The sequence below is a fragment of the Lepus europaeus genome, chromosome 1 (genome assembly GCF_033115175.1).
Source record: "Lepus europaeus isolate LE1 chromosome 1, mLepTim1.pri, whole genome shotgun sequence".
Classification (NCBI taxonomy): Eukaryota; Metazoa; Chordata; class Mammalia; order Lagomorpha; family Leporidae; genus Lepus; species Lepus europaeus.
The window spans coordinates 20,076,359-20,146,015 of record NC_084827.1 but is presented as its reverse complement, the minus strand read 5'-3'; the positions used below and the strand labels follow the sequence as shown (position 1 = coordinate 20,146,015).

General features: G+C 51.5%; 2 protein-coding genes across 6 annotated transcripts; both read right to left on the bottom strand.

The window, feature by feature from the left end:
• Positions 1-16,118: 16,118 nt before the first annotated feature.
• RBM28 (RNA binding motif protein 28) lies at positions 16,119-49,087 on the bottom strand. Its single transcript, XM_062203566.1, has 19 exons — positions 48,872-49,087; positions 45,759-45,914; positions 45,340-45,434; positions 44,735-44,810; positions 43,882-43,974; positions 42,822-42,893; positions 41,913-42,117; positions 41,593-41,735; positions 38,871-38,943; positions 34,093-34,202; positions 30,711-30,784; positions 29,844-29,979; positions 28,458-28,522; positions 26,141-26,299; positions 22,712-22,861; positions 22,337-22,411; positions 19,555-19,814; positions 18,896-18,995; positions 16,119-16,714 (listed from the first exon to the last, which is right to left on the bottom strand). The coding sequence occupies exons 1-19, from the start codon at positions 48,987-48,989 to the stop codon at positions 16,580-16,582; spliced, it is 2,295 nt and encodes a 764-aa protein (XP_062059550.1). The 5' UTR covers positions 48,990-49,087; the 3' UTR covers positions 16,119-16,579.
• A 5,288-nt stretch (positions 49,088-54,375) lies between these two features.
• On the bottom strand, positions 54,376-63,764 carry PRRT4 (proline rich transmembrane protein 4). 5 transcript variants are annotated; one of them, XM_062198364.1, is made up of 5 exons: positions 63,692-63,764; positions 61,930-62,740; positions 61,750-61,845; positions 61,286-61,405; positions 54,376-56,745 (listed from the first exon to the last, which is right to left on the bottom strand). In XM_062198364.1, exons 2-5 carry the CDS (start codon positions 62,579-62,581, stop codon positions 54,932-54,934), a joined length of 2,682 nt encoding a protein of 893 aa, XP_062054348.1. In that variant the 5' UTR covers positions 62,582-62,740; positions 63,692-63,764; the 3' UTR covers positions 54,376-54,931. The 5 variants fall into 5 exon arrangements, with proteins under 5 accessions (XP_062054348.1, XP_062054355.1, XP_062054364.1 ...); XM_062198371.1 differs by having other exon boundaries at positions 61,930-62,654; positions 63,692-63,756; XM_062198380.1 differs by lacking the exon at positions 63,692-63,764 and adding an exon at positions 61,602-61,610 and having other exon boundaries at positions 61,930-62,926.
• Between the last annotated feature and the right edge of the window lie 5,893 nt (positions 63,765-69,657).

Here is a 69,657-nt window from a genome sequence, read left to right as displayed (position 1 = left end):
TGCTCCCCCGCCTCACTGTCCAATTCCAGAGCCGCCTAAGAAGCATCCACACTTGTTTCCAAACACACACACACACTCACACTCATACACACTCACACACACTCACACACACACACTCACACACACACACTCTCACACACTCACACTCACACACACACACAGAAAGCCAGTACTGTCTGGTCTGTTGATGACTCAGAGGGCAGAAGCCTTAGCCTCTATGGGGTTCTTGGGGCTGACTCCCTGCCCTGACTGCCCAGAGGTGGCAACTGGCGACCTCTCTGGCCGAGCTCGCAGGGAGTCCTCAGTGTAGCCTCTCGGGTCCCATCTTCTCTCCGGGCCACAGCCTACGTCTCTTGGGACACAGTTGCCTCCTGGGACGCAACCATGAGGCTGCAGCAGTGCCACCACGGAGAGGAAGGACAGAACCTCTGCAGCGTGGCAGGCCCGGGAACCTCATCCTGGCTCTGCAGGGCGCCTGAGGAATCAGGGTGCTCTGAGCTGAAAACCCCAGAGCGAAGGCCCGCCTGTTCCCGCTCAGATCTCCCCCAGACACATGGAGGACACCTGAGTTCCTGCCGTCACAGGGCTGGGGCGACAGGGACAAGTGCAGCCCTCTGCAGCTCGGAGCCTGGGCCCTGCAGCTTTGCCTCTCCCGCACCCCTCGCCACAAACACCCTGCCCGACTCTGGGCTGGCAGCCTGCCCTCGCCTGCATCCCAGACTCTCCGGGCTACAGGCTCTCGTCCAAAGCCCTTTGGCTTAGTCCATTTGCTGCTGCTCCAACAGAATTCCTAAGACTGGGTTATCAATAAATAAAATACACTGGGGGCCGGCACTGTGGCGTAGTGGGTAAAGCTGCCACCTTTGATGCAGGCATCCCGTAAGGGTGCCGGTTCAAGTCCCAGCTGCTCCATTTCTGATCCAGCTCTCTGCTTGTGTCCTGGGAAAGCAGTAGAAGATGCACCCACTTGGGAGACCCAGAAGAAGCTCCTGGCTCCTGGCTTCAGATCAGTGCAGCTCTGCCCATTGAGGCCATTTGGGGAGTGAACCAGCAGATGGAAGCGTGCTCTCTCTCTCTCTCTTTCTTTCTCCCTCCCTCCTTTGCTCCCTTCCTCCCTCTAACTCTGCCTCCCAAATAAATAAATCTTTAATAATAATAATTATAATAAAAGCAATGGAGAGACCTATAGAGTTATCGAAAAGTTTTGGAAATGAGATTAAAAGATGCTTATTTTGGGGGCTGGCACTGTGGCATAGCAGGTAAAGCCGCCGCCTGCAGTGCCGGCATCCCATATGGGCGCCTGTTCAAGTCCCAGCTGCTCCACTTCCAATCCAGCTCTCTGCTATGGCCTGGCAAAGCGGTAGAAGATGGCCCAGGTCCTTGGGCCCCTGCTCCCATGTGGGAGACCTGGAGGAAGTTCCTGGCTCCTGGTTTTGGATCAGCATAGCTCCAGCCTTTGCAACCATCTGGGGAGTGAACCAACGGATGGAAGACCCCTCTCTCTCTTTGTCTGCCTCTGCCTCTCTGTAACTCTGCCTTTCAAACAAATAAATAAATCTTTTAAAAATAGAGAGAGAGAGAGATGCTTATTTAAATTTAAAAAAGGGGGGAGGGATGGAGAAAGAGACTATCCTATTCTTAGAATTGTATCCATGAACTATACTGAAGCTGTTAAAAACTAATTAAAATAAAATTTAAAAAAAAAAAAAAAGAAAAGACCCTTATTTGTCAGGGTCCTGGGGACTGGACAGCCCACGGCCGTGAGCCTCCCATGGTGACAACCCCTTGCTGGTGGGGACTCTGCAGAGTGCCAAGTTGGCCAACCCGGCCTTTGTACCAGGCCCGCTCCCTTGGGGACCCCATTCATCCAGAGCCTTAGGACCCAAGGGCTCGCCTCAAACACCATTTACTTAGGACTTCAGGGAGGGTGTTTCCAACCCAAGAACACGGGGACAAACATTCAAGCCACAGCTTAAGGAGGAGGAAAGAAACAACAAGCGGTCGCCCCACCAGGCTTCCAGGTGCCCGTACGGAGCGGCCTGGCCCTGCCCTGGAGCCAGTACATCTGGACTCCCCTTTCTCATGTGGCATGGGCTTTCTTTTTAAGGTTTATTTAATTTATTTGGAAGGCAGAGAGAAGAGAGGGGGGCTTCCACCTGCTGGTTTACTCCTCAAATGGCCACAAAAGCCAGGGCTGGGCCAGGCCGCAGCTAGGAGCCTGGAACTCCATCCAGGTCTCCTGTGTGGACGCAGGGGCCCGGGGACTTGAGCCATCCCCCACTGCTTTCCCAGGCACATTAGCAAGGAGCTGAATCAGAAGTGGAGCAGCTGGGATTCCAACCGGCACCCATATTGGATGCTGGCATTGTGGGCAGCAGCTTAACCCACTGCAGCACAACGCCGGCCTCCACAAGGGGCTTTATACTGACTGCTTCTACCTACATAGCATACCCGAAATGGCGAAATTAGAGAGGCGAGCAGATTACTGGTTGGCAGGGGGTGGAGGGTTAGAGGAGCAGTTAGGCACAGAAGCGTTGCCAGAGGGGGATGTCGGGATGGAGTCATTCTACTCCACACTGTGGTGAGACAGTAGAGAATTAAATCCTCAGACACGCAGCTCAGATCCCGTAAAGCCGGGGGCATCCGAGCGAGGCAGGGAGAGTGCTCTCACGCCAGTGTCCTGGCTGTGAGCCGGGACTAAGACGTCATTGCTGGAGGCAGGGTGGGGAATGACTTCCCTGTGCTATTTGTTGCACGTGAACGTGAAGATACGAGTCTCGCAGATATTAAATACTATAAAACAACCGATAGAGAAATTCCACTTTAGAAGACAAACGCTCCAGACGTATCGCTTCCTGTTTCTCCACTCTCTGTGCCCCAGCAGTTGTGTACATTTGCTGCCTCTCTGCGCTGATGGCACGTTGGTGGTCTGAAACACGCCACAGCGGGCAGAGTGTCATGGCGAGAACGGGCCTGGGAGGTGGACAGAGCAAGAAGCAGAGGGTTGCTGGGCTCAGCAGGGGCGCATCAGAGTGTCCCAGCCCACGCGGCACGGTGGGGAGCCATGGCTGCGTTCGTGCCAGGTTGGGACTTTGCCAGGGGCCTACAAAGGAAGGAGGACACACAGAGAGGGCTTAAGAGGCAGGCTGGCCTTGAAGCTGGCACGTGGCGTCAGAGCTGCCATCTGCTGTGTTCCCAGGCGCATTAGCAGGGAACTGGATCCGAAGCAGAGCAGCCAGGACCTGAGCCAGGGCTCTGATACGGGATGCCAGCCTTGCGGCTTCACCGGCCGCACCACAACACCAGCCCCAGCGGAATCCAGGTCTTTCTTAATCACAGGTGGATTTTCCTTATGTGGCCCAGTGTCTCACATATAGCAGATGGTCAGCAAATGTCTGCAGAATTACATGGAGAGAAAGAGAGAGAGAGAGAGAGAGAGAGAGAGAGAGAGAGAGAGAGAGAGAATGAATGAGGGCCTGGGCCTAGCACCTCCACCCGCCCACTGCACAGCCTGCTCTGAAGTCAGAGCGAGTCACCCCCACCCAGCTGGTCCCGAGGCGGGCATGGGAAAATGCACAGATGGCACTTTGAGCAGTTCACGTTGAGGGCAAGAGAGGGGCAGGGGAGGAGGGAAATACAAGAAGTGCTTCAAAAACAGCTGAACTTGGAAAAGCAGCAGAGAAATCTGCCAGGCGCCGCCGAGGAGTGCATTTTTAAATGAGCCCGCACCAAGGGACAGAAGAACTGATTCTGAGCAGAAGGCATCGGCTCCGGGAGCAGGGGACAGACAGGGCAGACAGAACTGCTGAGACGGGGCGGGGCGGGGCGGGGCGGGGTGGAAACGCCAGGCGTGCTCTTCATCACTGAATTCCAGGCGGTCACCAGGTGCCCCAGCCTCTAAACCACAGAACCTCTAAATACAACCGATTCCAAATGCGCCAGCCCCTAAGTCACAAGGCCCACCCAAACCAAGGACCAGATTCCACAGCTCTGAAACGCCAGGGACCACAGCCACTAATCCCGTGGCAACTGCACTCCACAGCTCAGACACATGAGTGCTGCTACTCTGCCGGAAGACCAGGCCCAAGGGAAATCCATAACGTGTGCCCCAAGAAGAGCCTTGGGCTCCTGGATTCACCTGTGGGGTCCATTGTCTGCTAGCCAGGTGGGGCTGGAGGGTGCACAAGGAGCAAGGTATTAATTTGCTTCCGGGTGAGGCCGCGCGCCTCGCTCTCCCTGGGCTTGGGATGGGCCCAGTAATGCTTGCTCCAGGCTGAGTCCTCTGTCTGAGTCTGGCAGCCAGCCACACCCTAGGCTGGCCTGGGGGAGATGAGCACTTTCCTTCCATTGGCTGTACGTTTGGCATGCCATAGCCTGCCAGCAGTGAATCCCCAGGGAGAGCACCCAGGCTGGCATGGGTGGGGGATGTGCAGACTGGAAGGGAGAATCCAGGTTTCCCGTGTGGATGGCAGGAACCCAGCCATCTGAGCCATCACCACTGTCTCCCAGGAGCCACATCAGCAGGAAGCTGGAGTCAGAAGCGGGCGCCAGGAATTGAACCCGGGCACTCCAACATGGGACATATTTGTCCCAACCAGCATCTTGGCTGTCAGGCCAAATGCCCGCCCCATGACAACCTTTCAGTGTCTGGCTTGGACAATTTGCTGGACTGTGGTGACTCAGACTGGGACAGACAATGTAGGAAAAGGAGTGAGCTGGGGAGGATTTCATTTATCGCTATCCCTGGACTCACAGCCTCCCGGGGGGATAGGCATTTGGCCGGGAGGTTAAGAGCCCACTGGAGACTTCCACATAAGAGTGCTGGCTTCAAGTCCTAGCTCCGCTCCCAATTCCAGCTTCCTGCTAACGCACACCCTGGGAGGCAGCAGGTGATGGCTCAAGTACGTGGGTCCCTGCCGCCCACGCCCTGGACTGCAGCCCCGATTCCCGGCACCTGGCTGTTCCAGTTCTGAGGGAGCAAACCAGCAGATGGAAGATCCCTCTGTCTCTTAAATAAATACATAAATAACTGATTTTTGAAAAGACGCGTTACTGAGGCTAAGAGAAGTTTCCAAGGCTCCTTGCTACCTCTGTGTTTGCACAGCCTTCTCCTCCCGCCAGATTCCCTCAATTTAGAAGAGGCCCCTGTTAGGTAAGGTCATCGATTCAGCCGGAGAGTTAATTATTCATCTGAATTGGTTTGTGCAAAAGGTTCCAGAGAGCCCACAAGAATAAATTGAAAAGCTATTAGAACTAACAGACGAATTGAATAAAGTGGCCGGATGCAATACTAGCAACAATCAGAAATGGAATCGGGTAGGGGAGGGGTCAGGGACAGCAACACAGTAACAAAAACACCCAGCAATCAGAGCACCGCGGGTAGGGAGTGGGAACCTGTCTCTCGGAGATTTCTTAACTCTGAAAAGTCGGGAGCTGAATAGATGCAAAAGTATTCCCTGCTCCCAATGGGAAGAGGGGCTGCCCGGTAGGTTACCCTACGGATTCAACATGGTCCGGTTTAAAGTCCAGGGAGATTCGTTGCGTTGCCGTGGTTTGCTGTGCCATGGTTATCTCAAGTGTTCTCGGAAGGAATGGGCAAGAGCAGGTGAGAGAGACGCTTGAGGAGGAACGAGGGGACGCCGCCTTCTCAGAGGCTAAGCGCGTGATGAAGCTGAGATGCAAACAACGCAGCTGCACGCACGGGCAGACCCAGGAGTGGGCGCAGCCGCAGGCAGAAGGTGGTGATGCCCGCATCGCAGGTGGCAGCTTTACCCGCTTTGCCACAGCACCGGACCCCAATGTACACACTTTCAATAGCAGTAAGGACTTGATTAAAAAAAAAAAAAAATGGAGCAGTCTAAAGGGAAAGCCAATGCTTTTTCTACGTAATATAGTCAAAACAGCTTCTTCAAAAGTAAAATGTAAACAGCAAAGTGGGAAATACAGTTGCCACAAATAAAAGACAGCAACTCCACTTAATACATCAGGAGACCTTGAGACCCCAGCTGACAACTGGGTGACGAACACAGACATATGAGGATATCGAAAAAGTTTGTGGAAAAGGGAATTATGATTCAATATGGGTGCAAAAAGTTTTGGAAATCCACGCATAGAGGATTCTTCAAGTTGATTGGCAATTGCATTATACAAAAGCTATTGCAGGGGCCGGCACTGTGGCACAGTGGGTTAACGCCCTGGCCTGAAGCGCTGGCATCCCATATGGGCGCCAGTTCTAGTCCCAGCTGCTCCTCTTCTGATCCAGCTCTCCGCTATGGCCTGGGAAAGTAGTTGAAGATGGCCCAAGTCCTGGCTGGGCCCCTGCACGGCATGGGAGACCTGGAAGAAGCTCCTGGCTCCTGGCTTCGGATCGGCACAGCTCCGGCCATTGCAGCCAATTGAGGAGTGAACCAGCAGATGAAAGACCTCTCTCTCTGTCTGCTTCTCCTCTCTCTGTGTAACTCTGACTTTCAAATAAATAAATAAATCTTTTTTTTTTAAAAAAAGCTATTGCACCAAAATTAGGGTTTTTTTCCCTAATCTTTTCTTTCCTTCTTTCCTGCCTTCCTCCTCCTCCTCCTCTTCTTCCTCCTCCTCCCCCTTTCCCTCTCTCTCTCTCTCCCCCTCTTCATTTATTTGAAAGGTAGAGAGACAAAAAGAGAAAGAGGGAGAGAGAGAGAGAGAGACAGAGATCTTCTATCCCCCGGCTCTCTTCACCAATGCTCACAACAGCTGGGGCTGGACCAGGCTGAAGTCAGGAGTCCAAATCTCTGTCTAAGTCTCCCCATTGGATGGCAAGAATCCAGGTACCTGAGCCATCACCTGCTGCCTCTTAGGGTGCAAACCAGCAGGAAGCTGAACTGGAGGCGGACATGGGGCTCCAACCAGGCACTGCAGTAAACAGTACCTGTATCCCAAACAGTGCCAAACACCCACGCCTGAACTTTTCTTCTAACTCCATTTTGTCCACAAACTTAACTGTAAACACAAACAATGTCCCACCTCCTAGTGCTAACAATCCACATAAATGAAAGATGATAATGTCAGAGGCTGGCACTGTGGCACAGCAGATAAAGCTGCAGCCTGCAGTGCCGGCATCCCATATGGGCCCCTGAAACCTGGGAAAGCAGTAGAAGATGGCTCAAGTCCTTGGGCCCCTGCACCCATGGGGGAGACCCAAACGAAGCTCCTGGCTCCTGGCTTTGAATTGGCCCAGCTCCAGCCATTGTGGCCATTTGGGGAGTGAACCAATGGATGGAAGAACTCTCTCTCTCTCTCTCTCTCTCTCTCTCTTCGTAAATCTACCTTTCAAATAAATAAATCCATCTTTAAAAATACAATAAATAAAAACTCCCGGTCCATCCCTTCTCCAGCCCCTGGTCAATTCTGTTCTATTTCCTGTGTCTCGGTGAATTTGTATATTCTAGGAACCTCCTGCTAGTGGAATCACACACTATGTTTCTTTTGTGCCTGGCTGATTTCAGGTAGCAGAAAGTTTTCAAGGCTCATCTATGCTGTTTGTAGACCAGATGAGGTTTCTCCGTGTGGCAGAACAGTGTTCCGTTGTCTGTGACCTACACTGCACATCGGATTCACCCGCTCTGAATGCTGCCGCTGCCCACACTGGGGTACCAGCTGCACCACACGGTCACAGTTATTTCTAAACGCCTCTACCGCTTGTCTCGGCTTCTGTGTACAGCGCTCTGCTCCCTGGGAACCAAGCCAAGCCTCAATCCGATTCTCCCCTGGACCAAGAGCAAGAGGCGCGCATGCGCACAACGGCTGGATTAAGACGTAGCCAGCCCCGGCTTTGATTGGGTATGGCCAAGTGTGGACAGAGAGAGCCGCCTTGGGAGGAAGAGCGTCCAACTTCCAGAAGAGGAGGTGGCCCATGGCGGGCAGCACTGGGGTTGGTCAGGAGGTGGATGAAGTGAGGGGGAAGTGAGAGCTGGAACCTATCTTCCGGCTTGTACTGGCTGGGCATGCGTGTCCTGCTGTCTTCATCCGAGCTCTGGGGTACACATTTCACTTAGGGACATCGTCGCTAGCACCTGTGTGATGCATGGGGCGCACCCTGTTGTTGGCGGCGGTTACCATCCACTGTCATTGGAGTTTAGAGCATCTATCCTCCCACAGAGAGCAAGACAGATGAGGCCTGGGACCCTCCCCGGTGGCTGGTGGCCAGCCGCAGCCACACACAGCAGGGAGAGCCGGGCCGGCTGGTCGGGGCTGGCTGCTGTCCCTGCAGACGACGATGGGGCCCCCGTCTAGTCTGTGCAGCCACTTCAATCCGAATGTGCCTTTAATCGCGCTCGTCAAGTTGCCATGGCTCTCCCAGGAGACTCTCAGGGCTATGGAAACAAATAGCCTTTATCTGACCTCTAGGGGAGCGAAGATGTTTGCAGAATTCCAGGAAAGGCAGTTATAAAACCGAGCGTCGGCAAGCCGGCTGCAGAACCAAGGCTGGGCGCTCTGGCTGCTGCCAAGGGCGCCACAAAATGGCTGTATCCACGGCTCACTCTCTTCCACCTGTTTGTGCGTGAGCACACTGGCTGCTAGAAGCCCGGAGAGAAAGAAAAACCTACAAGGACACCTCCTGACTGGTGTCTTTTGTCCCCGGGGCCATGAGGAGGAGGAGTTGGTCATGCAGAAGGCTGCATTTTCACACGAATTATTCATCATAAAAACTGCCATTATTGATGACACAAAGTTATGTTTTGAAAGGATGTATTTATTTATGCAAAAGGCAGAACCAGGAGTCTAGAACTCGCTCCGGGTCTCCCACGTGGGTGGCAGGGACCCAAGTACTTAAGCCATCACCTGCTGCCTGCTAGGGTGCCCATGAGTCGGCAGCAGGCTCAGAAGTGGAGGAGCCAGGACTCAATCGGGGATGCGGGCATTCCAAGCGGGGACTTAACCTGCTGTACCACAACACCCATCCTCAGTTACACGGCGTTCGAGAAGATTCATCACCCAAGAAGGAAAACGCTCTTTGCTTTCATAGCAGTTACTTTGAAAAAGGAAAGCAGTTTTGTTTTTTTTTTTTAATTTTGTCAAATATAAAAGAGCTCCTTAAACAGACCCTGGAGACAGACCTCCGGTGGCCAAGGGGTCTCAGGAGAGGGCGGACTCCCTGCTTCCATCGGCATTAAGAGGGGGTGGCCTTTGCGGGGCTTGTGAGCTGAGCTGCATGGGCACTGAGGCAGGTGGCCTGAGAACCAGTGTCTAGGAGACATCCCTGCGGCCTCACGGTACCAACTCAGCACAAGTAGCCCTAGCCCACTTCACGCCAGGGCATGACAGTGCAACTGCCCCCCCCCCAGGAAGCCCCCAGGTGCAGCTTCAAAGGGGACTCCAAACCCCTTCCCACTGAAAGTCTCCACGTCCAGGCCCATGGAGCCAAGATTTCCCATTAACACTCGTCTTTCAGAGCAGCCCAGTCGAGAAAGTGCCAGGTCCTCCTGGGTCACTGCACTCACCAGGCAGGACCTCCTGCGAACACCCACGCTCACGGCAGGAGCTGGCCGTGAAGGGCCAAGGGCCTACGCTGAGCTCCCAGACCTGGAGAATACTGACGCATAAGCCCTGTGGGGAGGAGGAGTCTGGAAGGCTGGTCATTGCGAGACTTGCACAACTTAAGAAGCGAAGACGCCACAAGCAGTGGGCTGGCCACTCCTGCACTGGTTTACAGCAGAGTTTACGGCAATGGTAAGGGTTTCCCGGCTCTCAGGCATAAACGTGGATCTGCCTAAGCGTCCTACGTGTTTCATGGCTGAGGATGCCAGCATACAATGTACAATAATCAAATATGCAATGCCCTTTACTATAACTCTGCATCACCAGTTGATTTTTAAAGGATGCAATTGTCAGGGCCGGTATTGTGGCACACCGGGTTAAGCTGCCACCTGTGATGTGGGCTTCCCATAGGGCACTGGTTCGAGTCCTGGCTGCTCCGCTTCTGATCCAGCTCCCTGCTAATGTACCTGGGAAAGCAGCAGAGGACAGCCCAATGGGAAAGCAGTGGAAGATGGCCCAAGTGTCTGGGCCCCTCCCACCCATGTGGGAGACCCAGATGGAGTTCTAGGCTCCTGGCTTCAGCCCTGGCTGTTGGGTCCATTTGAGAAGTGAACCAGAAGACGGAAGAACTCTCTCTGTCTCTCCCTCTCTCTGCCTTTCAAATAAATCTTCCAAAAAAAAAAAAAAAAAGAGAGAGAGAAAGAATGTTATTTGTTGATGTTTTGCCAGCCCTTGTGTCTGCAGGACTTTAATTATTTTTATTATTTATTTGACAGATAGAGTTAGATAGTGAGAGAGACAGAGAGAAAGGTCTTCCTTCGTTGCTTCACTCCCAAAACGGCCGCTATGGCTGGAGCTGCGCCAATCCAAAGCCAGGAGCCAGGTGTTTCCTCCTGGTCTCCCATGCAGGTGCAGAGCCCAAGAACTTGGGCCATCCTCCACTGCGCTCCCAGGCCACAGCAGAGAGCTGGACTGGAAGAGGGGCAACTGGGACTAGAACCCAGCACCCACATGGGATGCCGGCGCTGCAGGCGGAGGATTAACCAAGTGAGCCACTGCGCCAGCCCCCAGGGCTGTAATTTAGCCCTGGTCTGACACAGACTACAAACACTGGTTATGACAATCAGATTCAGCGAGGGGACGGGGCTCCTGGTCAGTGGGAGGACAGGTGGGATGGCTCACTGTCTGACACTGAGCCCACCAAGTAGGCTCTGTCAGTGGGGCCAGACAGGGGAGTGCAGCTGCACCGGGCAGCCCTAGCTTCCCAGGAGCACCTGCTCCAAGAGTAAGGGGGACAGGTTTTCTTCTTGCCAAGCTGGTGACGGGGGCCGCTTTTGGACTTAAGTGGACACCGCTGGCTTGGGAGGGGCCAAGGCACTCTGCCTCCAAGAGTTGTTCCTCATCTTCTTTGTGGTGCCGCCCACCAAGGCAGCAGCACAGGCCTACTTTGCTCCCCAGAACCCTGCTGCAGAGCTGGTGGGGCGCTGAGGGCTTGGACAACTTTACACCCTGTGGCAGCTGATGGCCCCTGTGCTACTGAAGGGGGAGGGGTTGGCAGGGTGCTTTCAAATGTGTGTTATCTTACTAGAGACATGCGCCTCAGGGCTGGTGCTATGGCACAGTAGGTAAAGCTGCTGCCTCTGACGCCAGTATCCCATGTGGGTGCTGGTTCACATCCCAGCTGCTCCACTTCTGATCCAGCTCCCTGCTAACAGCCTGGGAAAGCAGTTTAAGATGGCCCAAGTGCCTGGGCCCCTGCACCCATGTGGGAGACTCAGATGAAGCTCTTGGCTCCATCCTGGCCCAGCCCTGGCTGTTGTGGCCATTTGGGGAGTAAATCAGCAGGTGGAAGATCTGTTCTCTCTCTCTCTCCTTAACTCTTTCAGAATAAATAAAATCTTTAAAACAAAATTCAAGAGAAACATGAGCCTCTTGTACGTGGCACAGGGACAACGTTCTGGGCCTGGTCCTCGGTGGGAGGAGGTGCCAAGTGCTAGGATGGGGTCTTCCCTGTTGTGGGCCAGAATATGAAGATAGCATCTGCTCTGTGGCAGCACCCAAAGGGAAAACATCAAAGGCCCAGCCTGGAGGATCTTTCGGCAGTAAAGTACATGCAGACAATGAAGCGTCTGACCCAGGGGGAGAGGGAGAGGAAGAGAGGGAGAGGGAAGTTTCCCAGTCTGGCTTCTTGCGCTCCACCGTTACCACCCAGCCCTGTGCATAAAGCTGGGAGTCCCTCGGCAGCCAGGGCACAGGAGTGCCAGGGCCCTGGGCACGAGGCAGGTTAAGCAACATCTCAAGGGAGTTGCTCTTGGATGGAGGCCCAGACAACAGCACAGGGAAAGGAGGAAGGGAAATGAAGGGGAGTGGGGGGAAGAGACGCTGCTGAGCACTGACAATGAGAGGAGGCAGAGCAAGAAAGGAGAGCGAAAGGGGAAACAGAGCTGCAGCGGACATCCAAGTGGCTGGTGCCCCTGTCGCCATCATCATCAAGGACTAATCACTCAGGACAGTCACGTGCCAGGATCTGGGGTACAGGGCGCCAGTTCTCGCACCCTACTTGGGAAGACAGCAGCCTGTGCCTTGTGGAGGGAGAGGACGCCAGCAAGCGATCTGGGGATGGAGAGGGATCGCAATGGCCTGGGATGCTGGAGGTGCCCAGAGAGGAGTTGGACTGTGATACTGGGTGGCATCTGAGTGGTGAGGAGGGACCCAGAGAACTGTCCAGATCGGCAGGGACAAAGCGAGGCCAAAAGAACACAGGCCCTGCGTTCAGGGCACCGGGAGGAGCACTTTATTGGTCTTTTCCCGTCACACTTATTCTAGAGCCCTTCCACGCACATCACCTTGGGAAGGGGCTTGGTTGTCCTTTGGGAGCCCAGCAAAGCCTGGAACAGATGCCCGGGACTGGGCCCCAGGATGCTGAACGAACCCGTGTTGAGCAGGTCAGTGCTGGGCCTGTAGGCTCTGGGAAGAGCACCACGCAGCCCCTGCCTTCAGGGGCAGAGGGCTTTTCCTTCCACCAAATGTGCAGTGAGGAGACGAAGGGGTGACTCGTGGCAGGGAAATCTCCCCCCACACGAGAGGCGGCAGGCTCTGGGCAGCAAGGCCAAGTCCAAGGACAACGGGATCTGCCCTTTACCAGGTGCTCCATCGGCAGTGACCCTGCAGCTTCCCTCTCAGAACTGGCTCCCTGTCGGGGTCCTCCAGCCTGCTCAGCACACCCCTTCACCGGCACAGAAGCTCGTCTGCAGCTGAGCTCCAGTTCCGAATCAGAAGCCAAAGAAACTGGGGCCAGCACTGTGCATGCAGTGGGTAAAGTCGCTGCCTGTGATGCCGGCACCCCCATAAGGGCGCCGGTTCGTGTCCCAGCTGCTCCACTTCTGATCCAGCTCCCTGCTAATGGCCTGGGAAAAGCACTGGAAGACGGTCCAAGTGCTTGGGCCCCTGCACCCTCCTGGGAGACCCATAAAATACTCCTGGCTCCTGGCTTAGGATAGGCCCAGCTCTGGCCATTACAGCCATTTAGAGAGTGAACAAGCAGATGGAAGGTCTCTAACTGCCTTTCAAATTAATAAATCTTAAAAAAAAAAAAAAAGAAAAAACATATTTCTATAAAGCTGGGAGGCAGACGGACTGATTAAGTACCTTACTTCCTCCACACCATGCAGACCACCCTTGGACAGAGGAGTTGCCAGGCAACTGCACAGCATCTAAAATTCTCCAAGTCACACTGTCTCAAAGTGACCTTGGATCTATAGCACCTGTTCTTTTGAGCTCTCCAGAAAGTTTAATCTCTATGGCCTCTCCTTCATCCATCTTTTGTCAAAATTTTTTTTATTTACTTATTTTCATTTTACTTGAAAGGCACAAAGAGAAACAGGGAGTCAGGGGATTGGGGGGTGAAAGCTTCCATTTGCTGGCTCACTCCCCAAATGCTTGCAAACAGCCAGGGCTGGGCGAGGTGCCAAGAACCCAACCTGGGTCTCCCACGTGGGCATCAGGGACCCAAGTACTTGAGCTGTTCCCTGCTGCCTCCCAGGGTGCACATTAGCAAGCTGCTAGGTTGGGAGAGAGCTGGGACTTGAACCAAGCACCCCAACATGGGACGTGCTCATTCCAAGCAGCGTCGTAATGGCCAAGCCAGATGCTTGGCCCTCCTTCGTCTGCACCATCAAGGGCATCTGGTGCAGTCAGCTGTTCACCAGTACACTGCTCTGACAGCCACGTCCCTGGCTCAGCAACGCTTCTGTGAAAGCGTCCATCCCTTACAGCACTGGACTGGCCTAGGGAATCAAAAACTCCGGACGGCACACCTAACATTTTCGATGTCCACTGAGTCCTGTTTCTTCTTTTCTTCCCTTATGTTTTTCTCAACCATTATTTGATACCTACTACATGCCAGAGTCAGCTGCTGGGTCTACAAGAGCAAACAAGAAGACAAAGTCGCCGGCGCCGTAGCTCACTAGGCTAATCCTCTGCCTGTGGCGCCGGCACACCACGTTCTAGTCCCAGTCAGGGCGCCGGATTCTATCCCGGTTGCCCCCCTTCCAGGCCAGCTCTCTGCTGTGGCCAGGGAGTGCAGTGGAGGATGGCCCAAGTGCTTGGGCCCTGCACCCCATGGGAGACCAGGAGAAGCACCTGGCTCCTGGCTTCGGATCTGCGCGGTGCGCCGGCCGCAGCGCGCCGGCAGAGGCAGCCATTGAAGGGTGAACCAACGGCAAAGGAAGACCTTTCTCTCTGTCTGTCTCTCTCACTGTCCACTCTGCCTGTCAAAAATAAAAATTAAAATTAAATTAAAAAAAAGAAGACAAAGTCCCCCTTAGAAAGTACACACTCTGAGGAAAAGAGGTCAGACACAGAGTAGAGCTGGAAAGTAAGTAAACTCCGCGGGGTGGGGAGTGGGGAGGCCCCAGAAGAGCTCCAAGAGGAGGTGACAGCCCAGTGGAGAGCCGGAAGGAAAAGCCCTCCAGCGGAGGGAACAGACGCAAAGGCGCCCAGGTGGTGAGATCTGAGATCTGAGGGGAGGCTGGCGTGGTCCAACATGAATGGAGCGAAGAGGGTGCACGCAACAGCTGGAGCACCTAGGGCACTGTGTGCTGTGGGAAGGAGCTGAAATGTCAATCAAGTGGGATGAGAAACCGCTGGAGGGCAGGAGCTGAGCCATCGCAAGGTGCAGAACTAGTGAGGACATGCGTAGGAAGGTCACTACAGACAGGATGGCCAGAGAGTATCCAGGAAGGGCCCTCAGGGACCAGGGAGCTCAGGAGGCCAGTCTTCCGGTCACCCTGGGGGCCAAACACGAATGAGCCGTCTGATCCTTACCATCTCCTCCATCTCAGCTGCCTGGCGGTGGAGCCCCCTGGACAGCACCCTGGCCGTGCCACAGTCAGAGACAGACTCACACCCCTGAGACATCTACGCTAACAAGTTCTTTCCTACACTAAGCGAAAACAGGAAGGAAAACAGGCTGCCTCCACATCCCCTGGGCTGCACCCCCAGCTATGCCACCCCAAGATTTCTCATTGCAGGCAGGTGCATACCACTTCCATCAGCCACTCACTTGACTGTTCTGTGTTATTACAGAAAATTTAAAATGTTCACAGAAGCCAGGAGAATACAAAGGGTCTTCTGAACAACATGGAAAGAGCATGTTATGAAAAAAATCTATGCACCCATTTCAAAATGCTTTGCACCAAATAAACTTATCTACTGACCCCACGTTCCCAGGAACTCCCTGAAGTCCCCTTGCAGCACCACACCTCTGCTCACCCGCGAGCAGTTTCAACAACGATCAACTCAGGACCAGCTCCGCTGCCACCCGGCCTTTTGATTTCCTTCACCAACCCGGGCACCTGTGCGTCTTACAGGTGAGGTGAGCAGCTCATTTGAGACATCACAATGTGTAGTAACACAGCCTAACAGCCAACACACACGTGGTGGCCAGCCTGTCGCTCCACCCGACGAAATCCACAGACTCAAACTTTCCACCAGAAGCTCTCCGGTTGGGTTTTTGGATCTGGGCATGGGATTCGTCTGCCCCCAACAAGTCCCCCTCAGAGCCCATTCCTCATGCCATCACCCCCTGGTGGACCCTCACTCTCACGTATTCACCACTCCCTAGATCCTCTAACACCTTTACAATGTTGACAAAGGAGTAACAGGATTATGAATAGGAGTGAATGAGGGAAAGAGGTTAGGGTTGGGAAGGATCAGAGAAATCACTGTCTAATTCTGTATTTTACAGATGAGAAAACCAAGATCCATAGAGACAGAGACGACATCTGACTCAAAAGCCCCGATGGCAATGAGCTGAGAGCCTGGGCCTCCTGCTCCCCACTTTCTCTGCCACACCCACGAGCCCTCCAAGTCCCTGAGAGGAGGTGCCCTCTGAGGGAAACGCAGGCCATTGCCGGCCAGGCCAGGGTCTATGAGCCACTGCAAACCAGCTAAAAGTAACCACCAGCAATAACCCTCTTAACCCCCTCACACACACACACACACACACACACACACCCGCCAGGCCTCTCTGCCCTCAATTACTTTCCAATGTCTCCCACCTGCTGCGTTAGGTTTGAAATCACTTTGCTCTGCTCTTACTTGGTCAATGGTCTGGTACCTAGGTGTTATTAGCTGAATTAGTTAGGCACATCAAAAACATTCACAAGTAATACAGGATTCACCTATATTAGAAATGATAATCTGTTATTTAAAAAGCTAAACATTTCATTTAGAGAAGATGCTTAACCAAACAGACTTCTTAAAAAATTCATCACTCCAGAATGCTTTTCACAATTGTCCCCATTTGAGAAACACAGAATAAAATGGATAATTGAAGACAAAACTTCACAAAACACTCTGGACAATACACAAGGACCATGACGTTTTCGGGTCTGTCACTGTGGCTAACCAACCACGCACTGGAGGCAGGGCCCAAGTTCAGATGTGCACAGCCCGGGGAGCCTCATGGCAGGTGGCCGCGCCCTCAGCATCTTCTTGCCCTCAGGAAGAGCCACGAAGAGGGGAGGCCCGGAGCTTCAGCAAGGCGTATAGCCTGCTGATGTCGTCAACTGTCAAACCACTTGCTCCTCTTGGCCAGGGGTGCCCCACTGGAAGGCCCCAGGAGTTTCTGTTTATACTGTTCGACCAGCCGGTTGAAGTGGATTTCTGCCTTGTTTCCCTTAGCTTTCTTCTTAGGAACCTACAAATAAAAAGGAAACACGAGATAATCCACTTCAAACACTGAATACCCCCTTCTCGCAGACCACCTTGGGGAGAACACAAGCAGGCACAGATACCAAGGTCCACAAGAAAGAGGCAGATTTCCAGTGAGCAGTTGGAGACGCAAGTCCAAGAGGCACCGTCCACTGGCAGGAAACTGGGCCACAGCTGCGTGAGTACAGGGCCAACCAGAGTGTTATCTGGCGCTCGGGGGCCTCTCTCACTCCAGCTACCAAAAGTTCACTTTAATGTCGCTCCGGATGAGTCAGCCTCGGGTTTAAGCATTCTTGCATGCTTTACCAAGAATACTACCCATGGGATTTCAGAGATAGGTTTCCTATAATAGTGCAGGGTTACAGATTTGCCAGAGACAGATTTCTCGAGTAGGATGGGAACCAAATGCTTCTTTGTACCTTAAGGGAAACTAGGAAAGAGGAGAAAGTCTGACCTTACTTGCTCAAGAAGCTGGACGCAATTTTCTACTGAAAGGAATTGGGGTTCCTTGGGAAAATGCCTAATGCCAGGACTAGAAAAGAAATCCATAGATGAGTGTGGGACATCCTGTCGTGTGAGGCGTCTTTCCAGGTTCAGGGAAGATGTTATTACGAAAAACCAGGTGTGCATTTCAGAAACAAGCAAGGACACTGCCAAAGACAAGAGCGCATCAGAAGACTCGGGAACCGCCCTGCCGGGGCTTCAGCTGCCAACACACGGCAAGGGAACAATGGCCTTCGACTGGAACGTGTCACAGCACTAAAAAACTCTGGTCACCAAGGAAGTAGACAACCATAGCTATTTACTCTGGAAACTGATACAGAGAGGGGAAAAGCATTTGTTTTGCCTTTCCTATACTATCTTATGGCAACCAAATAGTTGATAAGGGACGATTCTCCTTTCTAGAATTCTACTTAAAAATGTAAAAAGATAGAGGGGCTGGCGTTGTGGTGTAGTAGGCTAAGTCTCCACCTGCAGCTCCAACATCCCACCTGGGCACTAGTTCACGTCCCAGCTGCTCCTCTTCTGATCCAGCTCTCTGCTTATGCCCTGGGAAAGCAGTAAAAGATGGCCCAAGGCTTGGGCCCTTGCTCCCACATGGGAGACCTGGAAGAAGCTCCTGGCTCCTGGCTTCTGATCAGTTCAGCTCCGGCTATTGTGGCCATTTGGGGAGTAGACCAGAGGATGGAAGACCTCTGTCTCTCCTTCTCTCTGTCTGTAACTCTGTCTCTCAAATAAATAAATTAAAAAAAAAAAAAATCAGAGAAAATCACCCTTCTATAGTAATGAAATAGTGGATTTGTATAACACTCATCAATGGATGCTAAAGCCACTAGGTGGAAGATTGATGGGGGAAACCTTTATAAGTGAAGGGCTAAGACAGATGGTCCCTAAGCCCTAGGATCAGGCCAAGTGGGCAACCAGGTATGACAGGTATGACGTGCCATACATGATGGAAGGAAACACAAGGGATTACCTATGAAACACTCTTGGCAAGAAAACTGAACTTGATCAACTCTTTCGACTCCATACCGATTGATAGGCACATGAGATGTCACAGAAGAAACAAGGCAAATGGCAGCACAAGGAAGCTGGCAGCTCCATCGGAATGGAATGCATTCTGAAGGCAAATTAACAGCATGGAAAAAAGGGTGGTGGTGGCGGGAACAAGTGGCTAGACTCTAGACTGAAAAAGCAGTGCAGAATCCTAAAAAACAAACATAATCTGTGGACTCTGTTGGGGACCTGACTGGCAGTATCCAAGCATAAAAGATGCTTTTGAGGCAACTGAGGCAATTTCACAATGGCTGTGTACTAGATGATATTAATGGCTTCTTACTCATTTCAGCAGACATGAGAATGGCATACTGAGTGTGCTACAGCCTGGTCAATCAGAGAGGCACTCTGAGGCTTCCCTGAGCGACCGATCTGCCACACACAGGAGGCGTACTTACACGTGCAGGGGGGCTTGCTTTCATATGCTCCAGTGGGGGAAGCACGCACGGGGACTAGGGGACTGTCACAGCAGAGCGACAGATGGCAGTTTGATTTGCTTCTCTCTTCACTTTCCTGAGGCCTTTCATTTTGCTCAACTAGCCAAGGTAGGACAGTGGCTGCCAGCCCAGGGACCTCGCCATCGCAAAGATGGATGCCCGGCACAACTCACCTGCTTAGAAGAATACTGCTGCTTCTCTTGCTTCAGCTGGTTTACCTGGGGCCTGGGCTTTTTGGGAGGGAGGGACTTCACCTTGCCTTTGTCCCGTAACCTGAAATAAGATGGCGAGTGTCAGCCTGCGTCCCTTCTCAACATGGCACCCATAAGTTGTCTCAGGCCAAGAGAAAATGCCTTTCTACACACTGGCTCTCTCTAAGCCCGTGACAGGTTAAGTCATTCTAAAGAGCGATACTGCCACAGACTGTGCTATGGCTCAACATTTGTAGGCTTATTGTTTTTGCTTTTTATGTTTGTTTAAGACCTCATGAGAATCTAAAAGATCTTCATTTGTTTAACAAATATTCTGTAAAAATTGACTATTTTACATAGCACTGACCTGTTGCCCCAAACAGAAACTACATGAACATCAAGTATGTGGCCTCAGCCGACAGGGGAAGACAGGGGACAAACAGCACAAAAGCCTGCCTGGAAGGCTGCTCCAAGATCCCCTCTGCCAGTGACCTTTGGTCCAAGGGCGCCACCTCCCCTGTTGCAGGGACTGTGTATGTATTCCCCTTCCTTACGGGTCTGGCACAGCACTCAGCATCCCTTTCATCCAGCAAATGCCACAAGGAGGAAGAGAGCTAAGCAAAGACAGACCTGCAGCTCACCTGATCTTGGGGCCTCGGTGCGAGGGAAGCGCCAGGACCTTTCTTCTCTTCTTCCCATCGGGCAGCTCCACCTGCTCCACTTCCTCCTTGGTCTGGAATCCCATCCAGTTAGTAGAGCCTGCCTTCCCCTTCTGCTTGGGGGGTGGCTTGCTGTGTTCCACGGCGCGATCCTGAGCTCCCTTCTGCTGCTGCTTGCCTTTTGCAGGCTCTGGCGGCTCTTTCTGGGGCTCATTGGTTGAAGGCTTGGATTTCATTTTTTGCTGCAGAAAGCAAGAAACAAGCCACCTGGTTTCAGGACGAGGTGTGTTTGTGGAAAATACTCAACAGAGGAGGAGCTTGATGGGAGCCTGGTGAAAGAAGGGGGTTTTGTCCTCCACACAGTTGGAGACTACAGTGGAGTGAAGCCAAGTGACTCACAGAGCACAGCACAGTAACAGACAGCTACTGAGTGGGGGCACAACACAGCCACTTCTCTCCCTTAACACACAACGAGGGGGGGGGGGGTGCTCACCCCAGACTCAAAAGCCAGCAGCAGGGGACAATTACACAAGGTAGAACATACATGGAAGAGAATACCAGAAGAAGAAAGAAAGAAGCTAAAGAGACATTTGAACTAAAATCCTTAATAAAAGGAATTTTTCAAAATCAGACGTTAAACAACAGATCTAGGAGCTCAGGGAATTTATCGCAGTGATAAACTCCCCTCCCCCACCCCCAACGCTACACCTATCAGAGTCACATTGGAGAAAATCAAAGGCAAAATCATGGAAGAAGCCAAGGTGGGAAAAGTCTTATTTATAGATGAGTAAGGACAAGATTCTGTGCAATTTCTCTTCAGAAACTATGAAATCAAGCAGAGTGGGCAGAGGGATATTTAAGTTTTGAATGAAAACCAAAATCATCAACCTAGAATTCTATTTCCAATGACCTAACCCTTCAAAGGCGCAGGAGAAACACAGGCTTTGTCAGACAGGCCGGAACGGAGGCAGTCTCCCGCACACCCGCCTTGCAGGAACCACCACACACTTCCTCAGAGAAGAAAACGCCACGCCAGAAGCTCGGACGGACATAACAGAAGAGCACGAGAGACCGAATAAATGAAGTGAGGACGACAGGGAAGTGCTGCTGCGGGAAGACACAAAGAATCTTCCAGATTTACTTGCACTGAGGTGGAAGGAAAAGATTCAAGTGAAATGAATGTAACAAGTGCATCATTTTGCCCTTTCATCATCAAAATCCAGACAGGTTCACCGACAGAAGCAACGCCCACTACATGCCTGTCTGTTGATGAGTGGCGACAACACAAAAGCAGAGAACAGAGTGTTTCCCTCTCGGGACTTATTGCCTCGTGGAGACGTGAGACACACCTGCAACACACAGCAGAAACCAAGATGGTGTCAGGGAATTCATAAGAGTCCAAGTGACAAGGGCTTATCCCTTTCCAGACAAGAGGGAGAAGGACTTGAGGAAGGGCCATCTGAGTATGGAGAGTGAGTCAGAGAGAAGGACAATTCACAAGAACAGCATCTGCATGTAAGAGCAGCGGAGGCAACAAGTGACGCAATCTGGATGGTTAAGAAGGCTGCGAGCTTCAGAACCCCCTTGAAGCCACGGCTATCGGCAGCAACAATTCCATTATCTGGAACAAAGCTGCCTCGAACAACAGCCAGATCCCAGGGCTTCCCAGCCAGAACCATTGTCTTAGCCACTGGAATACTCACCTCTTGGCCATGCTCTAGGCACACACCAAGACTACAAACGGCTGCTATTTGTGCAAGGTGATGAGAGCTGAGAGAGTTATGGAATCTAGAGTAATCTGGCCTGTGTGTCCTGGAGGACGATGGATAAGAAAATGAGTACTGAGCCGGCGCCGCGGCTCACTAGGCTAATCCTCCGCCTTGCGGCGCCGGCACACCGGGTTCTAGTCCCGGTCGGGGCACCGATCCTGTCCCGGTTGCCCCTCTTCCAGGCCAGCTCTCTGCTGTGGCCCGGGAGTGCAGTGGAGGATGGCCCAAGTGCTTGGGCCCTGCACCCCATGGGAGACCAGGAGAAGCACCTGGCTCCCGCCATCGGATCAGCGCGGTGGGCCGGCCGCAGCGCGCTACCGCGGCGGCCATTGGAGGGTGAACCAACGGCATAAAGGAAGACCTTCCTCTCTGTCTCTCTCTCACTGTCCACTCTGCCTGTCAAAAAAAAAAATAAATTAAAAATTAAAAAAAAAAAAAAAAAAAAAGAAAATGAGTACTGGACCATGGTGTAGCCACGCGCTATGCTAGGCAGTGACATGCGGTATCTCATTTAAGCCTCAGCAACATGGGACGCTTAGATCTTTCAGCCATTTACACTGAAGTTCAGAGAGGTAACAATGTGCCAAAGGACAAGCAGAGCCAGAGTCTGAACACGAGCGTGCCTTTGCTCTGCCCTCTACACCGCAGTAGATTCAAAACAGGACCAAAACTCCCAGGCACCACAGGAGATGAAACGAGAATTAAAGAGAGGGCAGCCGGCAATGACAGGTACTGTGAAACCTCAGGCTGCCCACTGATCGTGACACCCATCATCACCAAACACTGCACAAGAACCGCCGGGGCAGTAACGGGGGTCTGCTTCTCCTCCCCGTCCTCTCCCTTCTGTCACAAATGGGCCACCAAAGGAGACACAGCCTGGAGAGTATTAGGAAGAGGGTAACAAAAAAACAGCTTTCCTGGCGCAGAATCACAAACTGAACCAATCAGAAGTTGCAGCACATCCTTCGGAAAAAGGGGCGCCGAAAGCTCCGTACCAGGCTGCGCTGCGTCCTCAGTTCCTTCATTTTAAGCTTTCTCCGGTCCTCCAAGGAGAACTCCACTATCGGCCTCTGCAGCGGGGGGAAACAGGACATCATTCATTAGACTCCTGAAGCTCTGAGGCCAGCACGCCGAGCGGTCCCCCACCGCCACTCCTTTTCTCTTCTTCTGCAGTGCTCACCTCTTGAAGGGAAGGGCCACTTTCGCAAGCAGCCTCTCTAAAACAGTTCCCTCTCATCCCCTTATCACCTGGACCCACCGCTCACCCCCCTTCCCATCCACACTTGCCACTCTTCCCGCCATTCAAACGTGGGAGGACACGGCGTGAAGGCGAGTGGCCACAGGGACGGACCTCCCGGGGCGAGGCTCACCTTCTGAGGCCCGAAGATGTCGGGGTTGTTGTTGATGTGGCGGAGCGCTCCCAGCGCATGCTCATGTTCTTGGAACTCCGCAAAGGCGTAGCCCAGGGATTGGCCCTTCGCTGCCCCGTGGGCGCCTCTCAGGTCTCGCATCACCCTGCACTAGGAGTAGAGTAAGAAAACAGTCATTCAGAGCAAGAAGTCTTGCCTGGCGTGAGCTGCTGTAACAGATTCTGTAAGAAATCAGGTGACGGAAACACAGTCGTCAATTATATTGTACCAGAGTAACACTTAGGAGTGCCCATCTTATTAGAGTACACCTACCCCGAACAGTTTACAGGCATCGACGCACATCTACAAATAAGCATACAATAAAATAAAACCGCCCAAGGAAAACTTCGAAGAGCCACCTGTTCACAAGACATACAAGTTGGGAGGTATGTTATTCTAAGCTTTGTAACAAGTGACTGTGAGGATGGAGACAGTGGATCTTAGCGCAGAAGAAAGCTCCTAGGAAGGAAACTACTGAAAAAGGAAGAATGCCTGCTGGCTTCAAATAAGAAATGCATTGCAGGGTAGGAAAGAGCCTTCCTACCATGCAGGACAAGGTTTCAGCTCTGCTTGGAAGTCCAATCTACTCTGGCATGAATTTTCCCAAAATTGTTCAGCTGGATATAGTAGGAATCCTAGCAAATTGAGATACGGAAAGATACTTTCAGGAAACTGATCATGTTTATACGCTACCACTCATGGAAGCTGTCATGCCCTTGTAATGGAGGAGTTAAGCACTGGGGACAACTGGATGCTACCTTTGGTTTACGTCCAGTATCTACGCCAAGCCTTGCACTGTCAGGAAGGCACTCAGTGAGGTTTCTGTCCTCTACACGCCTACTCTCTGGGTGCCTACTACCCAGCGTGGGGCACAGATTAAGCCGCCACTTGAGGTACCGGCATCCCATACTGGAGCGCGGCTTTAGTCCTGGCCACTCCAGTTCCAATCCAGCTTCCTGCTAATGTACCTGGAGAGACAGCAGAAGGTGACCCAAGTACTTGGGCCACTGTCACCCAAGTGAGAGACCAGGACAGAGCTCCTGACTCCTGGCTTCAGCATGGCCCCAGATCTGGCTGTTATGGCCATTTGAGGATGTGAATCAGTGGATGGAAGATATCTCTGTGTGTGTGTGTGTGTGTGTGTCCCTCTTTGTTTGTTGCCCTCCCTCTCTGTTCTTTCAAAAACATATTTAAAAAAAAAAAAAAAATTCATTTATTTACTTGAGAGGCAGAGTCACAGAGAGTAAGTGCAAGTTTGAGCTGCTCTACTTCCAATCCAGCTCCCTGCCAATGAGCCTGGGAAAGTAGCAGAAGACGGCCCAAGTGCTTGGGCCCCTGCCACCCACCCTGGAGATCTGGATGGAGCTCCAGGTTCCTGGCTTTGGCCTGGCCCAGCCCTGGCTGTTGCAGACACTTGAGGAGTGAACCAGGGGATTGAAGATCTGCCTCCCCCTGCTGCCCTCAACTCTGTCTTTCAAATAAATAATCTTTAAAAAAAGAATTAAGGCTGGCACCGCGGTTCAATAGGCTAATCCTCCGCTTTGCGGCGCCGGCACACCGGGTTCTAGTCCCAGTCGGGGTGCCGGATTCTGTCCCAGTTGCCCCCTTCCAGGCCAGCTCTCTGCTGTGGCCAGGGAGTGCAGTGGAGGATGGCCCAAGTCCTTGGGCCCTGCACCCACATGGGAGACCAGAAGCACCTGGCTCCTGCCTTTGGGTCAGCGCAGTGCGCCAGCTGCAGCGCATCGACCGCGGCGGCCATTGGAGGGTGAACCAACATCAAAGGAAGACCTTTCTCTCTGTCTCTCTCTCTCACTGTCCACTCTGCCTGTCAAAAAAAAAAAAAAAAGAAAAAAAAAAAAGAATTAAGAGGAGCTGGCGCTGTGCCACAGTGGGTTAAAGCCCTGGCCTGAGGTGCCGGCATCCCATATGGGCACCGGTTCTAGTAAGGGCTGCTCCTCTTCTGATCCAGCTCTCCGCTATGCCCTGGGAAAGCAGTGGAAGATGGCCCAAGTCCTTGGACCCCTGCACCCATGTGGGAGACCCGGAGGAAGCTCCTGGCTCCTGGCTTCAGATCAGCACAGCTCTGGCCGTTGCAGCCAGCTGGGTAGTGAACCAGCGGATAGAAGACCTCTCTGTCTCTAGCTCTCACTGTAACTCTGTCTTTCAAATAAATAAAATAAATCTTTAAAAAAAAAAAAAGAATTAAGAGAAAAATTCAATCTAATGCAAATACTGTAAACACACATAAATTTTTCTGAATTGATAGGTTTAAATGCACAGATATTAAATGTACATGGAAGTGGATACAGATAGACAACTGATTCCTATGTCAGTAACAAATTGAGCCATTTTACTAAGAGTGGCATGAGATACGTGCTGATCTATTCATATTCTCTCACAAAATTTCCCAAATACCAACACAGACATTTTGAAGGGGCTTCCAGGGATCAAAACAGTTTATGGTGACGAAACAGAGCAAAGTAGGCTTCAAACACTGGCAATGGTACTTTTCAAACAAATCCTGGGGCAGACACTTAGCCTAGCAGTAAAACCACCTACGTCTCATGCTGGAGTACCTGGTTTGACTCCTGGCTCCAGCTTCCTGCTTCCACAGATGCTGGGAAGCAGTGGTGATAACTCAAATAGTTGTGTTCCTGTGACTCATGGGATTGAGTTTCCAGCTCCCGGCTTCAGCCCAGGCTCCGGCCCTGGCCAGTGCGATTATCTGGGGAGTAAACCAGTGGATGGGAGCTCTCTTTCTCTTTGTGTCTGTCTCTCTGTCCCTCATTTAAATGAACAAAATTCCAATTAGGGATTGCTGTGTATCAGGTACTACGCCAAGAAAGGAGGAGAATGTCAGCCCTCGAAGAGCTCCGTCTGATGGGGAGAAAGGACTGACAATTTCAGGTCAGTGCAATAACAAGTGCAACCACACACACGGGGCACAGCAGGGGCCTAGGAGAGGTTTCGGTACTCACACAGAGCCTAATGCAACTGATAAAGACCCGCGTGGCTTTATGTGCTCAGCCCAGGGCACTGAGCATTCTTACCACAGGCAAAACTACCTGGCAGTAAACGGCTCTTCTGAAGAGTAAAGCACCCAGATTATTTTCTCTGCAAGAAAACTCACATGTCAATGCCTAGTTAGAACACTGAGACACTTAACAGACGGACTCTTGCGGACAGAGACTTCCTCAGAGTCTGCTGCAATCTGGTTAGAGGCGAAAGACAGTTCTTAGAAGAAAAACAAGAAAACTGCTGAACTCCACCTTGCCTGCTGACAATGAGTCCAGAAGAAAATCTACGGCTCTGCTGGCACCAGTGTCTGAAACAGATGCTCACTCTGACCCAGGAGGAGCCCAGTTCTGACCGAGCAGGGCCAGTTCTCACCTCCTTGATGCGCACCCCCTTCTCGCCTCTAGTGGCACTGAGCAGCAGCTTCCTGAGCTGTGTGTCGTCCACAGCCTTTGGCAGGTTGTGCAGGCAGAGCCTGGTCCGAGAGACGAAGATATTCTGGTCCTTGAGTTTCTGGTGTTTCAGTAGCTCAAACTAAGAGAATAACACACTGTTAACACCCTGAGAAAAGGCAAGTTAGCAATTCTCCTAAGCAAAAGCACCACGACCCCACCTACTCTAACCACACCTAGAGAAAGGGAAACAACTGTCCCCCCTGCAGCTGTATAATGCCCAGCATAGGTTCATGCAGGCAACATGTGGGCCAGCAAGACCATGGCTCTGGAGTCAGAGCTGAGTCACAAAATCATCTCTAAATGGAGAAGTTACAAGACATTTTAAGCCTCAGTTTTCCACCTATAAAATGGAACTGCAGATCCACATATAATATGAGTCTTTTAGCACTAATGTGAGGTCAAAATGAAATAACAGAAAAAAATTCCTAGCTCAAAAGCTGGTCCACTGTCATCCCGCATGGGCATGGGTTCAAGTCCCAGCTGCTCCACTTCTGATTCAGCTCCCTGCTAATGCACCCGGGAAAGCCAAAGATGACCCAAGTTGTTGGGCCCTTGCCACCCATGTGGGAGACCCAGATGGAGTTCCAGGCTCCTGGCTTCAGCCTGGCCCGCCCCTGGTCGTTGTGGCCATTTGTGGAGTGAACCAGTGTATGGAAGATCTCCCTCTGTCTCCCTACCCTACCCCCTACCTAACTCTGCCTTACAAATAAATAAATCTGAATTTTAAAAAATAAAAGGCTGGCGCCGTGGCTCAATAGGCTAATCCTCCACCTTGCGGCGCTGGCACACCAGGTTCTAGTCCCGGTCAGGGTGCCGGATTCTGTCCCGGTCGCTCCTCTTCCAGTCCAGCTCTCTGCTGTGGCCCGGGAGGGAAGTGGAGTATGGCCCAAGTGCTTGGGCCCTGCACCCCATGGGAGACCAGGAGAAGCACCTGGCTCCTGGCTTCAGATCAGCATGGTGCGCCGGCCGCAGCAGCCATTGTGGGGAGAACCAACGGAAAAAAGGAAGACCTTCCTCTCTGTCTCTCTCTCTCACTGTCCACTCTGCCTGTCAAAAAAAATAATAATAAAAAATAAAAAATAATTTTTAAAAAGCAAGCTGGCCCAGAGTACACAGCAAATCACAATGAGGCTACCATCAGTTCTCATCTTCCCAACTCAAACATGACCCAGTTCTTCTGAAAGGAAATGGGACTTGAACACTGGAAGGGGCACTGTCCTGTCCCCATTCTGCCACCCTGAGGCAATCGAATGCCAGTGACCACACTGCCGCAGACATCCTCTCTGGAATGAGATGACGGATGACATCTCCTAATTTGTTTTTTGAAACGAGGTGGGGAGAAAATAGTTTACAATTAATTATTTCCTCTTATCAAGTCTTCTCAGACTCGCTGCTTCTTATCTGGTAAAAGTTCCCACCAGATCACAGAATACACACTCTGGAAGAGAGGATTAAAGGGACAGCCAAAGTGGGTATCACGTCAAGGTTCAACAGGCTACTTTGCTCTTAGAAAAAGCTGTGCCTGCTGTGAGTCTGTAACGCACACATCTAGGCTAGTGAGCTCTGTGCTAGCAAAATTAGCTCTCAAATTAAATAAGTCCTTATTGCACTATGGTCAGAAAAGCAGGACACAATGCACCCCACATATCATGATTTCCAGATGCTCACTACCCAAACAGTCGAGAGCTAGTCTGGGATGCATGTGGGGTGAAGGACACACTGCCTCTGCTGTCAGCATGTCGCCCCTGTTCAGCATCTTCTCCACTTCCAGGTTCCACAGTTAATTCTGTTAATGGTTATGCATCTTCACCATGCTAGACTGGCTTAGCTTCTGGGATGTAAGCTACATGGGAAAAAGTAAAACTTATTGGGAACCACCACTACCCAGCAGCAAAGGGACATTAACAGTACCAGCTAACAGGGGAAACTCCTATAACACGGACTTCTCCTAAAATGATTTTACAACTTGAAGACAGGAATCCCTTCCAAGACCTGTGTCTCTTCCCTTCCCTAATAACTCCAGTCCAGACTGGGCTTTCTGACATTACCCGGGGTTTATACTGGCTAGCCTCTAAGTGTGTAGGTGGGTCACTTGCTGTTCCACCCATGTGAAACACAGTGAGAAGGCTCTGTAACCTAGACATGGCTCTCGGACAAGCACAGCTAGCACTCACTAACTGCTTTTTACTGAACTCAGAAGTCACGCAGAACCTCACGGCTGGGCCTTATCTGCTCACCCGTTCTCTCTTGGCCATGTCAGCAGCACTCACACCCTCGGCAGCCTTCGTCCCAGCACGAATCACTGCAGAAAGAGGGAAAAAGGCCAAGACATCACCAAGGGGATTCTCATTGAGCAACAGGAGGAATGTGAGTTGAATGATGCAAACTCTGTACGGGCCCAGAGGACTCTGTTGGCCAGGACATGGTGGCATTTGGTTAGATCCAGAAATAGGCTACAGGGCTAAGCTGGGCTCAGAGCTGCTCTCAAGGACTAAAACTCTCAACATTTGGGGATTTTATTCCTCTTTTCCTTCTCTTCCCTCACAGAAGCTTCATGGACATAAGCAGTCAGACGGAAAGGTCTGGAGGAAATCCTGAAATTAAGGATATTTTCAGCATTTAGAATGCAAAATAGGGGCCAGCGCTGTGGCGCAGCAGGTAAAGCCACTGCCTGCAGTGCCAGCATCCCATATGGTCACCGGCTGAAGTCCTGGCTGCTCCACTTCTGATTCAGCTCTCTGCTATGGCCTGGGAAGGCAGATGATGGCCCAGATCCTTGGGCCCCTGCACCCACATGGGAGACCTGGAGGGGGCTCCTGGCTCCTGGCTTCGGATCGGCTCAGCTCCGGACGTTATGGCCAACTGGGAAGTGAACCAGCAGATGGAAGACTTTCTCTCTCTGCCTCTGCCTCTCTGTAACTCTGCCTTTCAAATAAAGTAAATAGTAAAAAAGAAAAAAAGAATACAAAATGTTCCACCTGTAATCTGCCCCTGGAATCTCACTGCTGCTCACGTACTGGGGAGGGGGCAAAACTCAGCAGTGAGATGAGCCAGTCTGGAAAACAATTACACTGCCGCAGACGCCCAATATCAAAGGCTAATGGAGTAGCATCACCAGCCCCGACTGTGCAGCTGGGCAGGCAGTAAGCTGATAAATACTGTGACTGGGAAGGAGCGGTTATTTAACTTGAAGCTAATTTCTGATGATCCTTCTGCCATTATGGGAAAGGGATAGCATACACATTTCCATCCATAAACAATCCAAGAGTAATTTAAGTCATACTTTTCAACTCCTTCAGAAAACCTCTTATTAGAAATGATGACAAGAGGCAAAGGTAATTTGCGTTTTCTTCCCTGTTTGCCTTGCCAAACCTCTAATGGAAAGGTCTGAAGGCAACCAGGCAGAAAGGAGAACAAGACTGACTAATCCCAAAAATGGGTGATCGCTCCTAGCGGGAAGCCACAGCCACTAAAGCGGGATAACAACATGTGTAACACTGTTAAATAGGACATTTGGGTTTTTAATTTGAAACATGCTTCAAAACACAGCATTCCTGGATCACTGTCAGGGCACGGGGCCAGCCACTTAGAAGCCAGGTTCATGTCTCCCTTGCAGTACTCACAGCCTTCTCGGGCCAGATAAAGGTTCCGGGTTCCAGTCGGCTTCTTCACTTTCTTTGTCCGAAGCTTTGCAGCCTCATCACGGGTTACTGCCAGGTCAACCTTGAGCTGTCGGCCGTCCAATTTAAGCCCACCACCCTGTTACGAGATGGCAACGTCTCTCTTAAGATACACAAGTAGAAACTAAGGACAAGGAATACCAAGGAGAGGGAACCAGTGTGTTATGGAATCTGAGTCCCACCAGTGGCTACGAGTGGATCACTGAACCTCACAAGCGCTGCACAGCTGTGAGAAGGCCACATGTATACTTAGAGTAGAAAATAATTTACTTCATGGGAACTGATTAGTTTCCAAAGTAGGCCCAAACTGAGGAAAATGATCTGCAATAAAATTTTTAGTAATCTTAAGAAAGCTAATAAAGTAGTACAGCATTGTCTACTTATGAGAATTTATGGGATAATGGCAATACAGAATAACTTAAAACATTTTACACACACAGAAAAATTCTCCATCACCCACTTTCTCTCTCAAACATTTACTCCACGTGAAACACAGCCTTACTACCTTCTTGGCTCAGTCTTTCATGTCCTCGGTCTAGGATAGAGGCGGACACACAGACGGCCATCGGTAAATTCAGATACATTACTCGACCTGATTCTTCACCTATGAAATCCAGGGCTAATTCTACAGACTTCACAGGGCTGATACAGTGATTAAATAGGTAATGCAATAAAGCTCAGTGCCTACACAAAGTGCTCACTAAATGCTATTATTACTGATAATAACAATAACAAGGCTTCATGTAAACGTCAGATGGCCCTGAGAGCCACCCTCTCCTAGACACAGGGTAAAGGACATGTCTTTCCTACCTCAGCCTCTGGAGAAGCAGCTGCTAGGCACTTCTGAGCAGCTTCTTGAGTCGTGAACTGGGCAAATGCGCAACCTACACAAGACACAAAGTTAAGTGAAGTCTCCAACTCCCATGGCTACCAGGAAGCCAAAGGCAATACTCCAAGTCGCAGCTTGACACCCAGTGGGTGGGGTAGGGATAGGCAGCATCCACTTTTTAAGTACAAGGAGCTCGGCACTGAGTCAGGTACTATGTCAGGAACTGATAGTCACTTTGTCTCAGTGAAATTTCACCATTGCTTCCTTCACCTCTAATGCTTCTTAGGACTTCAGTCTCATCATCTCTCTACTTAACAAGATATATCCACATGAAATGCTGGAGAAAGTCCAGCCTCCCACTTATTTTAGCATCACCTACCAAGTGCCTACTACAGAACTAAAAAACGAGGCAGGAACCACGTAACCCTGAAATTAATTACAGATCTCACTGTCTCAGTCACTGGGGAGGCATCAGATAACAGCAGATCTGCCTCCTGGAGTTAAAGCCCTTGGTCTCTATCACACGAACACTGTCAGGAAATCGGAAAGCCATGCGCTCAATCCTTGGCTCATGCTCTAGAATCTACAGGGTATGCCTTTTGTTGGTTAGATGCAGGGTCAATCAACCCATCCAAATTTCTAGTACTGGCAAAAAAAAAAAAAAAAAAGCCATTATAAGCAGAGGAAAAAAAAAGTGTATAAAGTAGATTCAACAAAGAAATGGGGCGAGTGTCTGGCCTAGTGGTTAAGGAGCTCGTCAGGACATCCACATCCCACATGAGAGTCCCTGGATTCAAGTCCTGACCCCACCCCGCCTATCAGCTTCCTACTGATGTACACCTGGCAGGCAGCAAGTGACAGCTCAAGTACCTGGGTCCCCGTCACCCAAGTAGGACACCTGGATTGGGTTCTAGGCTCCTAGCTTTAGTCTGGCCCAGCCCAGCAGGCATCTGATGAGAGTCAGCAGATGAGAGTTCTCTGTCAGTCTGTGTGTGTCTCTCTCTCTCAAAAAGAAAAATCGTGGGGCCACTGCTGTGGCACAGTGAGTTATGCTACCATCTGCAATACCAGCATCCCATGTGGGCAGCTGTTCAAGTCCTGGCTACTCCACTTATGATCCAGCTCCATGCTAATGTACCAAGGAAAGCAAAAGAAGACGGCTCAAGTGTCTAGGCCCCTGCCGTCCATGTGGGAGACCCAGATGAAGCTCCTGGCTTTGGCCTGGCTCAGCCCTGGCCACTGCAGCCATTTGGGGAGTGAACCAGTAGATGGAAGATCTCTCTCTCTAACTCTGCCTTTCAAATAAATATATAAATCTTAAAAAAAAAAAAAAAAGAAGAAGAAGAAAAGTCATTTTAAAAAAAGAACTATGGTTTCAAAATATTTTGTTTGTATTCCTTTAAACATTAAATATTCTCTCATTTATGAAAACACTGCCATATTTCCTGGAGCTCACAGGGCTTTAACAATGAACAGCAGCACACTAACTAGAGGGACACATGTGGCAGGTCAACCTCCAAGCAGAGCTGAGTGCACCTCCCCCTGTGTCCCCATCCCCTCATTCCTCCACTCCTGCCTCTATTATAGCACTGGTCAGTGAGCATCTTCCTGAACAGAACAAAGGGCTCAGGGATAAGAACTGTGCTTCCTGGCTGTCTCTCTCTCCATCACCCACCAAAGAGCACAGCATTTCCAGATACTAAAAAGAAGAAAACCAATGCAGTCAGCCCTGCATTATCTGATGGCTCCACATCAGTGGGTTCAAGCACAGATCGAAAACATTGATGGAAACACATAAATCTGTACTGAATATGTAAATACTATTCCATCTTGTCATTATCACCTAAATAATACAGAACAATTATTACACTGTATTAGGTATTACAAGTAATCTAATGATGATGTTAAGTGTGAGTACACAGGATGCTCATCGGTTATATGCAAATACTGTGCCATTTTATACAAAGGACTTGAGCATTTGCAGATTTCAGTACCCATGAGGGGTCCTGGCACCAGTCTCCTGAGGATATGGAAGGATACCTACAATAAAAGAAGAATGGGGGGAGGGAATGTTCTAACAGGAAGATTAGCCAACAGAAAGGAAATGGATGTTTCTCACTCATTAGGTAAGAATTTCATCACTGGCATTCCCAGGGCAAGTACTGGGTTCAGTCTTCCCATTTCCCTAAAAGTCTGCAGAAAAACAAGTATTTAACTCTTCAAGTTTGTGAAACGGCCCAGTGAGAAAGGCAAACCATAAAAGGAGCACAAGGCTGCATGAACAGACATGACAGGTGTCAGAAAAGTTCAAGATGAGCTAGGAAAGATAAAATATGAAGGAAAAAAAATGATTAAAACTATCTTGTGGGGCCTATGCTGTGGTGCAGCGTGTTAAAGCCCCAGCCTGCAGCACCAGCATTCCATATGGGCACCAGTTCAAGTCCTGACTGCTCCAGTTCCAATCTAGCTCTCTGCTGTGGCCTGGGAAAGCAGAAGATGGCCCAAGTGCTTGAGCTGTTGTACCTGTGTGGGAGACCTAAAAGAAGCTCCTGGCTCCTGGCTTTGGTCTGGCCCAGTCCCAGCCATGCAGCCATTTGGGAATGAACCAGCAGGTGGAAGACCTCTCTCTCTCTGCCTCTGCCTTCCAAATAAATAAATAAATCTTTTTTTTTAAAAAAGGCTCAGGAACAAAATAATCCTACTGATTTATTATTTTTTTAATTTATCTGAGAGGTAAGAGTTATAGACAGAGGAAGAGACAGAAAGAAAGGTCCTCTATCTACTGGTTCACTGCCCAAATGGCTGCAATGGCTGGAGCTGGGCCAATCTGAAGCCAGGAGCCAGGAGCCTCCTCTGGGTCTCCCATGCAGATGCAGGGGCCCAAGCACCTGAGCCATCCTCCCCTGCTTTCCCAGGCCACAGCAGAGAGCTGGACTGGAAGAGGAGCAGCGGGGACCACAACCATTGCAGGCAGAGGCTTAGTCCTCTACGCCACAGCGCAGGCCCGATCTTAGTATTTCAAGCAATGTGGAATGATTAATGCCCAGGAGATACTATCACACTTGAAATTCAAAGGAGAAAAAAAAAAAAAATTCAAAGGAGAACAACAAATAGAATTCATTACCCTAAAGGAAATAAACAAGGGCTTAAAAAGTTGAGACAAAACATGTCTGGCAGCACCAATAAAGACATCATGGGAGACAAGCTCAGAACATCCTAGGGCTCCTACAGCACCAGAAACCTGAGCTACGTGCACTGCCAACCCTCAGAATGGCCCACATTATGCACACTCTGTGTAACCTAGACAATGCCCATGGCAGGGGTCTCCATCTTTTCAGGGCCTGGGCAACTGGCAGCAAATACCTTTAGAATGTTCTGTGTCTGGATGCAAGACGATGCGGACATATTTAAGATCTCCAAACTGCTGGAGAAGCTCCCCAAGGTCTTCTTCCTCGGAGTCAAAGGACAAGTTTCTAAGAAGATATAAAGTCACAGAAGGGTCAGTTACAACAGTGAAACCTGCGTGCAGACTTCAACTGGGTGGATTGCTTCCTAAAAACACCCTCTGCTGCTTAGAGACAGCATCAGTACACAGCAGTGGCCCCTTGTGGGGGTTTCTGTTACAGGACTCTGCCCCTTGGTCCCAGCTGACTGTCCTGTATCACCTAATCTTCTCCCCCAGAGATTTGAAATAGACATCTACAAGGATCAGAAGTTGTAGATGCAGCATCACATCAAAATGTTAGCATTTCCACCTGGGGGACATTTCTGGCGTGCTGGAAATGTTCCACACCTTGAGCTGGTAGTGTTACATGGAGATATGACCACAAACACATGAAAGAAATTCAGAGCTGTACACTTAAGAGTAATGCAATTAACAGGACATGTTACACCTTATTGTTATTATTATTATTATTTACAAAGGTGGCGCTCCCAAAGAAAAGACTGCAGGCTCCAGCATCAAGCAGTGAGGGTCTCAGAACTGTCAGGATTTCCATCCCCCCCCCGTTGAGGTTTGTTCTCGAACCACCCCGATTCTGACAGCTACCCCAGGATTCACCCAACGGACTCTCTTCCTCATTTAACATGGCCAAAATTAGTTTCTCTTACTGTAGCCAGAAGATTCATGGCAAGCTACCTAGAAAAGTTAAATCTCTCTCTCTTGAATAGTCATTTTCTCCTCTGTGTTATAAAGGAAGACCTCTCTCTCCAGCTTTCAGTTAAAATGTTATACAGATCAGAAAAGAAAATCCTTCAGAACAACCCAAAAGCAAACCTGGAAAAATTTGTTGGCTAAACGCAAAAAACAAAAACAAAACAACCTTACAAATTAAGCATCTATAACCTGAAAATCCAAAATGTTTTGAAAACCAATAGGATAATCAGAAAGTTTCAGATTTTGGAGAATTCTGGATTTTAGATTTTTGGATTAGCGATGTGCAAACAGAAAAGTCTATGTAAGCATTCCAAAATCCAAAAAACTCTGAAATTGTAAACACTTCTGGTCCTCAGCATTTTGAATAAGGGATACTCAACCAGCACTTAGTCTTTTGATGGGGATTTTTAAAATGCTGGAAGGAGATTTTTTGTTCTCCTAAATAGTGTAATGTAGATTCCTCATTCCCCCAGCTGGCACATCCTTCCAGGAGTAAGAAAAACAAATCTTAATAAACAGCTGCAATTTCACTCCTTTTATACTCAATAAATAACCCTACAAATGATTCCATTTCATGAAGTAACTCAAGTTTTTTTAAAAAAGCTTTCCAGGGGCCAGCGCTATGGTGTAGTGGGTAAAGCCACCACCTGCAGTGCCAGCAATCTCATATGGGTGTGGGTTCGAGTCCTGGCTGCTCTACTTCCAATCCAGCTCCCTGCTATGACCTGGGAAAGCAGTAGAAGATGGTCCAAGTCCTTAGGCCTTACACCCACATGGGAGACTTGGAAGAAGCTCCTGGCTCCCGGTTTCAGATTGGGGCAGCTCTGGCCATTGCGGCCATTTGGGGAGTGAACCAGCAGATGGAAGACCTCTCTCTCTCTCTCTCTCTCTCTCTCTGCCCCTGCCTCTTTCTCTCTCTAACTCTGCCTTTCAAATAAAATACATCTTTAAAAAAAAAAAAAAAAAAGCTTTCTGTAGTAAGCCAGCCTAGCTATACTATTTCTTCTGATTTACCCATCATGTATGTCTACGCTTTTATTTCCTCTCCCATTCATTTGTTGCCCTAAGTTCTTTATTCATTGAAAGATGTATACGGAATGGTAATCTTGCTGTTGAAGCCACAGGCTTCTGACCATGAAGCTTATTCCTTCTCATTAGGCATGTAGGTCCTCTACAAATAAATAAGACCAGTGTATGCTAACAATAATTGATTTAATTAAAAAGTAGAGAATGATCCAACATGGGAAGCAGGATACACAGCAGACTCATAGAATGGCAAATGACCTAAATAGCACTCTGGCCTCAGAATCAGCCCTTAAGGCATTTGGATCTGGCTAAAAAGCACATGAGACTTTCTCAGGCATGGAAAGCCAAGACACTGTGGCAAAAAATGACCTAAATGAGCTAAATGAAAAAGTGGAAAGAATGGGCCATCAAAGAAGGAGGTACCTTTCCCTGAAGGAAGGAGAGAACTTCCACTTTGATTATGACCTTGTCTAAATAAGGTCGGAGTTCATGGACTCAAGAGGCTTCCATAGCCTTGGCAGCTTATGACAAGAGCCTCAGGTGATCACTGACATCATAAGTAAGAATGTCAATTGTTAAATCAACAACAGGAGTCACTGTGCACTTACTCCCCATGTAGGATCTCTGTCCTTAACGTGTTGTACTATGAGAATTAACAGTAAAAATAGTCATCAAACGGTACTTTACACTTTGTGTGTCTGTGTGGGTGCAAACTGTTGAAATCTTTACTTAGTATACACTAAGTTATAAACATAATTAAAAATGAATCTTAATGAAGAATGGGATGGGAGAAGGAGTAGGAGATGGGATGGTTTGCAGGTGGGAGGGTGGTTATAGGGGGAAAAACTGATGTAATCCCAAAGTTGTATTTTTGAAATTTATATTGATGAAAAAAAGTAATAAAAGTACTTTTATTCAATTTTTAATAAACGATATATAAAAATTAACTCTGCACAGGTTCTGAATAACACAGTTTAAAAAAAAAGTATGGAAAGACATGCTTTCAAGTAAAACAATCTTTTTTTTTTTAGATTTATTTATTTGAGAAGTAGAGTTATAGATATAGAGAGGAAAAGACAGAGAGAGGTCTTCCATTCACTAGTTCACTCCCCAAATAGCCACAATGGCTGGAACTGAGCTGATCCAAAGCCAGGACCAGGAGCTTCTTCCAGGTCTCCCACACAAATACAGGGGCCCAACCACTTAGGCCATCTTCCACTACTTTCCCAGGTCATCAGCAGGGAGCTGGATCAGACGTGGAACAGCCAACACTTAATCCAGCACTCTTATGGGATGCTGTTCCAACAGGCAGAGGCTTAACCACAGCGCGGCCCCCAAAAAAATCATCTTAAAATACTGTACAAAAGGATAAAAGTATACCTCTAAAATCAGACCCAAATCAGACCCTGGTGCATAGTACTTAAGAAAGTACTGTGGCGCAGCAGGTTAACGCCCTGGCCTGAAGCACCGGCATCCCATGTGGGCACCGGTTTGAGACCTGGCTGCTCCACTTCCGACCAGCTCTCTGGTCGGAAGGCCTGGGAAAGCAGCAGAAGATGGCCCAAGTGCTTGGGCCCCTGCACCCATGTGGGAGACCCAGAAGAAGCTCCTGGCTCCTGGCTTCAGATTGGCATAGTTCCGGCCGTGGCAGCCAATTAGGGGAGTGAAGCAGTGGATGAAAGACCTCTCTCTCTCTAACTTTCAAATAAATAAATAAATCTAAAAAAAAAAAAAAAAAAAAAAATGGGGCCGGCACTGTGGCGCAGCAGGTAAAGCTGCTGCCTGCAGTGCCAGCATCCCATATGGGTGCCAGTTCAAGTCCCAGCTGCTCCACTTCCAATCCAGCTCTCTGCTATAGCCTGGGAAAGTAGTGGAGGACGGCCCAAGTCCTTGGGCCCCTGTACCCAGCATGGGAGGCCCAGAAGCTCCTGGCTCCTAGCTTTGGCCTGGCATAGCTCCATCCCTTGCGTCCAACTGGGGAGTGAAGCAGCGGATGGAAGACCTCTCACTCTCTCTGTGTAACTCTAACTTTCAAATAAATAAATAAATCTTTAAAAAAAGAAAAAGAAGATACACTGCCCTATGAAAATGCCAATCTACTGCAGCTAGTTGGGCCAACACCGCAATACTAAAATGAGGTAAAACCTATCTCCAGGACACAGCAGGTTAAGCCATTGTCTGCAATGCAGGCATTCCATATGGGCACCTATTCAAGTCCTGGCTGCCTCACTTTCAATCCAGCTCCCTGGCAAAGTGCCTTGGGAAGCAGCAGAAGATGGCCCAAGTACTTTGCCCCTGCCACCCACGTGGGAGACCCAGATGAAGCTCCTGGCTTTAGTATGGCCCAGCCCCGGCTGTTGCAGCCATTTCAGAAGTGAAACAGTGGGCGGAAGGTCTCTGTGTGTCTTTCCCTCTTTCTCCCTCTGCCTTCCAAATAAACAAATCTTAAAAAACAAACAAAAAAACCTATCTCCACCCTGACTCCTACCCCACCCATTTCCCTGGAAACAGATGTGATATCTTTATCCCAGATACTCTGCTACAAGATAAGTTAGACATGAAGAGAAAACTCACAGGGAACAAGTGGTGCCAGTCCTCCCCAGCAATCCTAAAGCAAAGGCCAGAACCAGATCCCTCTAATGGCTTTGATTTGTCCCAGTGATGCCGCCTCAATTACAAACAATTTCAAAGCCAAATGAGGACAGGACATCAGGACCTCTGCTATTTATATTCTGTGTTATAGTTCTGATTCCCCTACATTTCTCACTGTTTGGTATGTTCCTAGGATCAAATGTGCTAAGTTTTATAAAGGCATCTAAATTTCTGGGCTAGGAAACAAAACTAGCACCAAAAAGGAGGAGGTGAGGAAGAGAGGAAGTGAGGCGGAGGGGAAAGGGGGAGGAGAGGTGGGACCCACGAATGCAACACGAACAGCAACTCTCAAGGCAGAAAGGTGTACCTGATAAAAACAGTCTTCCCTTCACTCACATCAGAGGGTAACTTCCTCTTCTTTTTCTTTGAGACTTGTGCTTCTAAGGTAAAGAGAAAAAGCAACGAACTGAAAAAGACTAGCGCAAGCCATTCAACAAGCAGCGAACTTCTTAAAAGATCTTGTATGAATCTTCAAAAAAATGTTTTAATAGACAAAGGGCATTCACCAAATATATGAAAAGATGCTCACACTCACTCACAATTAAATAAAAACACCACACAGGAAATGAGATATAATCTTTAACCAACAGATGGACAAAACCAGAAAGATCCATGGATCCAGTATTTCAAAGCATGGGGAAAAGATATGCCCTACAGAACCGTAACAGTGTAGATTTTCTGGAAACATAAAATATGAACAACTTGGGAAAATAATACAGCCTAGTGATTGTAGCTTCTTGCTAATGCACACCTTAGGAGGCAGCAACTCAAGTAACTAGGTCCTTACCACTCACATGGGAGACCTGGATTGAGTTCCTGGCTCCTGGCTTCAGTCTGCAGGCTATAAGCATTTGGGGAGGAGTGAGCAGATGGGAGCTGTCTGTCTGCCCCTATCTATTTCTCTGACTCTCAAATAATAAAATTTTAAAACTTCAAAACATGAAATTTTTGATAAGCAAAATGCTCACCATATTTTTTGTGTGAATATATATGTGCATTGTTTATAAATGCATTAAAACTCTCACAGGAAGGCTGTCATTGGGAAAGTGCCCTAAAGGGCTGGGGATCTGAGTACAAGGAAGACTCATTTGCTCTGAAGAATAGACATACATGATTAAACAGACACAGAAAAATTCTGGAAGGTTCCACAACAAACACCAGTGAGTGGTTTCTTTGGCAAACTGTGGACGGACTTTCCATACCAGGCTCTTCTAACTTTCTCACACTACCATATATTAGTCCTATAATATGGAGATAGTTGAGCCTGGGCTGTAGAATGCACGGGCTCATAGTCCCACCTGTGTAAAAGCTTCTTCAACTGTAAGGTGTCCTCTCATGAGGAAAGCTAATTTCTGGTCTGGCACTGTGGCGTGGTGGGTAAAGTCACCGCCTGCAATGTGGGCATCCCATATGGGTGCCAGCTCATGTCCCAGCTGCTCCACTTTGGATCCAGCTCCCTGCTAGTGGCCTGAGAAAGCAGTGGAAGATGGCCCAAGCGCTTGGGCCCCCGCCACCCATGTGGGAAACCTCGAGGAAGCTCCAGGTTCCTGGCTTCCGCCTGCCTCAGTCCTGGCCATTGCAGCCATCTGGAAAGCGAACCAGAAGAGGATGGAAGAAGCTCCTTCTGTCTCTTCCTCTCTCTGTAACTCTGATTTTCAAATAAAATAAATAAATCTTTTAAAAAAAAAAGCTTATTTCTTCAGATTTTCTTCAGATTTCTTACCTGGTCAAACCAACATTCCAGACCCACAGAAATGGAACCAGAATAAATAGAGCTGAATAAAAACCTCCACCCAGAAAAACCAAAGTACCAGAACATCTTCTGTCCTATAACAGCCTGACTTCTTCAACAAATAAGCTGAGCCTCTTGTTGAAAACAGGGAGTAACCCGGATTGGTAAGTTTTACAGAACACTCTAAGAGGTCCTTGTTATAGACTGAATTGGGTATCTCCTCATTTAATGAAGCCCTAATCCCCAGTAAGAGAGACTGGAACTGTAGAGAGTAATTAAGGCTACCTGGGGTCATAAGGACTGATGTCCTTACAAGATAGACCAGAGCTCATCTGTGCTCGTCTCCTGCCCCCTCCCTCAAGCACACATGGGAAAGGCCACGTGAGGACACAGCAAGGAAGTGGCAGTCTGCAAGCCGGGAAGCGGCTCGCCAGGAACACCACCAGCTAGTGCAACATCAGGGACTTCCTGTCTGCAGAACCAGAGAAAGTAAATGTCTGCTGTTCAAGCCACCCAGACTCTGTTACGGCAGCCTGAGCTGTCCATAGGGTCCTTCATCCCACTCTTAACTCAAAGGAGTTGTGGAAAAATCTACCTGGGCCTTAACATGCACTATCTTGTCTATCCAGTTATTCAATCAGCTCGGACTTGGACATTCAAGACAGAAAGGTTGTACCTGAGTGTTAAGCTAGGTATTAAATTCCTAGGAAAGGGGCCGGTGCCAAGAGCTCACTAGGCTAATCCTCCACCTGCAGCGCCAGTACCCCAGGTTCTAGTCCTGGTTGGGGCGCCAGATTCTGTCCCGGTTGCTCCTCTTCCAGTCCAGCTCTCTGCTGTGGCCCGGGAGTACAGTGGAGGATGGCCCAAATCCTTGGGCCCTGCATCCACGTGGGAGACCAGGAGGAAGCACCTGGCTCCTGGCTTCGGATCGGTGCAGCGCGCCGGCCATAGCGGCCATTTGAGGGGTGAACCAATGGAAGGAAGACCTTTCTCTCTGTCTCTCTCTCTCACTGTCTAACTCTGCCTGTCAAAATATATATATATATATATATATATTCCTAGGAAAGGATCTTAACCCTCAAACACCACTCCAAACTCACTTAAAAAACAAAAAAGAAAGAAAAAAAGAAGAGGAAAGAAACTTTAGAAGAATACAAAGGTTTCCTTTTCAGCATTTAGATACAAACTTGATCAAACATCCTAGGGTCCTTAAATAGGAGAGGCCAGGGTGGAACAGCTGCACATTTGTAAGGAGCCCACTGAAAGTCGCAAGGCATTCTTGAAGAGCCAGACAAACCTTCATCCTCCTGCTCCCCGGCGCTGGCGTCACTCTCAGCCAGGTCCTCGCCACCACCCACACGGTCTCCTTCCTCCAGCTCACTGTCCTCATCCGAAGCATCATCTTCACTGCCTTCTGTGGGGACGGTTTTCTTGACCGCTCTGAAACGGCACGGTCCACAGCTAAGGCTCTGAGCTGCCACAGGGGGCCATGTAACTTCAGCACACGGGCCAGACACACAGAGAGCAATACAGGGAGGGGGACAGGGACGGAACACTCCCCCTCATAGACAACCCCCATTCTTCTTCTGCTGGCTCGCAACAGGCTGCGCCGCTTACCTCTTCTGAACACGCACGGCCTTGGTCACCTTGGAATCTTCCCTCTCCTCTTCATCTTCGTCCTCATCATCGTCGTCATCGTCGTCGTCGTCACCGTCCTCACCCTCATCGTCGTCATCATCTTCTTCCTCTTCTACATCCTTTTCCTTCCTGCTACTCTTTTCAACTGGCTCCGGAAGGTTAGGTTCACAGCTTTTCCCCTTACCTATAGAGAGAGGTAAAGAAAGTTAGGAATTCACTGAGTACTAAAGCAAGGTTATTTTAACAGGAGTAACTAACACTCCAAGTTCCAAGTTTCTTTGGTTTTACAGAATTTTGTAAAATCTGTATATAGCAAGAGAACAGATGAGAGGAAAAAAGCAAAAAACACAAACGTTTATTGGGTTCATCAGAAGCCTAAAGAGAGAAGTAGCAACCAGGCCTCCACCAATAACCCACTACTTGTATGCCATAGCCAGCACCCTGCTCATTCTGGAGCCCAGCCATGAGCTCTCCTCTCTGAGTTCTATTTTCTGAGACCATGAGGGCTTAAAAGCCATTGTTTTCTAAAAAAACTCAGGTTTTCAGTTTCTCTGCTACACTGCTCCCTATTATAAAGAACTGGGAAAGGAGAGAGAGTAGAGGGGACGGAGACCTCAGGCCTTCCTCACATCCACAGCCCAGGGTGGACTTACACTCAGCAGAGCCTGTGGTTTGGGAGCGGATCTGAATGGACACACATCCCTGCGAGCACTCTGCTGCACGCTCTGTCCTCTTCTTGATTAACCCTGCGCTTTCGGTCCGTCCAGCTCAGCATTTTCACTCTAACAAGCAGGTCCCCTTACAATTTTATTGTAAGCACAGAGTAGTTCCCCACTCTCAGGACATACAAGCAGGAGACTCCTTCTCCCCAACACTAGCACAACTTACCTGGGCCAGAAACAGACTGTGTGTCTTTATATTTATCCTTTGCCACGGCCCAATCCACAGCCACTGTCCGCCCTGTCAAACAGAAAAGGGGCATCAGAAAGGCTTTCCTCAACATCACCCTCCCTTGTAAGTAAATTCCTACTCATCAAAGACAGAACAGAACCAGTGGAGACAACGAAACTTCCAATTTAGACAGTGTTGGTCCTTAATTCAAGCTTCCAGTGGCTGCCTGCTCTTTTTGACCCTTAGCCTTTTGTTCAACGAACAGAAATTCTGCCTTTCTACCCAGCCACCACACCTGGGATAAGATGGAGTAGGAAGCAGTGTTTCTAATTAGAGTAGCAAGAGGCAAAACTGGGATTTTGGAATAATCTGTACCATTTTCAGAAGTTAGGAAATCTCTAAACTAGCCGCTTTTTAAGCACAGTACATGATAAATCACAGTTACAACCATGAAAGAAGAGCTTAAACACCAACCTGCAAGTAGTAACAATTATTCCAGGGAGGGGGTGGGTGTTTGGCATGGTGGTTGAGATGTCCATACCACATTCCACATCAGAGTACTTGGGTTTGAGCCCTAGCTCCACTCCCAGTTCCAGCTTCCTGCTACTTGCACATCCTGGGAGGCTGCAGGTGATAACTCAAGTGCTTGGGCCCCTGCCTCCCACAAGGGAGACCTAGACTGAGTTCCTGGCACTCCAGCCATTGCAGGCATTTGGGGAGTGAACCAGCAGATGGAAACTGTCTCTCTTTGTCCCTCTGTCTCTCTCCTTTACTCTGCTTATCAAATCAAAACCAATTATCCTAGGGACATTTTTCATTAGGAGTTAACAGGATACTCTTAGCAAATAAAAGAAGGGATACTGAAGTAGGTTCTTTCAAGTTTAACCCCAGGATCAAGTATTACGAACATTTCTCCTAGGTATCCTAGGAGACTCAACATTAGCAGTGAGATTCAACAATGCAACCATCTCTTGAGAATGTAGAAAGTAGATTACTGTGCTAACTCAACCAAACACTGGAACTTTTCTGACCAATAGTATGGATATAGAAAACTTGCCTTTTATCTCTTTCATGTTCATGCCTTTGAGAGCTTTTCCTGCTTCTAGGAGGTTTTTGAACTGCACAAAAGCAAAACCACGCATCTTTCCATCTGTGTACAAATGTACAAAAAAGTTAGAGGCAGCAAAGGGAGAGTCAGAACTTGAGGAAAGAAATTACAGCAAGCTGGACTGGTAAGATGGCCCAAATCCTGCCAAGTAGCTAGCCCCTTCCTAAAGCAACAGCTGACCTCCTCTTGCTGAGTACACCCTGACTCAGGTTTGGAGACGCATTTTTCTCAAACTGTAACTAGTCTTCTAAAACTAAATCTGGGGGCTGGTGCTGTGGTAAAGTTGCCACCTGCAATGCCAACATCCCACGCGGGTACCGATTTGAGTCCTGGCTGCTCCACTTCTGATCCAGCTCTCTGCTATGGCCTGGGAAAGCTAGCCCAAGTGCTTGGGCCCCTGCATCCACATGGAAGACCTGGAAGAAGCTCCTGACTCCTGGCTCCTGGCTTTGGATCAGCCCAGCTTCAGCCGTTGCAGCCATCTGGGGAGTGAACCAGCATGTGGAAGACCTCTCTTTCTCTCTCTGCCTCTGCCTCTCTGTAACTCTACCTTTCAAATAAATAAATAAATCTTTAAAAATAAATACATAAATAAAACAATCTGATCTAGCTTAAAAACATCATTGAGGAATATTATTTGGGTTTCTATTACTCATCAAGTACTGTGCCAGGTACTTCATACATATCTATCACCCATGACATATACCTTGTATTTCTATTTCAAACAGTACTTAGTTCAAAGGTAATATGGAAAACCAGGGTAACTAATCTTAATCTATGCCAAGTGAAAGTGTACCAGTACCTGGCTTCTTAGGGACATTGACTTCCAGAACAGCTCCAAACTGAGCAAAAATTGTCTTCAAGTCATCTTCTGAACACTGAAGCCAGATGTAAAGAAAGAAAAAGAAACATCGACTACTAAGTTCATTCATCAGAAGACTGAATATTTGTACTCCTTTTACACTTTTTCTACTAGGACACCAAACATTCCTGAACAGAGACATCTTGCTCTGTATCTAAGAAGCAAAAAGACAGATGTCAGAGGGCTCTTCCTCCCCACTTTCCCACTGGTTTCCCCAAGACGAAGGCATCACCACACCTGGCGTCACAGGAAGCTCTTGTCTCTTGGGCTCACTTTCTGGATTCAACACGGCTAAGTTTCACTCCCAGAGGAATGAAGCCCAATTACCCCATCTTGGTGAGGCACCCCACCAGGGAGCAGGCCTTGGCTCCGACAGCCTTCAGCATATGCAGCGTCTTTTCTTTGTCTCTGGATTCAGCAGGGCTAAGTTTCACTCCCAGAGGAATGGAGCCCAATTACCCCATCTTGGTGAGGCACCCCACCAGGGAGCAGGCCTTGGCTCTGACAGCCTTCAGCATATGCAGCGTCTTTTCTTTGTCACTTACCTTAAAGCTCAGGTTCCGAATGATTAACCTGGCTTTCTTATCTGCTGCTTTTGGTTTTTTAGACTTCAGCTCCTTCTTCAGGGTCTCTGAATTTTCTAAAAACATAAGAGGCAATGGAGTAAGTCTGTGCTCCAAACCACCCACTTCTAAACCATAACATCACAGGAAAAAAAACTACTAGTGACAGATACTTTCCACAGGTTAGCATGGCAATATTCAAGAACACAATTTTCTAAAGTGAGACGGAAACAAAAAACTACAATGAATATCAAAAATACACTCCATGATTCTGGACATCAGAACGAATTTCAGAAAGCTTTAGGTTCTAGAAGCTACACCCTGAGGCATGCTGCCTCTCTCACTTCCATGTGCTGCTCCTCATCCTGGGGAGAAACTCCCCTCGGTCACAAGAAACTCACCATTTTTCCCCTTCTTGGACTTATCCCTCAGTTTTTTCTTGGCAATAGTCACATTGATCTTGTGACCCTCAAAGGTGGTGATCTCCTTGAGAGCCCTCTGAACATCTTCCGGCATTGAGAAAGTGACATAGCCAAAGCCTCGGCATGACTTACTCCCTGCAACGACAACACGGCAGGCAAGATGAGAGTAAAAGCAGACAATCACAAGCCAAGTGCACTAAACCAGTAAGTCCTAAAAGCCTACACTAGCAGATATACTGCCAACCATTCTAAGAGTTTGCCAAAAGTGTCAAAAAAAAAAAAAGACTGACACCAGTGGCCCCTTCCACACTTTGCTCAGCATGTGTTAAGACTTCCTCCTGCTTCTAATTTGGTGTCTTCACTGTCAGTTCTTCCCCCTTTTCTGGTATCTCAAGAATATGAAGGATCCATGATCTATATATTAAGCCTCCAAAGAAGTACTCACCATCAAATACAACAAAATATCACCAGAGGGGCAGGCACTGTGGCACAGTGGGTTAACGCCCTGGCCTGAAGCGCCGGTATCCCATATGGGTGCCGGTTCGAGACCTGGCTGCTCCACTTCCTGTCCAGCTCTCTGCCATGACCCAGGAAAGCAGTGGAGGATGGCCCAAGTCCTTGGGCCCCTGCGCCCACATGGAGACCAGGAAGAGCATCCTGGTTCCTGGCTTCGGATCGGCACAGCTCCGACTGTTGTGGCCATCTGGAGAGTGAACCAACGGATGGAAGACTTCTCTCTCTGCCTCTCTTCTCTCTGTGTAACTCTGGCTTTCAAATAAATAAATAAATCTTTAAAAAAAAAAAAAAACACCAGAGAAGGTAGGAAAGGTAGGTACAGTAGCTTTGAAAATCAGAATATAATAACATAGTCCCTTCTCTGAACAGATCAGCAATAAATGCCTGGGGTCCCAACAGAAGAACTTCAAATAACAAACACTGGGGCCGGCACCATGGCGTAGCGGGTAAAGCAGCCACCTGCAGTGTCAGCATCCCATATGGGTACCGGTTTGAGTTCTGGCTGCTCCACTTCTGACCCAGCTCTCTACCACTGCCTGGAAAAGCAGTAGAACATGGCCTAAGTCCTTAGGTCCCTGCACCCACATGGGAGACCTGGAGGAAGATCCTGGCTTTGGATCCGTGCAGCTCCGGCCACTGTGGCCATCTGGGGAGTGAACCAGCAGATGGAAGACCTCTCTCTCTCTCAGATGGAAGACCTCTCTCTCTCTCTCTCTCTCTTTTCTCTCTCTCCCTGCCTCTGCCTCTCTGTAACTCTGCCTTCAAATAAATAAATAAGTCTTTAGGGAAAAAAAAAGAAAGAAAAGAAAAGAAGTATAGGTAAGAGGAGGAAATGCTTCTTAAGAAGTGTCCTCATTCTAACACAGGCCAACCCACGTCCCATTAACATGCTGAGCAGCAGAACATGAAGCACACAGTATTCTACAAGTCAGTAACTCTCTGGCGGCTCAGCCAAAAACCCTGGACTCAGGCCTGACTCCCTGCATCCGCTTCCTCTGGTAGCTGACATCTGACCCATCAGCGGATCCTCTCAGCTCTAACTCCAGAAAATGTCCATATTGCAACCACCTTCTCCCACCTCAACCACCACCTTGGTCCAACACCAAGACTTCTCATCTAGATTATTTCAAGAGCTGGCTAACCAGTGTCTCTACTTCTGTCCTATTCTCCAGCAGCCTACTCACACCACAGCAGCCGGAGAGAATCTTTCAAAATGTAAACCAGGGAAGCCGACACTGTGGCATAGTGGACTAAGCCTCTGCTTGCAGAGCCGCCTTCCCATATGGGCGCTGGTTCTAGTCCCGGCTGCTCCACTTCCCATCCAGCTCTCTGCTATGGCCTGGGATAGCAGAAGACGGCCCAAGTGCTTGGGTCCCTGCACCCACGTGGGAGACTTGGAGGAAGCTCCTGGCTTCAGATCGGCCCAGCTCAGGCCACTGCAGCCATTTAGGGAGTGAACCAGCAAATGGAAGACCTCTCTGTGTCTCTCCCTCTCTGTCTATAACTCTACCTCTCTAATAAATAAAATCTAAAATAAAATAAAATCTAAAATAAAATGTAAGCCAGATCATATTACTGCTGTTTAAAACCAGTGGCTTTCCAGCTCACAGCTAAAGCCAGTCTTTGCAGTGGCCCACGCGGTTCTAAATGATGGGGCAGTGTGGAGCTCCTGTCCTCATCCTCCGCCCTTCACGCATTCATTCCAGTCCCTGTGGCCTCCCCGATGGGCCTCCACATGTGTGCATACCCCTTCTCGAACTGGCTGCTCTCTCCACCTGGATTGCTTGTCCCCCAAGTAACATAAACTCATTCTCGCCTCAGCCGGCCTTTCCTGACCACCCTTACCCACACTGCCGCTTACCACCCCCACACGTGCCCATTACACAGACATTGCTATCCCCTGCCCCTGGCTTTCTCCTCAGCATCCATCAGCATTATCACTACACAACTGGCTGTCTTCTCCACCCTCAAGACCCAAGAACTGGGATTTCTGGTTTGGTGGTGTGCATTGCTGGATCCCCAGGACCTACAAGAGCAACAGACACACAACAGACATTCAATAAACATCTGCTGGATACATAAATGGTCAGAGAGACAGCATACTGGCCAGGAACTTCGGGTCTGATGATCAAATTCTGGTCCACGACTTCCTACCTATTCCGACCTTTAAAGTAACGAAATTTCCCTAAGCCCCTAGATTTCTGTCTGTAGCATGGGATTCAGACTCTAATAAGCCGATGAGCTCACCCGTGTCAAGCTCAGCACCGTGCCTCGTAGTCAGCTGACTCTCAATAAATCTGACTGATGCTTTCTTAAAAGTTAGCTATTTTCATTTTTACCAAATGAGATAGTACACGTGAGCGCGCACAGCAAACGGAGGGCGCTAGAGAAACGTCAGGGGATGCTTTGCCTTCCACAAACCGACCCCGACGGAGACATCCAAGACAGAGTCAGTTTGGAAAAGAAATTCAACTCCCAAGCCTTTCCTTGGGACAGGTAAAGACATACAAGGTGTCCTCGCCCCCATCCTACTCCCAGAAAACCCCAGCCCCATCCTCGACCATCCCGCCCCCTACCTTTCTCAGTCACCACGAAGCACTGCTTCACCGGCCCCACCTGACTGAACAGCTCTTCCAGCTGCTCGCTGCGGGCCGAAGCCGGGAGGCGGCCAACAAACAGGGTCAAGCCCGCCATGAGACCCGGAACCTGAGACTCGCGAGGCGGCGAGCGAAGCAAGCCGACGCCCGCGAGTGAAAACTCAGCTTCAGCAGGACAACCGCACCACGGGGCCGGAAGATCCCGGAAGTGTCCGTTGCTCAAAAGAGTCCGGAGGGGGCACATGGTAGGAAGAGGAAAGAAACGTTCCGGAGTGAATAAAAAAGAACACCGCCCAGGAGGCGGAGCTGCTTGAGCAGGGTTCCACCGCAGGGAAACCCGCCCTCAGCCGTTCTCCAACTGCTTAGAATCTAGGAGAACGGCCCCCAGTTCACGAGGACAGGCAGGAGTCACTTCTGCCCAGAGTCTAGCCCAGCTCTGACATATAATGGATGTTTAATAAATATTCTCTGAAGTACCTATATTTCCAGGTTACATGCATAAGTTGTAGATAGAACAAATAGAGACACAAATATGTCACGTACATCATTCGGACAATTCTTTTTTTTTTTTTTTTTTTGACAGGAGGCAGAGTGGATAGTGAGAGACAGAGAGAAAGGTCTTCCTTTTTGCCGTTGGTTCACCCTCCAATGGCCGCTGCGGCCGGCGCATCTTGCTGATCCGAAGGCAGGAGCCAGGTGCTTCCTCCTGGTCTCCCATGCAGGTGCAGGGCCCAAGCACCAGGCCATCCTCCACTGCCTTCCGGGCCATAGCAGAGAGCTGGCCTGGAAGGGGGGCAACCGGGATAGAATCCGGCGCCCCAACCGGGACTAGAACCCGGTGTGCCAGCACCACAGGCAGAGGATTAGCCTAGTGAGCCACGGCGCCGGCCTCGGACAATTCTTATATGCTCAGAGACTATGAGACCACTCAGCCTCACTGGCAAATTGTACCTACTAAAGCACAGACAAATATCACCGTAATTATTCTTTTTAAAAAATATTTATTTATTTAGGGGCCGGCGCTGTGGCGTAGCAGGTAAAGCCGCCGCCTGCAGTGCCAGCATCCCTTATGGGTGCTGGTTCGAGTCCCGGCTGCTCCACTTCCCATCCAGCTCTCTGCTATGGCCTGGGAAAGCAGTAGAAGATGGTCCAAGTGCTTGGGCCCCTGCACCCACGTGGGAGACCCAGAAGAAGCTCCTGGCTCCTGGCTTTGGATCAGCACAGCTCCGACCATTGTGGCCAATTGGGGAGTGAACCAGTGGATAGAAGACCTCTCTCTCTCTCTCTCTCCTCTCTGTGTGACTCTGACTTTCGAATAAATAAATAAATCTTTAAAGTCAATTAATAAAACTTTAAATAAATAAATCATTGCTTTTAAGTGGTGGTAACCCACACGAAGTAGGCAGACAATTCAAAACATGTAAACGTGCAGTGAAAATTAAGTTTCCCTTTCTCCTCAAATCAAGTCCAACCACTTTAACTACACTTTGGGCAGGCAGATGACTGGTTAGTGACGATGAAGGAGAATGCGAAACATCAGATTTAAGAAGCCCTAGCTCCAGCTAAGTCATACATGCTTTGAAGAAAAAAACAACGGACAACGGCCATGGTTATTGTTAAACCCACAGCTCAAGAAAGGAAGCACTGGCCGGCGCCGTGGCTCAACAGGCTAATCCTCTGCCTTGCGGCGCCGGCACACCGGGTTCTAGTCCCGGTCAGGGCACCAATCCTGTCCTGGTTGCCCCTCTTCCAGGCCAGCTCTCTGCTGTGGCCAGGGAGTGCAGTGGAGGGTGGCCCAAGTGTTTGGGCTCTGCACCCTATGGGAGACCAGGAAAAGCACCTGGCTCCTGCCAACAGAACAGCGCGGTGCGCCGGCCGCAGCGCACTACCGCGGCGGCCATTGGAGGGTGAACCAACGGCAAAAGGAAGACCTTTCTCTCTGTCTCTCTCTCACTGTCCACTCTGCCTGTCAAAAAAAAAAAAAGAAAGGAAGCACTGAAATACAAAACAGATTTTTTTAAAGGCTGCTACGTTAATCTTATCTAGAATAAAGACAAATCGACTAAGTGGGTGTGGGATCCCACATTCCTCCCTCTTCTTTCTCCTTCCCTCTGGCCCACTCGTGCCCCGTCTCATCTTGGGAATCAAAATCCCATCCTTAAAGACTAAATGGCAAATTTCAGGGCCCCATCTGTGGGGAGCCCTTCCCAGCCCTGGGTGCAGGATGTACAAGGGAAATCAACCCTCAGAAGTTTGTCCCCACACCCCTTTGTGACACCCCCTACGAATACTCAGTTTTGAATGCCTTGGGCCATGTATCTTCCTTAAAGGACAAAACTAAACTGTGTCCCAATGCCCATCAGGGGGCAGCAGCCACCCACAGTGTGATGCTGTGTCCCCCTCCGGGAGGACAGCAGCACGGTGAACCCTTTCTACCCCAGCTGTTGCCCACCCAACCCCCACCTCCATTCCTATCTGGGAGGTCACAGGGTTCTTCAATCAGAAATATTTGCTCATCCATCTAGCCTGGACACACGCGGTGTTCTTCATTAAATAGCAGGAGTTGTGGTACCCTGCAACGTGGCTTCCAGGGAAATAAACTGCTGGCTTCTAGCTCATCCATCACCGTGCAGGAGCCTGGGAAGGCAATCAGAGAGCCTGGGCTGCTCGTAGGCAGCCTTTCCCACCCTTCCAGCTCTGCCCACCCCACCCCCTCCACCGCAAGCCAAACTTCCTATAATACCAAATGGTCCTTGTTCTTAGCACTGCTTACAACTGCAGTTAATTACTGTGCCATTGTGACTGTGTGATTAGCTGTTAAATGTCTGCTTGCCTCCAAAAGGCGCTCAACTTCCTAAACTCAGGGCTGGAGTCCACCTCATTCATCCCTGTATCCTCAGCACCTAGCACATGGTAGGCATCCAATAAATATTTTTTTAGGCCCGCGCCGCGGCTCAATAGGCTAATCCTCCACCTGGCGGCGCTGGCACACCAGGTTCTAGTCCCGGTCGGGGCGCCGGATTCTGTCCCGGTTGCCCCTCTTCCAGGCCAGCTCTCTGCTGTGGCCCGGGAGTGCAATGGAGGATGGCCGAAGTGCTTGGGCCCTGCACCCGCATGGGAGACCAGGAGAAGCACCTGGCTCCTGCCTTCAGATCAGCGCGGTGCACTGGCCGCAGCGCGCCGGCCATTGGAGGGTGAACCAACGGCAAAGGAAGACCTTTCTCTCTGTCTCTCTCTCTCACTGTCCACTCTGCCTGTCAAAAAAAGAAAGAAATAAAGAAAAATAATTTTTTTTTAAAGAGATTGAATGAACTAATGAAAGAGTGAAGATGATGTTGCCCCCTCGGTCCCCCAAAGTATGGAGATTTGGCACAGGAGGAGGCCTGCACGAGGATCTACCTGCACTTCTGGGGAAGCATAAGGAGACAACATGGGAGGCTAAGTGATCTAAGGCTTGGCCCTTTCTGAAGTCAAGGGGTTGAGGTCATTCTTGCTGAAATCAAAGAGGTGTCGGATGGGGCCAGTGTTGTGGTATGGTGGGTAAAGCCGCTGCCTACAACGCCAGCATCCCATATGGGCACCAGCTTGTATCCTGTCTGCTCCTTTTCTGATCCAGCTCCCAGTCAATGGCCTGGGAAAAGCAGCGGAAGGTAGTCAAAGTGTTGAAGTGCCTGCCACCCATGTAGGAGACCTGAGTGAAGTTCTTGGCTCCTGGTTTCAGCCTGGCCCAGTCAGCCAGTGGATGGAAGATCTTTTTGTCTCTCCGTATCCATCTCTCTCTCTCTCTCTCTCTCTCTCTCTCTCCAACTCTGACTTTCAAGAAAGTAAAAAAATAAAATAAAAAACTTTTAAAAAATGTTGGAGCTGATGGACCCCGTGTTGCATTTCTTGTCTCCCCACCCCCACTCTGTTCCTTCTCAGCCCCATTTGGAGCTTTCATACAGAAAGAGTGTGGGGAAGGGGGAATTGGGGGGCTTGGACTGCTCTGCTGGGAGGTGTGTACATGAAGCCAAAGACCTTGGGCTGGGGGGAAGTGAGCGAGAGAGTAGCTGACAAGGATCAGAGCGAGGAGGAGGGAGGAGATGGCAGAGAGGAGCTGAGTGTGAGCAGAGGCAGGTGAGAGGCAGACGGAAGGGGAGGCGAGAAAGAAAGGGAGCAGTTTCTCAGGGCAGCAAGCCATGCTTGCTCAACACAAAGCTGGGGAGACCACTACGGCCACTATGACAGCGGTGAGAAATGCCTGCAATTAGGAGGCTGGCAGTTTCCTGGGTCTCAGCCCAGAGTGACAATGCAGCAAGAATTTCTGAGCTCTGCTAAGCCAGGTGATGGAAGAGCCACGGTCAGAACCACTCCGGCCCCATCCCTCAACTGTGCCTGCACCACTCTCTCTTCTCTGCGCCATTTCTCTCCCCTTCTATGCCTCTCCCTCTCCCCCAAATATTGCCAACTCCTCTCATTCCTCTGAGGTCCCAGGCCCTTGGCTGCTCCTCTCAGCCAAGACAGATCATCAGCAATGCTTGAATTCTTCCCCTTGTGCCTTGTTTTGGTCTGGTCTGGTCCAGTCTGGTCTAGCCAAGGGCCACAGCCTGTCTGGGCTCCCTAACCTCCCTTCTCTAAACCCTGCTAGCTGGGGGGCAGAGTTAGACGAAAAGCACTTGGGTTTCTGTTTTTCCACTTTAAGCCTAGTGTGTGTGCCCTGGCAGGTGCTCGTGTACTGAGCAGGACATCTGCCAAAGCGCCGTCAAATTTTCATTTTCAAACCTCATCTACCACCCTGTTTTTGTGCCACTCTGAAGCAACGCATTTTAGCCAGATGATAAATGCACGCTCCAGAGCTCAGAGCCAAATGCTCAGGAGAGGCAGGGGTCACAGCGCCTGCTGGTTGGATGTGTTTTTGGGCGTCTGCACTGTGAGTTCTGTGCTGGGAGCCAGGCTGGAGCTGGGGTTAGGGCTAGGGAAAGCTTTCTCCAGGGAAGATTTGCACCTGCAGGAGATGAGAGTTCTGAGGCAGAAGCAGGTGGTTGTGAGCCTAACCTTGAAGATGCCCCATTGGTAGGTAAAGAAGGTAGCTTCCTCCTGTGAATCCCAACCTGTGGGGACATGGCAGGGGGCCCTTTTGTATAGGCATCATTTACTATTAACTAGTCCCGAGCCAGCTGTCCACCAGGATCTGGGTCTCAGGCATGTCAGCATTTCTGCCTATAGCTCCGTTTCTGCCTCAGCTCTCCCAGCTGTGTTCTGTCCCTGTGAAGTCACTTCCTAGAGAGTCAGAGTGTCTTCCAGGGTCTTCTGGCTCCCAGGACCCTCCCCCCACCCCATCCCAGCCACAGACACAGATGCCTGGACCTTGTAGAAGGCTCCTAAAGTCTGAAGGGGCACCCCCCCACTCCCCACCCCAAAGGCTTCTCTTATCCAATTCTATTGGTGTCACTGCTGCTGGTGTCCCATTTAAGCTTTTCCAAGAAGGTCAGAATGTTCTCCTCTGAAAATATTTTATTGATAAATTAACTCTGAATGCGTTCACCACCATCACCCCTACCCAACTGCTGTCAAGGCTGCTAGGTGGGCCATGGGGCATAGACCCTTTCCTGGGGAAGCTCCCTGGGAGGATAGGGAGTCTCACTCACACAGGTGTGGGATTCCTTGGCATGGCACAGGTGGGTATGGGCCCTGAGGTGGGTCCCCAGGGCTTCTGGGGACAGCCCCTCTGACTCAGCACCGAAACAGGGAGAGGTGGTCGGGAGTGGAGCACCTTGGGGCTTTATTGCTGGTGAATGCCAAGGACAGAGGGGCACCTGCCAGCCTGGAATCGCAGCTGAAGGCGTCCGCACCCAGGGCTCCAGAGAGCGTGGCACTGGTTCCCAATCAACAGAGCCTGGCTGCTGACCCGCCCACCCATGGGGGCCCCCATAGGGAAGGCGACGGGAGAGAGGCATCTGAGCCAGGCAGGACTGGGAGAGAGTTACAGTGTGCAGGTCTCAGGCCGAGCAGGAGCCCGAGAGGGATGTGGGGTGGGGCAGCCAGGGAGGCAGCTGCGCTTCACAGGTCTATGGTGTCACTGCCCATGCTTAGCTCGTCGATCTGTCGGCAGGCGTCCAGGAACTGCTCCCGCAGCAAGGCCTCCTCAGCCTGCTCTGGGGAGTTGCAGGAGGGCGGGGACAGGGCCTGGTAGGATCCTGAGGCGGGGAGGCTGGGGCTGCTTCCTGAGGCCCGCGGAGGGCCGAGGGCGCAGACCAGTGGGCACCTCGGGGGCCTGTCGGGGCAGGAGCACAGCAGCATGGACGAGCTGTCCCGCGAGAGTCCGCACAGCGAGCCGGAGGAGGCGCTGCTGCCCGGGGGCCAAGCCCCCGGGGAGGGGAGCTCTGGGGGTACCGGCGAGCCAGGGTCCTCCTCCAACCTCCCACTGGGCCCGGTCCGGATCTTCGCTCCCAGCGAGGCAGTGCGGTAGAGGCCGAGCCCAGGCAGGGCGTCCCCGAAGGCAGGGCCCTGGAGGAGGCCGGGGGTGAGCAGGGCCTCGCTGCAAAGGGCCTCCTCGATGCTGCGCCGCAGGTTGATTGGGGAGGGCGGGCGGAAGTCCACGGTGGCATCGCTGCAGGGGGAGGAGGCCGGGGATGGGCCCGGGTTGGCCGCCGCGCCTTCGAAGCCCCGGCAGCCGGCTCCCTGGAGCAGGAGATCTGGGCCCGGTCCCGCCAGCGCGCACAGCTGCAGCAGTTCCGCCTCACCACGCGCAATGGCGCTACCCAGGGGCTCCTTGTCTGGGGGCCCAGGGACCCAACCTCCAGGCAGCAGGGGCGCCGCGTGGCCAGGGGACAGGCGGAAGAGCTTCGCCCAGCAACGTGGCGGCACTCTGGGGTTGCAGAGCGCCGGGTAGAGGCCCAGCAGCGCCAGCGGGAGCGCAACGCCCACCTCGCCCAGGCGCAGGCCTAGCTGGAAGGCCCACCAGGACCAGGGCCCCTCCAGGCCAGGTTGGCCGCCATAGCCCAGGGCGTGCAGCACCTCATAGCCCTGCAGGGCCCCGCTCAGCAGCCCGAAGGTGCCAGCCACTGGGGCGGTGCGTGCCGCGCGCCGCCAGGACTCCCGCGGGGCGAAAGGGCTGCGCGCCTGCGGGAGAGGGGTGGCGCCCTTGAAGCCAGAGCCTCCCAGGGGCGCCCCAGCCCGCCGCCGCCGCCGGCCCCGCCAGCAGGAGAGCGCCAGGAGGAGCCCCGACAGCGACGCGGCGAGGAAGGCGTGCAGCCCGCGAGAGGCGAGGCGCAGGGGCCGCAGAGGGCGGTGCGCAGCGCTCCCCAGGGCTGCGGCGGCTGCCAGGCCCAGCCCAAGGAGCAGCAGGGCGGCCAGGCCGGCCGGGCACCGCGGCCGCCGCGGCCGGGCCAGCAGCAGGCAGGCCAGCCCCAGGCCGGCGGCCAGGCAGGGCAGCGGCAGGTCCTGCAGCAGTAGCCAGGCGAGCGCGGGCAGCCGCTCCCGGTGCCCATAGGCGTCGTAGAAGAGAGGGAAGGCCCGCGTGGTCCCGGCCAAGAGCAGCAGCAGGTCCAGCAGCGCCAGGCAGGGGGCGCCAGGTGGGCAGCGCCAGGGCAGGAGGGCCAGGGCCAGCAATGCCAACAGGACCACCAGGCCGAAGAGCGCACCTACCCCGTACACGTGGGCCTCCCAGGCCAGCCCCCAGCGAGCCCTGGCCTCGGCCCAGTTGGCCTCCAGGGTCAGGAAGAAGAGGGGCAGTGTGGCGGCAGGAGGCTGCCCGTCGCCGGCAGGCAGATCCCCCAGGCTGCAAGGCTCTGGTGCACACTCTGGCTGCAGCGAAGGGCTCCCCGGGCTGCCGGGAGACAGGTCGTCTGGGCCAGAGGTGGGGATGCTGGGGTCTGTGGGTAAAAAAAACAAAACCACTTGGCTGAGACAGCTGTGCAGACCCCCTTGCCCTCCCCACAGCCAGGGCCCGGAGCGCCAGTCAGAGGGTCTGCCGAGTACCCTGGCCCCTCAGGCCCTCCCTGTGTGATCCACCTGACCCCTGGGGCCTCTCACCTCTCCCTCCCCAGGAGGTTTCAGTTCTCACATGGCCCCTCCCCCACACCTGCTTTCTTTACTCCGTTCCTGTTTCTGCTGACAACTAACCCCCCACCAGAAAGGCCGCTTTATGAGAACAAGCAGGCCTCCTTGCTTTGTGCACGTCCGTGTCTTCCACCTGTGATGGCCCCTGGCCCACAGTTAGCACTGAGCAGACACTCAGAGTAAGTATCCCCACTGTGCCCGAGACTCTGCAAAGGCAAAGTTGTCCAAGGTCCACACTTGTCCAAGGTCACACGTTTATAACTAGAATCCAGACCTGAGCACCAGTCTGATCCCCTTTCCCTACCCCAGAGCTCTTCCTAATGCTAGTTTGCTTACCCTTGTTCTGCATCCAACCCCCACCTCGGTGCTAGGTGCACCCCTGCCCTTGGTCAGCTGCTCCCGCCACCCCATGTCCCTGGCGCATGCGCGCACACACACACACACACACAGCAGGGGGAGCAGCCAAATACTCCTCTCCCAAGCACCCTGAGTACATACTCTGCACACTCACTGGCCTTCCCGCCCGCTACTCCCATCAGCCTATCTACAGCTGTGGGCCCCATCCTGCCTCCGTCTTATTGTAAGGTTCTGAAGGTAGATGCTGCTTTGATTTGACACCCTGTCCCCCTTTCACAGAAGGGGGGACTTCCCGGGGGGCTCCCAGGCTGCCTTCGAAGCCCCAGGGAGAAAGAACTGGGGACACGGTGGTAAGACAAATTGCCACCTGATTAAGTGAGCCCCACAGGTTCTCTGGGACTTCCTAACTCAGGTCTCCAGCCCCATCTGCTAACATCTTCCTGTACCCCTTGGTGAAAGAGACAGTATGGAGTAAGTTCCCTAATTCTATTCTCCTGGAGCGAGAGAGGAGTTAGAGTTAGACCAAGGCTTCTCCCTGGGACCAGACAGCAAGGGAAAGTGCTAAAAGCTAAACCTCTCCCTCCCCTCACCCAGCAGGCTCAGCAAGGCTGGGAAGAAAGGGTGATGGTGAAGGAGGATGAGGCTAACATGGCATCGAAGGGGAGGTGGACAGGAGACAGCAGCAGGACGAGTGGCGAGGGCCTCCTGACGGTCAGACTCGTGCCCCAACAGCCTGTGCCCCGGCCATGCTCCAGCCACGCCTCGGCTGGACAACACACAAAGAGCCTTGGAGCGCTGCCACCCCTACACAGTGCCAGCGCAGGCTGCGGACATGCAAAATGCAATCATTCGGAGAACAAGAGAAAAGGCGTGAGAGGGCCAGAGACTGGCTCTAGAAGGGAGGGGAAGGTGATGGGATTGAGCAACTGCGGAGGGCAGAAAGGGAGCAGCCAAAACTTAAGCCTACACAGCTCGCTGGCGACTGTGGACAACACCCTGGGCCCTGTTCCATTGCCATCCTCAGATCTGACATAGGGAAGTGCATCTACCCGCACGGGTAGGATAAATGGGAAGCGAGAAGCTCCGCCCAGTGCATGGGAAGCTCCACCCAGTGCATGATCATGACCGTGGCTGGTGTCGTTCCTGCGGACCAGTGTTCACCACTGACCACTCATCAGTTCCTCTTGTCTGACGGCAACCCCTTCTGACCTCAGATTTGATCTTGAATGAATGAATTAAAGGCTTAGTGCATCCTAACTTGCTTAGAAAGACCACAGTTAGACAAATGAGTGGACAGCGGCACTTCATGTTGATTCACTTTAAGAATTGTTTATAGAACACCATCCTGATGGCCTAGCCGCCTGGCTGGCACTGGTTAAGTGAGAGGCAGTTCAGCTGGGAGCGCATGGCATCAGAGGATTAAATCCACATCCTCCCTCACCCCTCATTTTCTGGTGCCCTTACCCCACCCACTTCTCTGCTTGGTCTCTCTCTCCTGCCTTTGTGGACTGTGCAGATGCACAAAACCCCACCCTGCCTCCCCCCTACCCCTAGCCCTGATCCTTGCTCACCCTCCATCCTCATCCCTTCTCACCCAGGAAACCCCGTCTCTCAGCTCTGTCCCCAAGCACTAGAGCAAATTTCAACATCCCTTGGAATCCAGAAAAAGGAATAAAAACCAGAAAACAGGCAAAGTATAGCAAGAGCTCATCTGTCAGGGAGTGCGCTCTGAATGGCGGGCACTGCACGGGGACAGCTGTGTGTGGGGACAGGTGGGTGAAAACCCAGCTTACTGCCTTGGAAGGGTGCCCTTGGTCTCCCGTCCCATCTCCCCAGCGGAGGCTTCTGCAGAGTTTTCGGCTGCTCCCAGAAGACTGTGATCTTCTGGTCCTCTTTCCCAGGATGCCTCCCCTGAGCAGGCCTCCCCTCCAGGGAGGTCCCACCCTAGCCTGCGGGCCCCCCTCTTGACCTCAGGGCCGAGGGAGGAGACGGGATGTCAGCATGAGTAATTGGCGAGGCTGGAGCTGGCTGGGGAGGGGCAGGGGAGAGGCCAGCTCGATTCATGGAAAAGTCAGGCCTGATTATCCACCAGCTGCCCAGATCAAAGGGCTGGCCTATCAGGGCTCCACTCTGGATGCTGGAAGCTGCATGAGTTTGGTGGCCCCGCCCTATCCCTCTCCCCACCCCCACCACCAGGACTGTGGAGGACTGGTACTCATTGGAATGGGTGAAATTAAAAATTTCTAACAAGTGGGATGGCACAGGTGGCTGCCACGCAGGACAGAGGCTGGTCATGGTGCTCAGGGAGTGGAGCTAACACTCAGAGGACAAAGGGCAAGTGGGTGTCACCAAGGGCAATGAAAGCCCCTCAATGTTCTATGCCCTGAATGACAATTGTGGTGAGAAGGGGCTGGATGTAGGCTCTGTGCAATGCAAGGAAGCCCTAGGAGTTGAACACTAACAAGGTTAGAAAAGCCCAGAAGGGGACATGGAACCACAATACTCTCTTTGGTCTCCAACAGCTTGACAGTGCTCCAAACTCTCTCTCTCTCTCTCTCTCTCTCTCTCTCTCTCTCTCTCTCTCCCCCTCCTTCTCTCCAGGAAACCCATAGCCCTCTGGGGTTTATCCAACATGAACAACAGCCAGGAAGAGGCTGGGTTCCTGCAGCCACCAGCTAGGAGGGGGAGTGAGGGCGGAGCTGCCAGCCCTAGCTGTGGGCTGCCTGATACTGTCCAGACTCATTAAACCTGCCTGGCCAGCGCTGTCACCAAGGCCGACAGACCGCCAGCCAGCATCCTCCCCCCCCCACCCGAGGCACAGAGCCTGCCCCCATGGCAGCAGCTCCTGCCCTGCTGCACCCTGGGGTAACCAGGGGGGACAGAGACTCCACACCCACCTGATGGGTGTGGAGGGGAGGGGTGCAGTGACCCATGTCGGGGTGAGCCAGAGAGTCGGGTGCTGTGTTACGTCTGGAGCTGGAAGAAGCTGGGAGACCAGTTGTTTCCACAGCTGGGCCTGGTGGAGAGGGGGCTGAGAGGTTTGCAGCCCCAGTAAACCCTTTACAGAACAGAGCTGCACCTGGGAGTCCCTCCCCATGGCTCCCTTGGCCTCATCTACCAGAACCTCTCCCTGGGCACCCGTGCCCTCTGCCAGGCAAGTTTTGTGTCATCCCAGTGCCCAGGGCTGGGGCAGGGTGTCTGCAAAGGTAGGACCTAGAAGTACATTTGGAGCTCAGTGCAGGAGAGAAGCAAGGTCATTGAGTACTTAATGAGCTTCTACTTTGGCCCAGCTTCGTGCCAAGAGCTCGAATTATCTAGAAGTTTTACGTGAACTCCGTAAAATGAGTAATATTATTAAACCCTGGAGCGACAAGAGAATTTTGGCTCAGAGAGGTAATGTAACCTACCCCAGGGCACCCAGCTGGTACGTAAGTGACTTGGCTCTGGAAGCCCACGGCCTTTCCCTCTGCACCAGCGGTTCATCTGTGTGCATGTTCTGAGCGGCCCCCTTGAACGAAGGTGGCATCTGTCTGCTCCAGGTTCTGCTTCCATGTCTTGTGGCTGAGGGCCCCAGCTCTGCCCACATCTGACAGCATGTCAGCTTAGATCAGACAGCACAGGAGAGGGCTCCCAGGCCGGGGGGTGGGGGTGGGGATGGGGAGAAGGGCCAGGCTGCTGGGAGTTGGGGGTGGGGTTATCACGGAGACTGGAAATCATGAAGGAGTTCCTGTGTCTGTTTGCCCTGATACATCTGTCTCCATCCTGCTCTGCCTGTGACTGCGAAACTCTACGAGGCCCATTGCTTAACCCTGTGTGGGACCTTACCCAGCAACACTTGTTCTCAGGCCAATGACATATGTCTCCATAGGGATGATGAAGAGTATGGTGGCTATGGTTACGGAAGGAAACGTAAGAGTCCCAGAACACTGACGAGGGACTAGCATGGAGTAAGTGCTCAATAAATCATTGTCAGGCTCAAATGGATTGGATACCTACCTGGTGATGTTGCTCCTACTGAGGCAGAGCTTAGGGAAACAGCTGGGTCCAGCAGGCTTGGGCTTGAGAGCTCTCTCTGCAAAGGGGATGGGGGCGGGGACAGAGTGGCGCCAAAGAACCCTGCAAAGAGAGCACACAGGGGTCAGGTGCCATCCTACCAGCCAGGCTTGGCCTCTAGGGTTTTGGAGAAAATCCTGCTCTTCCCTGTAGAAGTCACTGTCCCTGGAATTGTCCTCACATGCTTAGGTCCACTATGAACTAAGGTACAAGTGTGGAACCAGACTCAGTACAGCAGAGAGACTGCTTCTGTGTGGACCAGCAGCTCCTGTCCCAGGGCCTGGGAGAGGCAACACAGGCCTCCCCTGAGCCAAGACAGAAAGGGAGGTGTTGGTTCGGTCTCCAGCACAGCTCCTAGCATGGAGAGATCTTCCACAAACGCTTGCTGCAATGAAATAAACACTCACCTGGAGAGCTGGAGGCAGAGCTGGGGGCTGTTGTGGCACCTGGGGGGCTGGAGCCAGATAAATTCCGGAGCGGAGACAGAGTGGTGCCAAAGAACCCTGCAAAAGGAGCCCATGCCCGAGCTGCAACCTAGCAGCCAGCGGTGCCCAGCAGGGGCTCTCCTAGGAGGGGCAAGTACTCACCAAAGGGTCCCAGGCGCCCAGCAATCTCTGCCAGGCTGGCCCGCAGGCTGGGCAGCAGGGGCAGCGTCCGGTGCCCCAGCGTGGGGGCTGCACCTGCTCTCAGCGCCACATCAAACTTCAGCTCCAGCTCGTTCTGCTGGGGCCTGGGGGCACTGGATGGAGGCGCTGCAGCCGTCAGAGCAGTGTCCCAGGTCACAGTACCCATCCTGGGCTGATAGGGAGCGGTGGGCCGATCGGTGGGCCCAGAGATGTGGGACGTGGACTCCGGAGGTAGGGATGAGGCCCAGGGTGTAGCGCTGCCTTCGGCAGAGCCCCACTCTGAAGGAGGGTTCCCTGGGGAGCCCACGAGCAGGTCCCAAAGGGGATCGGTCCTCAGCCCACTGGCTACCTCTTCCCCTGGCTCCCGGCCTGGCCCAGGAGAGAGAGGCTGGGTCTCTGTGACAGGGCTCCCCCAGACAGCAGCAGGGCCCCGAAGATGGAATTTGAAGTTAAGTCCCAGGTTGAGAGACAGCACAGAGGCCTCACTCTGCGGTGGCGGGGTCAGAGTGGTGAGAGGGACCACGGGGACAGAGGAGGCAGGCTGGGGGCCCACAGGGACAGCAAGCAGGACCCAGTAGAACAGCCCCAGCCCCAGACAGCCACGCCTTGCCATGGCCCCACCTGGCCTAGGGTGGCCTGGGTGGGCAGGGGGCTCGGTTCTTCAGCACCTCTTGGGCACCCAGGTCCTGGAGGGAGGAGAGGCCCTGTGAGCTCAGGCTGTTGCCACTCACCCTCTTGGGGATCCCGGGATCAGACACCCCAGACAGCGCTTCTGTTGGCAGAGAAGCAGGTGCTGAGAGCAGGACGCAAAGTGCTGTGCCCCAGGGGAGAGACGCCAGGGCTCTTCCTGACAGCTCCTTCCTGTACTTTCAGGCTCCTGCCCAATCCTGGCCCCACCTGCTCACCAGGAGGCTAGGCTCTGCCCGCAACCAGGGTCCCCCACCTTTCATGGGGAGTAGAGAGGATGGACTTGGGCTCCCAGACTCAGACGCCTTCCTTCCCACTCCCCACCCCCTCTTCTGCCCAGCCTTCCCTCCTCCCTACTGTATGCCATCAAGCACCCTAAGGAAACACAGCTGCAAGCCAGCAAAACCCTCCTGCCGGAGTCTCCCGTTCTAACAGGCCTGAGTGATATGGCAGAGCCAGAGAGGCCACCCAGGCCCTGCCCAGAGAAACTGGGCCCCTCCACTGGCAGAAGCCCCCTCCCCCTCTTTCCCCAGGACCCTAGAAGTATTGGGGGGAGGGGCAGCTTGGTGATTTCTGGCTCCCTGGGGAGGAAGGGCAGGCTGATCAGCCTTGGGGTGGCTGCAGCAGCCTCCCACTGCTCCCCAGGACTCGCCCTTCATGGGCACATCTGGTGGGGACGGGAGGCTGGGCCGGGGCACACGTGCACCCGGCACCCTTTCATCACGCACACAGCCACACCTAGCGCCCGCGACACACTCACCCTTCACACACCCCTGCACACAGAGTCCACCCTGCTGAGCGCCCTCCCTCCCCCATGGGTCCCGACCCCATGCCACCTCCTCGGTCTCTCTTGCCATGCAGACACATACACACACACCCCTACACACATGCACACACTCTGTGTAGACGCACAGCACACACACACCCCTCGCGGGCACATACGCACACACACACCCCCGGCCGGCTCCTCTCGCACCGCGGGGCTCCTCGGCCAAGTCCCTCGAGAAGGGGCGGTCGCGGCGGCTCAGGCACCCACCTGGGCAACGCCGCGCGGAGTCTCGCCGCTTCTCCCCGCTGCACCCAGCGCCCGCACTGGCGATGGAGCCCTGCGCTCTAGACGCCCGCTCTCCTCGTCCAGCCACTGCCGCCCCTGCCCGCCCCGGCCCGGTCCGCGGCCCGCAGCGCTCTCACCAGGCGGGCGGCCGGCCCCGCGCTCCGCGCTCCCTCCCCGCCGCGGCGCCGCCTCCTGGCTCCCAGCCTGGCTCCCCGGCGAAGCAGCCCGCGCCGGGCTCCGCGGCAGCCGCGCTCTCGCGGCCCTCCCTCCGCTCCCTCGCTCCCTCGCCCGCTCGCTCCCGCGCCCTCCCTCCTCCCACCCAGCCCGTCGCCGCCCGCGGGCCGCCCCACACCCGGGGACAGCGGCCGCACGCGCGCTCGGTCACCCGGCGCTGTCGCGGGCGCCCGGGGCTCCGCTGGTGCGCCTTCCCCGGGGAAACACACCCGCGCCAAGCACCGCGCGCGCACACGCGTGTACAAACACACCCCTTCCCGGGGAAACACACCCTCGCCAGAGCACCGCGAGCACGTACCCTCGTGCACACACACACATGCCTTCCTTAGGATACAAGTTGACTCCAAGAGCATCATGTGTGGGCACATACACATATGTGTGGGCACATACACAACCTGTGCCAGCATGGCTCCCAGGGCAATAAGGGACTTCCGTTCAAGATCTTATCACAATAGGCTCTTCTCCATCCCTTATCACATTAGTCCTCACCACAACCCTGTGTGTGTCTCCATTGTACAGATGGGTAAGTTAAGACTCAGAAACTGTGCCCAAGACAGCACAGCTTGGTTGAGCGTTGGGTCCAGGCTCTCTGCTTGCCCTCTCCACCAGCTGTCAGTTTTCAACAGCTGTACAGCAAACACCCCCATGCCTCCAGTGCCTGGCAGGTGAACTGCCAGATGCCAGCCCCTGTTGTAACATTACTTTTTTCCTAAAACGATCTCTCAGAAGCACTTAGAGTTGCAGAGCTGTCTGTCAGAAAGAGTGGTGAGCTAAGCTGCTGGTGGGGGGGGGGGGGATGACAACTTCTGTGCCACGAGAGATGAGGGAAAGGCAAAACCAGAGACCGCACCGTGTGGCCAGGACTGGGGGGCCCCGCTAAGGGACCGGGGGGTCACTGTGGCCACTTATGTGGCATTTCTCATGCTGCTTTGAGTCACAAATTCCTTCACAGTTTCTTCCAAAAAGCTAGTGTTTAAAGTATCAGGTCCGGCACTCTGGGCGTAGTTGGTAAAGTTGCAGTGCTGACATCCCATATTGGCATCGGTTTGAGTCCCAGCTGCTCCACTTCCGATCTGGCTCTCTGCTGTGGCCTGGGAAAGCAGCAGAAGATGGACCAAGTGCTGGGCCCCTGCACCTATGTGGGAGACCCAGCAGAAGCTCCTGGCTCCTGACTTCAGCTCCAGCTCGCAGCCATCTGGGAATGAACCAGCAGATGGAAGACTTCTCTCTCTGCCTCTGCCTCTCTGTAATTCCACCTTTCAAATAAATAAATACATATTTAAAAAATTAAAGTATCAGAAGAACATACAACATAAAATGGAGGCTCCCTACATCATTTAAAGCTTCTTTTGGAAACCCAGAGAGCTGCCCTACTGTGTGTGACCCCCATGGTGGGTGCTGTACCAGTCTGCTTACTTACTCCTCCTACAAGCCACAGAAAGAGGGAAATTGTCATCACCATGTCACAGCCCTGGATGTGACCCAGCTATCTCCTCCCTCCTGCCCTGGAAGGGCAGGTGCTCAAGTACCTGGGGCAGGTTCTGTCTCAGTTACCCAGAGCTAGCAGAGGGCTTTGCCCGTGGCGCATGCTCAGGGACCACTTGATAAAATGAACAAGGAGTAGTTCTGAGGCCCGCGCACGAGCAATGGGTAGCCTTTCAGAAAGGCATCCAGGCCTCACTTCCCGGTCCCAGAATCCCACCCCCCAGTTAGTGTAAGATCACATCTGTCCCCCAACGGAGCCCCTTTCAGTGTCATCAACAGGATTTACTCTGGGTCCCTAAACAAAATCCTGCAAAAGGTAACCCCTGGGTGCACCCTGAGGGGTTGCTAAAGGATTCACCCCCACACCCCACCTGCTCGGGGCTGCCTGGGGATTGCATGCTGGGAGTTGGTCTCTGGTTTTCTCTCGTATACTTAATAAAAGCTATCCTACTGGGGACATTTTCTTTGAATCTTCCTCATCGAAAGGCTCATTTCCTGCTAATCATGTTCACTTAAAGACTTCTAGATGGGAATACAGAAATAAACAGATCCCAGTACATTAAAATAGCAATCCTGCATGACCAAGTGGCGTTATTCCCAGGAATTATATTTTCAAAAATATATTAAAAAGGGAAGCTGGGGTTATGAGTCAAGATGGTGCTTGAATGCCTACATCTAATTTCACTCTCACCCAAAACGCCACTAAAGCGTCAGTAAAAAGATTTTAAAATGAAGAGACAAACCTGCAAGGGTAGAGAGACGAGGAAAAGGGACAGTAGTGACAGAATTTTTGAGACAGGATGGCAGGCAGTCATGCAGCTACTAAGTTATGAGCCCCTAGGTAAAAGGCATCTCAAGCTGGCAGTGGGGAAAACCACAAGCCAGCTTCATGTACACTACGGGGTTCTCAGGAGGCATAGACATTGGTTGTCCAAGGCATACCTGGAATCGTGGGACTGTCCTTACCAGTGAAGTGAGGACCAAGACTTTCTTCCCTCATCCTTCCTGTGTGCCAGCCAGGATCTAAAGGATCTTTCCCTAAAAAAGGTTCCATGGTAGGCATCTGGTTTGGGGAAGCTGCAGGCACCGTTGTAAACAGAGATACCACGCAGACAACAAGAGGATTAAAGGGCGTGTCACAGAGAATGCTGAATGCAGAGATCCTGAGCTTCTCCCAAGCCCGGGCTTTCAAAGTGGCGAGAGCAGAGCCATTGCTCTCCAGGCTGGAGACTAGAAGATTCCACCCTGGGGCATTTCACCAACCCACGAGGAAAGATCTAGATACTGGCACAGGGGAGCCTCTGAAAACATCCCGGCTCCATAACCCCACAGTGGCAAACCTAACCCAGGAGCTCAGAGCGTCTGACCACCTCTTACCTCTCAACCTTACTCAAAAATGAACAAAGATCTTAGGCATCCTGGAAGGTTTCTAACACAGAAGAAAGACACAAAACAATCAAAAAAGGGACTTGCAGGAAACAGGCTAGGCAGAGGGAAGGCACTACCAAGACCATCGTGATGTTCTCAGAGATGCGAGAAGATACCGCATGCGTGAGCCAACAAGAAGTCAGAGAAAGCAGATCCTGAGACCAGCGGCGGCAGCAGCAGCCATCATGTCCTGGGAAGTGAAAGTGTGACAGCAGAAACAAAAGCAGCAGGAAGAGTAGAAGATGAAGTTGATCGAATCTCCCGAGAAAGTAAAGCAACTCACTATGGGAAAATACAGGAGAGAGAATCGCATTAGGGGATAATTCCAGGAGTTCGACGTCAAAATAACAGAAAGAGAGGAAGAAAACAGAGAGAGAGAGAGAGAGAGAGAGAGAGGAATACGGAAAGGAGGAAATCATTCATTAACTAATCCAAGGACATCTTCCAGAACAGAAGAAAGTTGCCAGATCCTAAGGTGGGTCCACCAAACCCCAGAGCTGTAGATGACAATACAGCCTCATGGTCCAACTTAAAGAGGAGAGTCTAGAAGCTTCCAAAAAGGTTTTTTTTTTTTAAAGAATTATTTTATTTATTTCAAAGACAGAGTTACAGAGAGAGGTAGAGCCAGAGAGAGAGAGAGAGAGGTCTTCCATTCGCTGCTTCACTCTCCAATTGGCCACAATGGCTGGAGTTGCGCCAATCTGAAGCCAGGAGCTTCTTCCGGGTCTCCCACACGGGTGCAGGGGCCCAAGGACTTGGGTCATCTTCCACTGCTTTCCCAGGCCATAGCAGAGAGCTGGATTGGAAGTAGAGCAGCCAGGACTAGAACCAGCGCCCATATGGGATGCCAGCAATGCAGGTGGAGGTTTTACCTACTACGTCACAGTGCTAGCCCCTCCAGAAAGTTTTTTAAAGTATTGAAGTTTATATATCCAGGACTGGTGCTGTGGCACAATGGGTTAACGCCCTGGCCTGAAGCGCCGGCATCCCATATGGGTGCTGATTCGAGTCCCGGTTGCTCCACTTCCCATCCAGCTCTCTGCTATGGCCTGGGAAAGCAGTAGAAGATGGTCCAAGTGCTTGGGCCCCTGCACCTATGTGGGAGACCCAGAAGAAGCTCCTGACTCCTGGCTTTGGATCGGCACAGTTCTGGCCATTGCGGCCATTTAGGGAGTGAACCAGCAGATGGAAGACCTCTCTCTCTGTCTCTACCTCTCTCTGTAACTCTGTCTTTCAAATAAATAAAATAAATATTTAAAAAAGAAAAAAGAAGTTTATATATTAGCAGCAATAACTTTCTATATTCAAGGTGAAGGTGAGAATCCTGTGCAATATTGGCAATGTGTGGGGGCAGGCATTCGATGCACTGGTTGAGTTGCCACCTGGGACGTCTCCTGGTTTCAGCTCTGGCTCCTCTCTCTCCAATCCAATTTCCTGCTAATGTGCACCCTGGCAGGCAGCAGGTGATGGCTCAAGTTCTTGAGTTCCTGCCACCCATGTGGATAGAGTTCTGAGCTCCTGGCTTCCCCGTGGCCCAGCCCCAGCTGTGCAGGCATTTGGGGAGTGAACCAGTGGGCGGGAAGATCTTTCTCTTTCTCTCTCTCTCTCTCTCTCTCTCTCTCTCTCTCTGTGTGTCTTTATCTCTCTCTCTGTGTCTTTCAAATAAATGAAAAAATATATATATGTGCAAAATACATTAAAGAAAGATGTTTATCAATAAGTGAAAAGAATTTAGGTGGAAAAAAAATCATAGAACTTTCTTGAGCAAGATCAAAGAGGCCTTGATCAAATGGAGAACAACTCTTGTTTCCTGATAGAGGCTCTCAATATTTTATAAGGTCGTTGATTCTCTCCAACTTCACTTATATTTCTAGTGCTAGTCCAATTAAAATATCAACATTATTTTTCTAAAATTCAAAATAAGTATTCTAAAGCTCATTTGTAAGAATAACAGGCAACATACTTAATGGTCTTTTGAAAAAGAAGAATGGGACCGGCTCTGTGGCTCACTTGGTTAATCCTCCACCTGCGGTGCAGGCATCCCATATGGGCGCCGGGTTCTAGTCCCAGCTGCTCCTCTTCCAGTCCAGCTCTCTGCTGTGGCCCAGGAGGGCAGTGGAGGATGGCCCAAGTGTTTAGGCCCCTGCAGCCTCTGGGAGACCAGGAGGAAGCACCTGGCTCCTGGCTTCAGATCGCATAGCTTCGGGGGTGAACCAATGGAAGGAAGACCTTTCTCTCTGTCTCTCTCTCTCTCACTGTCCAACTCTATCTGTCAAAAGAAAAAGAAGAATGGCAAATGGGATGGATGGCCAAGATCTGCTCCTTTGACAGTACACATTCACTCATTTATATGAATGCCAACCTGTCGGACAAAGCTAAAGTATTTGTTGTTTAACTGTCATCTGGCACAAGAGCCAGTGGGTAGGAGGGAGCGGCGCTGATCAAGCCACTGCCCCAGTTCCTCGCTCTCTCCATGGAGCCGTCTCTGCACCTGTGCTCTCCTCCTCCTTACCACCGACTGCTCCCACAGCTGGACTGTCACAGCTCTTGTCAGGACTGCATGACCTCCAGGTCGCCAAGTCCAGTGGGCTTTGAGTCATCTTCCTTCCCCTTGTTGAAACAGCAGGCACCACTGATCACTGCATTAGTCAGGGTTCTCCAGAGAAATCGAACTAATAGAATATAATAGATGTATAGAGGCAGATTTAATATGAGAGACTGACTCACACGGGACGGAGGCTGCGAAGTCCCACAGTCTGCTGCCCGCAAGCTGGAGACCTGGGAAAGCTGCTGGTACAGAT

What these genes read in the sequence shown, in the direction of transcription:
- RBM28 (XM_062203566.1), bottom strand. Translation starts at nt 48,989, where the DNA reads ATGGCGGGCTTGACCCTGTTTGTTGGCCGCCTCCCGGCTTCGGCCCGC. An exon ending in CTTCGTGGTGACTGAGAAAG is followed by an intron (nt 45,915 to 48,871) that starts GTAGGGGGCGGG and finishes TTGTCGTTGCAG; the next exon opens with GGAGTAAGTCATGCCGAGGC. An exon ending in GTCCAAGAAGGGGAAAAATG is followed by an intron (nt 45,435 to 45,758) that starts GTGAGTTTCTTG and finishes TTATGTTTTTAG; the next exon opens with AAAATTCAGAGACCCTGAAG.
- PRRT4 (XM_062198380.1), bottom strand. Translation starts at nt 62,581, where the DNA reads ATGGCAAGGCGTGGCTGTCTGGGGCTGGGGCTGTTCTACTGGGTCCTG. An exon ending in TGGGCGCCTGGGACCCTTTG is followed by an intron (nt 61,846 to 61,929) that starts GTGAGTACTTGC and finishes CTCCTTTTGCAG; the next exon opens with GGTTCTTTGGCACCACTCTG. An exon ending in AGTAGGAGCAACATCACCAG is followed by an intron (nt 56,746 to 61,285) that starts GTAGGTATCCAA and finishes TTTTACCCACAG; the next exon opens with ACCCCAGCATCCCCACCTCT.